A 72,089-nucleotide genomic window follows, 5' to 3' on the forward strand; every position below is an offset into this window, starting at 1 on the left:
TTTCTCCAAATTCTTGCGTGGATCGATGTTTTAACTCCAACTGTTAAGATAAGTAACGAATTTCTTTCTTCATCACAGCTGACTGAGTCCCTCAAGGAGTATTACTGCGCAGATAACGCTTCTGAGTTTCCATTATTGTCTAATATCTCAGTCCAATCCAACCCTTGCAGCAGCATGGTTCTCTGTTTCTCTGTCTGAATCCTATCGCGTTTGTTATTTGAGTTGTTTATTTCAAGCGAACTCAGAATGTCAAAGAGAAAATGTTTATTCCTAGAAAGATATTCATAAGAATGATTCTTCGTGAAACGAGGAAGAAGTGACTATGAAGTTGAATGCTTGATTTGTAACTTCAGTGTTTTCATTGCACATCGGGGAAAAGCAGATATTAAGCATCATTAACCCAGCGGAAATTATAAATGAAACGTGTTCTCTGCAAGCACTTCAAAAAAGATGGACAGTTATTTTCTTTCAAGCATATTTAAATGGGGCAAATTAGAAACAGCAGCGGAATTATAATGTGCAGTCATACCATTAAAGATCATATGTCATGGAAACCAGTAGATTGTACTTCTAGGCTGATCACAAGTTGCAATGTTGACCGTCTTCGGTGTGAGCGGGCCCACGGATATAAACGCGCTAGTACAAGGGTTATTCGCAAAGTAAATGCCTTGTGGCTATGGTCTCCCGTCGGGTAGACCGTTCGCCTCCTCTAAGTCTTTCGAGTTAACGCCACTTCGGCGACTTGCGTGTCGATGGGGATGAAATAATGATGATAAGGAAAACACAACACCCAGTCCCTGAGCGGAGAAATTCCCCGACCCAGCCGGGAATCGAACCCGGGCCGTCAGGTATGCCATTCCGTCGCGGTGGACCACTCAGCTACCAGGGGCGGATATTCGGAAAGTAAGGAACGATCGGTCGCGAAATGGAAACCACAATGAAACTCCGATAAAGTTTTGCACAGGCGTGTCGGGCAGTGTCTCTAGTATGCCTGTCAATCGCACTACATCGTCCTTTTTAGTTCTGAGCAGACAGGGACCACATAAAGGTACCTAGAACAATAGTGTCACCCACAAAGTAAGAGGGCGTGGTGAGAAATTTCGCCTGAAGCTATGCAGCCAACGTTACATAAATTTCGTGCGTTTTCTTCTTCAAGACAATTCTCAGCCGCATGCTGCAGAGGCAATGAAGACGCTCCTGCATCTTTCTCAATTGGAAATGTTTGCCTACCCACAATAAAGCCTATAATACTCTCCCTCTGAGTTTCATATCTCCTCACATGAATCGCTTGCTATGAAGACAACATTTTGGCACAGACAACGAGCTGTAGACCAGCGTACAGAATTGGCGGGAAGCAGTGGCGGCTGCCTTCTATAACGACGGGTATTGGAAAGTCGGATCGACGACTATAGACATACGTAGCTGGAAGTTGTAGCTAACTGTTGCAAATTTAAAAGTTTTGATTTTCGCTGTGGTTTCTATTTCGCGATCTATCGTTCCTTACTTTCCGAATAGCCCTCGTATATAAGAGGGGTTATCCTAACAGTAAAGAAATAGTACCTATTCTAATTTCTGTACTATTAGGATAACAGGTAAATATCTACAATGTTGCTAGTAAGCCAAATTGGGATATATAAAGTTTTGTCTGTCTGATTAGTAAAGCATCTTTTTCTTTGAAAAAAAATTTTGGAATCGTACACTAGTTCACAAAAAATTTTAAATTGGTGCATCGTGATTCTGAGTAGTTCCGAGTGCAGTTGACCGGCAAAACACTAAATCTGCAAACATACCTTTGTATTATATCTTATAATCAGCTAAATCCTGTTCTGTCTTGTGACAGTAAGATGGTGACTTCCCAGCTTTCTTCTCCTCCTCTTCCTTTTTTTAAAATATTACCGTAGCCGCAACAGCGACTACTTCTTTCCCTTCGAACATAGTGTAACTCACAGACTGAAGGGCAGCTGTTAACTGAGGTGTCTGGGCAAGGGATCTGCTTGTATAACCCATTTCTCTCCTACCGTGGGAGGCCCGCTGCCTTGGTTCACTATCTCCACATATTTTTTGAGCTTCGTGTGAAGAGTCCCCGTTCGTCCCGGTTTCTTCTTCCAAAATAAAGCCAGTCTTCGTCAGTTTAAGAGAACTGTCCCGGTCTGTCAGATAGAAATTATCGCTACCCTACTCCTATTTACAGTATATATACTGTCTTTTATTTCTAGAAATGGGTCTACAGGCAACACAGAAAACGGTGTATCAGGTTTCTTGGGACGCCTATCTCTGCGTAAATAATGTGATAGTGTAGTTGCTCGTAAGTCTTCGGTTTCTTGAGGGCAGTTTGTCCTAATCGAATGACCACTAAAATGTCCTCACGGAGGGTAATTTGATAGCTGTAGCCAGCAATTAAATATCACCGTCAGCCTCAGCAGCAACATCAAATTAGCAGAGCACAGTCGATCAGCTGAACACTAGAAAAATCGCACTGCGTTAAATTAATTAATTGGCAATTTATTAATTAGTGATTATTTTATCAGCACGTGACGCTCGCTCATTATGCAAGTATTTATTGATGGCTGGCTATTAGGTAATTATAAAAACGCGTTTTACAAAACGCTCTGCTCGATACATGGTACACGTGTTGATGAGTGACACACGGGTGGTTTAGCTGATGTGACGTTAGAGCGCTTAATTTTGCGCGCCAGCAGACATAATGTCACGTTTTAATGAATCATGATGCGGTAGCGCGTGTTGATTGACACAACGAGATATTCAGTTACTCCTCTCATTTGCAGCCTTACGCAATGCAACATTCAGGCCGAACGACAGCAGGAGGTTGCTGAAAGTTCAAATTACATTTCAGGTCCATTTTACTCAATCTTTCTTCCGTTACGCGAAAGATTTGCAGACAGTAATTGTTGCTGTACAAGTAGTTGATTAATTTCTAATTTGAACATAATAGTTGACCATTTATGAAATTCGATTTCTCCAAATCGCACCAGTATGACTATGGTAGGCTTGGAACGGTGGTAGTGAACCGGTCAGTTAGGAAGCGGAGCATGTTGATGAATTTTCCCACCAAAAATATTTGTTTCAAAACAAATTTTTGCTTTCCAGGAAGTTGTAACTGGTTATTTATATCTTCCACAATTACAAGTAAGGTTACTCACAATTCAATTGATAAAATACAAAATTTTCGAAAGGTGCTTTTGTTTCATATGTAATTAGTAATAACAATTACTGAATAGTTACGCATTTAAACAATACAGCCGGCCGGAGTGGTCAAGTGCTTCTAGGCACTACAGTCTGGAACCACGCGACTTCTACGGTCGCAGGTTCGTATCCTGCCTCGGGCATGGATGTGTGTGATGTCCTTAGGTTAGTTAGGTTTAAGTAGTTCTAAGTTGTAGGGGACTGATGACCTCAGCAGTTAAGTCCCATAGTGCTCAGAGCCATTTGAACCATTTTAAACAAAACATAAACAGTGTATACTTAAAACTCAATAAAATAGCATTAAAGTTTAAAATTACAGACAACTAGGTCTGTTTCAAGTTTAACTAAAAGATAATTGGTATGAAGACAGATTAACAATATTCAACTAATTAATGGAACAGTTCAGCACAATATCGTCGTTCCATTTCACATCGTGACTTTCATATTATAGTTTTTACAACTTCCGTCCTTTGGGAGAAATTTAGAAGCTGCAGCATAAAAAAAATGTGTGTTTAACTAGCAGTAAAGTTCTCATAAAAACAGAACTACCCTTGAATCTGACCCACTTTCGAAGGCGATATTGTGAATCTAAAAGTGACCAGATTATAAATTGATTAGAACGACATCTCTTAAAGTGATCTAGTAATGATTACAAAATATTTCACGGGCCTGAGTGGCCGTGCGGTTCTAGGCGCTACAGTCTGGAGCCGAGCGACCGCTACGGTAGCAGGTTCGAATCCTGCCTCGGGCATGGATGTGTGTGATGTCCTTAGGTTAGTTAAGTTTAATTAGTTCTAAGTTCTAGGCGACTGATGACCTCAGAAGTTAAGTCGCAGAGTGCCCAGAGCCATTTGAACAAAATATCTCGAACAACAGATCTAAAAATGACTAAATAATGTTTCAAATGGCTCCAACCACTATGGGACTTAACTTCTGAGGTCATAAGTCCCCTAGAAATTAGAACTACTTAAAACCTAACTAACCTAAGGACATCACACACATCCATGCCCGAAGCAGGCTTCGAACCAGCGACGTAGCAGTCGCGCAGCTCCAGAATGAAGCGCCTAGAACCGCTCGGCCACCGCGGGCGGCGGAAAGATTACAAAATAATTCAAAGAACAGCTCTTACCTGCAAAAAACAGATGAATTACTCAGGTGAGGTCTATCCTTATAAGTACAGTTCCAAAACGCTACCCTGAGCAGCCGTGCTGTTCACAGCTGGGATAGAAGTGGCGAATGCATTTGCCCACATCAAAATGCTCGCACCTCGGTACCACAGAGCGTCGCAATAACGATGGACGTAGAGTGCGACGTACCGAATACTAGGCCGCCTTCAGACAGCCTGGGTACGTTAAAAAACTGCAGGCTCATCCTGACGGACGGCGCTTACGCGGTGGCTATCTGGAGTCACGAACGATGGCGGTTGAGTTTAGGCTCGTTCCGTGCACCTATGTCTCGCATTCTCCGACAGCGTTCAGTAGTAGTCCGAGCATTCTCCTGTGAACTTGCAGCCGATGTGAACATTCTCCAGATAGCAGAGTTATTTAGTGAACATTTATTCCATTTGTTGGAAGCTATCATCCCTGATGGTGCTGGAAAGCGGGAATCTCTACACACTTGTAACAACAACTGTACATATAATAATTTTTCCTTCCGAATTTCGATAAATTAGTGTAAGCAATGTTTTGATTTCATTTCTTTTTCTTTTCGTGTCATTATGTTAAAGAAACTGTAAGCAACTTTCGATGTGAATATTAATATTTATGTCAGATTTCAAGCAATGCTATAACAGAATTGAAGTGTAACCCATGTTGAATCTATTGTAACGTGTTTAAAATTGTAATTGTGCGCCTGGTCCATACGTAGGCAATGTATTAGGATATGTGGAATGCAAAACCTTTGGTGAATACCCTGTCTGTAGGGGAGCGGTAAAAGGTGGATGGCAGGCGAGCGCGGGAAAATGCACACGGGCGCGGCACGGCATAACGGGCTCAGCAATATAGTCGGAGTTGGGCATCGGTCTGAGAAACACGCTCTGGATCGAGGAGGCTTTCCTGGAAAACGTGATTTCATTGAGCCTCGGATGTGCCGTTTCCGACGACTATACAGCATGGCTATATTCTATAGGCACTAAATTGAAAAGGATTGCGACGCTAAGAAGAAGCAAAGTGCCGATACATCAAGAGCCATAGCTGTAATTGTATGTGTGCTGTGCGCCTCGCCATCTCGCTGCCCGCCAACCGCCGCTTCGACACGAACAGGTTGAATCTTTAGAATTGTATTGGTGTGGACCAGTGTTAATTTTGTTCCTGACTGTTCAATAACAACTTAACTTTTACCAGAATTGTCCTATCAATTAATTATCCTCATCACTAACCTAGACAGGGTCCTTTCCACACGTTGTGCAATCCGAGTGTCCCGAAATGAAGATTTAAAGTTTATGTTAATAAGAATTACCTGCAGACCTATCTACGCTAGAATGAATTTTAAGGAGCTTTATTGTTAATGAAAATATAAGCAAAGAACAAAGGTCTGACAAAGTTGGAAGATAATTTTGGAATTGGTTTAGTAATGAAGCTTAATTAATTTGAGGCAAAAATAATGGTAGTTAAATGAGGAAGTAATAAGACAAAAAGAGTAGTAACTCATATATTGTAAATCTTGAGTGCTTAATGCTTCCAATAGCTAATAGTTTCAACACAGTGATCATAACAGTTTCAGGGTCCCCCCTCCACTCTTTTCTTTTCTATTCAATTAAATTCTGAAGTGTACTGAACTGATTTGACCATCAAAGTTAAAGTCAATATAAAACCTAAATTTATCAGTGTTTTACCCTTAATAAAATTGACATTGTATGTGTGTTTCAAAAGTGCTATTTCTAGGGTAACCTATGCCCGATTTCAGTCAGATCAATAGACAAAACGCAGTTTGTAGTAATCATTATAGTGTAATGTTGTGTATTTATAACTTGTCCAAATTAGTACAGAAAGGGAAAATATTAGTTCAGTAGATTTTTCTGGTTCTAAAATTTTCCATATAATGCAGTATTGCTACGTGTTGTTATGCTTGTACGTACATCCACTTGTACAAGGGAAAAACTCACTTAATGCCTAATTAGGCTGGCGACCGTATTGTTAACAATTGGTAGCATCTGCTGTGTATGTTTCTTGCCCGTCCTAACGTGTAGTTGCACTTCAGACTTGCTTGACGTATCATTGTTGTTACTGAGTGGGTGTAAGTCTGATTGTGCCTCCATTCAGGTACACGCGGTCAACATATTTACTAAAATCCTTTCTTATAAGGTGAAGCCCGTCAACTTACCATAGTACAGGCTTTAAAGAGTTAACGTACGCCCGAGCGAAGACGTTACACACTCAGGCGAGAGATACGATTTGCGGGATACATGCTTTCTTCAAATGGAAAGCACGTGTATGTGCCTACCGCAACTGTCACTTGGAAAAGGCAACAATGCAATCCTTACCGGTCGCGCGAACCGCCATTGTTCGTCACTTGGACTTCAGCACAATTTAAGACTAGCTTTCTCGTATTAAAGTCGTCTCCATGATTACTGTTTACATCACAGACTGGAAATGTTTACTTTCTTGTCACACTCGCCAACCTTCTGGCGTTTTTCATTTCCTTTATTGCAGTTTCATACGCGTCGCTCGATATGGATGGGCTGTCAGCACTACAACATTCTCCTCTTCATCTAAGAGCTTTTAAAAGTTATAGAAAAGAGGAAAAATAAATGTTATTACAAGGCGAAAGATTTCCAACGGTTTTTAAAAACTGTAAAAAAAATTGATTTTGTTGTTGTTAGGATAAGAACAGTAATACTTTTGTCATTTTTGTTCAAGTAAAAGGGCTGTGCTAGCATAGTCCACACAATTGTGCAACGCAACTTTGCAAGGGTGGCACAGCGATTATCGCATCTGCCTAGCGAGCAGGAGAACCGGGTTCGAATCCCAGCTTTGGAACAAATTTTCATTCGTCGCTTCAGCCTGCATAAACACTACATTTTCAAAACAGCGCGTATTTCATTCTGGGATGAACGATTCGTACTGGGACCCTCCAGCAGTGCTAACAACCACACACATCAGCAATTATTTGTTTTCGGTCTTAGGCTTTAGGTCGTTGTTTATCGTCTGATAGGTACCGTTTCCTGTAGAAATGTGGCACGCTGTTTTAAAACCAAAGTGACAAGTTTGGTGCTAGCCGTAACAGTAGCTAGAGTGTGAGGAAGGCGGTGTGGTGTACTGTCCCGGCCGTGGGCTGGAGGCAGGGCCCGCATGGAGCAAGCAAGCACAGCACAGTAGCAGGGGCGTTGCGCCAGGCGCGCTACAAACAGGCGGGATGTCGCGGCACGCAGCGTCCTGTTTACAAGCGGCGTGCGGCGTGCAGCGTGCCTGCGCTACTCGTGCTGCGCTCGCCGGCCCTTTTGTTTTATTGGTTCTCGGCGGCCGTGCCGTACGCTCTGCCTCTCGTGTCGTTCCCCACGTTTCTGGAGGCAGCCTTGCACACTCTCCAGGGCCTTGGCGCTCCATTACACAGTGGCGCAATCCCTCCTGGAGGACAACTGGCCTCTTTCCTTCACGCCGCCACTATTCTGTACTTGCATGTAGGTCGCCAGACAAGAAACAGTGAGGGAACCCAATGAAAATATACGACAGATCAAGAAGTGGCTGGTGAATATATGACAAAGAGAGTGTCTAGGGGCTACGGACGCTACTTATACCAGGTTGATGCATAAGTACAGGGTTATTACAAATGATTGAAGCGATTTCACAGCTCTACAATAACTTTATTATTTGAGATATTTTCACAATGCTTTGCACACACATACAAAAACTCAAAAAGGTTTTTAGGCATTCACAAATGTTCGATATGTGCCCCTTTAGTCATTCGGCAGACATCAAGCCGATAATCAAGTTCCTCCCACACTCGGCGCAGCATGTCCCCATCAATGAGTTCGAAAGCATCGTTGATGCGAGCTCGCAGTTCTGGCACGTTTCTTGGTAGAGGAGGTTTAAAAACTGAATCTTTCACATAACCCCACAGAAAGAAATCGCATGGGGTTAAGTCGGGGGAGCGTGGAGGCCATGACATGAATTGCTGATCATGATCTCCACCACGACCGATCCATCGGTTTTCCAATCTCCTGTTTAAGAAATGCCGAACATCATGATGGAAGTGCGGTGGAGCACCATCCTGTTGAAAGATGAAATCGGCGCTGTCGGTCTCCAGTTGTGGCATGAGCCAATTTTCCAGCATGTCCAGATACACGTGTCCTGTAACGTTTCTTTCGCAGAAGAAAAAAGGGCCATAAACTTTAAACCGTGAGATTGCACAAAACACGTTAACTTTTGGTGAATTGCGAATTTGCTGCACGAATGCGTGAGGATTCTCTACCGCCCAGATTCGCACATTGTGTCTGTTCACTTCACCATTAAGAAAAAATGTTGCTTCATCACTGAAAACAAGTTTCGCACTGAACGCATCCTCTTCCATGAGCTGTTGAAACCGCGCCGAAAATTCAAAGCGTTTGACTTTGTCATCGGGTGTCAGGGCTTGTAGCAATTGTAAACGGTAAGGCTTCTGCTTTAGCTTTTTCCGTAAGATTTTCCAAACCGTCGGCTGTGGTACGTTTAGCTCCCTGCTTGCTTTATTCGTCGACTTCCGCGGGCTACGCGTGAAACTTGCCCGCACGCGTTCAACCGTTTCTTCGCTCATTGCAGGCCGACCCGTTGATTTCCCCTTACAGAGGCATCCAGAAGCTTTAAACTGCGCATACCATCGCCGAATGGAGTTAGCAGTTGGTGGATCTTTGTTGAACTTCGTCCTGAAGTGTCGTTGCACTATTATGACTGACTGATGTGAGTGCATTTCAAGCACGACATACGCTTTCTCGGCTCCTGTCGCCATTTTGTCTCATTACGCTCTCGAGCGCTCTGGCGGCAGAAACCTGAAGTGCGGCTTCAGCCGAACAAAACTTTATGAGTTTTTCTACATATCTGTAGTGTGTCGTGACCATATGTCAATGAATGGAGCTTCAGTGAATTTATGAAATCGCTTCAATCATTTGTAATAGCCCTGTACGTAGGATTTTTGTTTTGCATGTTGGTATTCCGGTTGCTATGGGTTTATTGGCTCTGAGCACTATGGGACTTAACTGCTGAGGTCATCAGTCCCCTACAACTTAGAACCACTTAAACCTAACTAACCTAAGGACATCACACACATCCATGCCCGAGGCAGGCTGGCTCTGAGCACTATGGGACTTAACTTCTGAGGTCATCAGTCCCCTAGAACTTAGAACTACTTAAACCTAACTAACCTAAGGACATCACACACATCCATGCCCGAGGCAGGATTCGAACCTGCGACCGTAGGGGTCGCGCGGTTCCAGACTGTAGCGCCTAGAACCGCTCGGCCACCTCGGCCGGCTCCCGAGGCAGGATTCGAACCTGCGACCGTAGCGGTCGCGCGGTTCCACACTGTAGCGTCTAGAACCGCTCGGCCACTCTGGCCGGCAATGGGTTTATTTATCGATTTTCATTTTTATTTGAAGTTCACTGTTGCTATTTGAGTATACATACACTCATTTCATCATTTGAAGATACTGAGTCGAGCTGTGAACGCTAGACAATGGAGTGCCAATTGAAGAAATCAGAACTTTTCCGATATATTCTCCTGTTTGAGTTCAGTAGAGGTTTTAACTGCAGCGGAGGCAACCAGAAACATTTGCCCCATGTGCCGGGATAATGCCACTGAACAGAGTAGGAAGATTGTTTTGAGAGTAGTGAACTATCAAGTTCACGAAGGCCATCGGGGTTTGACGAACACCGTTTAAACGCATTAATCCACAATTATCCACGTCAGTGTAATCGAGAACTGGAAAATGTGATGGCTGTGGTGATTCCGGCACTGTGCAGGATTTGCATGTAATGGAGACTGTTCAAAAATTGGATGCATGTGCACCGCATCTTCTAAGCCGAAACCACAAAAATCAGCGGTTGGCCACAAGTGCATCTCCGATTGCTCGTCACAAAGTGGCTCGTGAACAACATCGTCCATTTCTATCCTGCACCGTTGCTAGTGACGAGAAACGGTGTCTTTATGCCAAAACAAGGCAAAGGAAGAAATGGTTGGACCCACACAAAGTAGAAACTTCCCGTGCAAAGACCTGCGCCCATTCACAAAAGAAAATGTTATGCATATGGTGGAACAGCGACGTGTGGTGTTCTACGAATTGCTTCCCCGAGGTGTAATCATCTCTGCTCACATTTACTGTCAACAACAGAGAGGTCTTGCAGACACAATCAAAGAACAACGACTAGGAAAACCGCGTAAAGTGATGCCACTCCACTTTATCTCCCCTCCTCCCTCCACCTCGCCGCATTCTGCTAGACTGACAAAAAATACTACACAAGAGTTGGTTGGGAAGTCATTCTGCTCCTAGATTACTCACCTGATCTTGCGCCCTATGTCGAACAACCCACAAGAAACTTTTTCCTTTCTGGATGAAAGTGGGCAACGAATATGGCTCGATGAATTCTTTGCCTCAAAAGCACGTGATGTATGCAGTCGTGGAATTGAAAATGTACCCCAGCACTGACTAGCTGTTGTAAATAGTGAACGGGAATATGCCATTTATGTCTAAAGTAACTGTTGTGTTTACTAAACTACGGAAAAAAGCTGCGCACTTTATGCACCAACGCCGCGCGGGATAGCCGCGCGGTCTATGGGCGCATTGCACGGTATATGGGCGCATTGCACGGTCCACGCGGCTTTCCCAGTTGGAGGTTCGAGTCGAGGGCATGGGTGTGTGCGTTGTCCTTAGCGTTAGTTACTTTATGTGATATTAAGGCGTTAAGGCGTCCGTAAGCCTAGGGACCGATGACCTCAGCAGTTTGCTCCCACAGTCCTTACCACAACTTTCCAAACTTTTTTATGCACCAAACTAAAATATAACCACCGGAAAAGTAATTGTGACCTTCAGGAGGCATCACATCACCGTAACACCACGTACCACCGCCTCTAGATTTGATAATGGCCTCAGTTCGGCGACTAGGAGTCCACAATCTTTTAAAGTGTCATACCCAGTTGAAGCCACTCATTGGTCATTAGATCGTGCAAAGCTTTCAAATTACAGTATTTACTGCTACGCTTCAACCCCTGTTCCAGATAGATACAGACATATTCTAAGGTAGTAAAATCAGGTGATTTGGGGGACCAGTCAAGGTGTGATAGGGTACCTGAGGATTCGTCAAACCAGTATCATACGCATGCAGTCCTGTTATCATTTCGGAAGAATGTAGACAACAAACTTACCATGAATATTTAGAAGAAAAGGTCCGCGGGAATGTTGAAATTAACATCCTGGTCCATTTTCATGGCAAAATGAATGAGTGGACCCACGTCTTGGTACGAAAGACACTTCCAAACCATCACAGGACCCTCCACACACTGCTGGTTTATACATTCACTGTGCGGTGGCTGCACTCTATGCAGTGCTATATTTGAAAGGAGGTAAAATACGCTCTTATCATACCATATTGCAAGCCTGCAGAAAAAAACTGTCAAGTTTTTGTAGTATCTTGGCCCAGTGAAGACGTGCAGCATTATTTGCCGTGTGACCAACGGCCTTTTGCAGAGTGCCCGATTACAAATGTACGTCGCCTGAGGTTGTATCTGTTATGTATGAGGCGGAACTATGGGCCTAATGGAAAAAGGGTGACCGGCTGAGTCACGCAATTTGACTCTTAGTTTGATCACAAGGGGTGGCCATTATTGCACGCGTTGATCACGTAGGCTGACGTGAGGATCAATGAACTATAGTTGACTGGATGTATCTGGAACATCTTAGGAGATTAGAATTTAGTAGACAGGAATACAATTAGATACTTAACTTTAATTCAGCATCAGCGATGAACGTTGATCTTGACTTTGTACAATATTACTGAACTGCGAATACTACTTTACAATTCTGATTGATTCACACATATAGATCAATTGTCAGTGCATAAACTGTATGTGGCGCCTGGCTAGGTCGTAGCTACTGACTTAGCTGAAGGCTATGCTAACTAGCGCCTCTGCAAATGAGATCTCTGAAGCTATAACGAGTGAACCATTCGTATTAAAGTCGGCTGTAGAAGTGGACAGTGCGCTAGCTTGTCTCGTAAGACCAGCCGAGGGGCGGCGCTCGGTCTGCTAGCGTCGACAGTGGCGACTCGCGGGTCCGATGTGTACTGACGGACCGCGGCCGGTTTGAAGCCTACAACCTAGCCAGTGTGGTGCCTTGCAGTGACACCACAGTATTCACAATGTTCTCTCGGAAACTGACTGATATGGACCGACACTGTACATCTACATCTACATACACACTTGACAAGCCACTGCACGGTGTGTAGCGGAGGGTACTCTGTACCTCCATACGCTCCCTAATTTCTCTTATCTTCGTGGTCCTTACGCGAAATGTACGTTGGCTCTAGTAGGATCGTTATGCAGTCAGCTTCAAACGCTGGTTCTCTAAATTTCCTCAATAGTGTTCCTCGAAAATAACGTCGACTTTTCGTCCAGCGATTCCAATTTGATTTCCCGAAGTATTTCCGTAATATTTTCGCGTTGTACGAACCTACTGGTAACAAATCTAGCAGCACGCCCCTAAACTGTTTCTGTGTCTTCCTTCAAACCGACCTGGCGAGGATTCCAAACTCTCGACATTATGGTTTCTAAATCTGAGTACACTTGAATCACTTTTTGATCTTTTACGTTACTGGAAATCCATGGTGTTCTCTGGCCCGTCATTACTTAAGAAATTCAAAGGAAGAAACAGCTGCAGCGGAGCGACGAAAGGAAATTAAGTTCACGTCAACTATTTTTTTTTTTTTTTACATCAGCGGCCACTTGACTGCATAGGACTAGCTGTAAAACATCGACATACATCTATAGTGCTCCAAAGTAACCAGTATCCTCTTTTAATTCTTAAGTAGGTGACTAATATTTCCTCCAGTCAGCTTACGTTTTCCCACAATATCCAAAAACGACTGAGAATGAGGCATTTCGGCTGTAGCCAAGGCGTGGCACTTAAATACGAGAGGACTTCAAAAAGTAATTTATGTATTATTATGGCATGCAAGTAACTTTTATTGAATGCTGCACTACTCTTCAAAATGACACAGATACACGACACTATTTTTCAACATAGTCACCAAGTCGCTGCAAAGAACGGTTCTACCAATCGTACAGTTCCTCGGTGGTAGAAATCTGCACTTTGGTCACGGAGCCATTCGAGAACCACTATGCGAACGTCCTTCAGAGGTTCTTTCAGATTTCCCAAAAGCTGGATCTCGCTTGGTGCAAGATCTACAGCTCCCGATCAGCAACACTCACGTCTATGCAGCCCTGGTCAAATAGTTGGTACCCTTGCATTGCGGCTGAAGGCGACCGCCTGAATTTCGCATGGGATCTAGTTATTTCGCCCACAAGAATCTTATTGTCCCACGCACTTCAGCTTTGGAACATGTATCCAGTCTCCGTACCATTTCAACAACACGCTGTGATGTACCAGTCATCTTCACGCAGCGGAACTGTTCCGCAGGAAACGCAGAACATGCTCTCTCCTTTGACAATTTTCCCACAATGGTCTTGAAGTGGAAGGACATTTGTAACCTACCTTCTGAAGTCGCTATGGTTTTAATAGGTAAAATCACTTGTTGCTGTGAAGTTAAAAGTGTTTGTACTAAATAAGAATTAATGTTGATCGAAGACACTAATTAGAAATGGTTCAAATGGCTCTGAGCACTATGGGACTTAACATCTGAGGTCATCAGTCCCCTAGAACTTAGAACTGCTTAAACCTCACTAACCTAAGGACACCACAAACATCCATGCCCGAGGCAGGATTCGAACCTGCGACCGTAGCGGTCCCCTACTTAATCTGTCCTAACTTCCTTTTTTCAGTCTTTTCATAAAATTTATTTTGATACTAATTTGTCAGACTTCTGTTCTTTATTACTTACAACTTACAAAAATGCTGAAGAGGAAACCTCTCATAACAAGCCACGAAACCCAATCGTCGGTCTCCTTATTTGCGAGGCATTGGCAACGACGTTTCGTTTGATCAGAACTACTTATGTTGAATGATCACCCGCAACGGCTATTTGACCATACAGCAAGCAAGAACCGCCAAAAGGATTAATGTGGTGCGACGTAAGACATGAGCATAAGTGGATGAAAGGAAAAAAAATGGATTTCTCTTCTGGCACTCGCAGATCATCAAGCATATTTCCAGCGGACGGCATCCAGCGATCGATCTGAAGACCGACGTTTCGGGACATTGGAACCATTACTTACACTCATGGACGGGGAAGACTTCAATAACATCGCAGTTGCCTAGGCGTACGACCTTTTCGTAGTGGTTTCTGCTGATTCCAGAGGTGTTTCGAGTAACTACAGTGTGGTTCCCTTGATAGATTGTAGCGGTGACGCAGAGATAGTGAAGCACCTATAGCGGCCAACAAGACGTCATATATACAATTGAAGGAATAACTTCCGTTGAACAGAAATGGGGTGATTCGTTTGGTAGACAAAGCTCGAACCGAATTGTACCAATTAATCAGAACCGGAGCACAACATTCTGACTGCAGCTATGCACAATCAGACCACAACGCTATATTTACTACACAATGAAGTATGTGGTCTGTGCATGGATGATTTGACTCTGTTAAGCTCGGTGTGAGGGTGATGAATAGAGTTCGCTTTGACATTAGGAAAAGACCGATGATCTTCATAAATAAACTGTAGCATTCGTAGTCCTGTTAAGAATTTAATTTATTTTAGTTGGAACGGTGTCTACAGCCACAGCAAATTTTCCGAGTGACATAAAGTTTTTATTTTGTCTAATAAATAACCAATGGTTATTATTTATTTGTATTTAACAATATTAAAGATGGTTCAAATGGACCTGAGCACTATGAGACTCAACATCTGAGTCATCAATCCCATAGAACTTAGAAGTACTTAAACCTAACTAACCTAAGGACATCCCACACATCCATGGCCGAGGCAGGATTCGAACCTGCGACCGTAGCGGTCACGCGGTTCCAGACTGTAGCGCCTACAACCGCTCGGCCACCGCTGAAGGCTTAACAATATTACATCCGGTATGTATTTCTGATGAAAGCTGGTTCTGCCTCGGTGCAAGTGATGGTCGTGTGCTGGTTGGAAGGAGGCCAGGTGAGCGCCTGCAACCAATCTGTCTGCAGCCTAGACACACTGGACCTGCATCTGGAGGTATGGTCTTGGATGCAGAAGCACTCTCATGGTTAGCCCATGCACACTGACTACAAGTTTGTACCACAATCTGGCGATTCCATCTGTTACGCTGCCATTCATGAACACCATTCCAGAGGGTGTTTTCCAACTGGATAACCCTCGCCCACACACTACCGTTGTGACCCAACGTGCTCTACAGGGTGCCGACACGTTGCCTTGGCCTGCTCGATCACCAGATCTGTCTCCAATCGAACACATATGTGACATTATCGAACGACAACTGCAGCGTCATCCACAAATGGTATTAACCATCTCTGTATTGATCGGCCAAGTAAGCAGGCATGGAACTCCATCCCACAAGTGAAATTCCATTCCTGTACAACACAATGCATGCACGTTTGCATGCTTGTATTCAACATTTTTGCGATTACACCGGTTTTTAATGTACCAGCATTCCACATCGGCAGCGGTTGTGCTCGCGCATGCATTAACCGGTTGTCTTGTGACGTTAACCACATAAATACGTCGCCTAGACAAATGTATTCCCGAAGTTTCATTACTCTATTCTTAGTGTTGCGATTGGTTTTCGTCAGCGAGTATAAGGTGAGCAGGGCGAATGGTGAATTACTCTAGCATCCACAGGAGCCGCAAATGGGGAAATCCACTGACATAAGTGACTATGACGGAGGACAGATTGTTATGACCCGGCGTTTGGGAAAGAGCATCTCAGATACGAAGAAGCTGACCGGCTGTTCGTGTGCTGCTCTTGTGAGCATCTATGAAAACTGACTGAATACGGTGAATCCACGTTTAAGTGACAAGGTGTTGGACATCCACGCCTCTTTACAGAATATGGAGGTAGAGCGATCTGCGGTAAATTCGACGGCGGGGTACAGGCAGAAATGTTTCGGAGCACACTGTTCAGTGCGTGCTGTTGAACGTAGAGCTTTGCAGCAGAGCACCGCTACGAATTTCCGTGTTTACCCAACACATCGTCCGTAACGATTGCAATTCTCACATGATAACGTCACAGAACAATGGATCACGGAAGGGTGTCGTCTGGTCAGATGAATCACATTTCCTGTTACATCGGGTCAGTGGTAGTGTCCGAGTCCAGGACAAATACTGTTCCAATCATGCACTGCGCCACGTGCGCAGACTGGTGAGGGAAGTATTATTGTGTGGAGCATTCACCTAGGCTTCCATGCGACCTGTGGTAGTAATCTAAGGCACCACGACAACTGTGGACGACGTGAACACTTTCCTGGTCCACCTGCATTCCTTCATCGTTGATATTTTCGTAACGGCTAAGTCATCTTCCAGAACTGAATAACTGCCTGTATCAGAAGACTAAAATCATGCCACGGTGGTTGAGGAACATGAAAGTGTTCTCACTCTGATGTCTTGGACGTGAAATACCCCTGATCTGAACCTAATGCAACACATCTGAGACGCTACTGGGTTCCAGTTCCACGCTCACGAAACATAGGTCAGCAGTACGTGAATTGTATGTAAACATTTGGTGCCAGGTACCGCCGGAAAACTACCAAGCTCTTGCCTGATTCATATCACGCAGAATTGCTACTGTATTGGATTCAAAGTTGTATCAAAACGTTATTAAGCAGACGGTCGGAATATTTTGGATTATTAGTGTATATAAAACTGAGATAACGTCTGTGTATCTGTCCATATCCCACAAAACCATGCATAAACTACTGAATCAACTGTGTTGAAATGTTACAAGAATCGAAGGAATACAAAAGATCGATAAACCACCCTGAATAGCAGTCGCAGGAGAGGGGGATCGCCGGCCCCTTATCGAACCGCCGGGCAGTTAAGCGAAAAGGATCTATGTGCTGGTCGGCCTGGAAATGGTTTTTATGCGCTTTCCATAGTTGAATGTCGAGCAGTTCCCCAAGTCCTGCCTCATCTGCGCGATTCGCAAAAATTTAGAAAACTTTCGCTCACTTTCACATGACTAACATTATACTGCGGGATGGTGACAGGAAGGGCATCCGGCCACAGCTTAAACTAACCAGCGTAAATTCGTTAATAACCATGCTCACCCTGCACCAACGCGGGACAAAGGCACAAAAAAAGAAAAAAAAAGAAGATTGTGCCTAGGTCCTATAGAGGCCTATTACCGTTGTGAAATATTTAATCATTTCATGATACTCCCCCTTTATATCAATTTACAACTTTTTTGACGATTATCGGCCGAATCTTTCGTCCATTCTCACGTTTCCTGGCATACTGAAGATTTCGAAGCTAATCGGGCGCAGAAAAGTTCAGTTTTCCATTGTTTCTTTAAATTAACTCCTTAAGTAAGAAAGTGAACAAGATTTTCGAAGCGATATTCACTAGACGTTTGAAAATAAATCGAATTAACGATAAACATGAGCTTTTAGATATTACTTCATATTAACAACGATGTTCATTTCCACGTCCTTGGTACGAACAATTTATAGTATTATAAAAAATAAACTTTCCGAAAGCACAAAATTTTCCGCACGAATGATACTTGTTGAAATAGTCGATGTTTTCAGGACTGCTCTTATTAAGACCTTTACTAACTGTAGATTTCAGATCAGGGTATGCTGCCGGAACTCCTCTTGCCGTTTGTATATACAGGGTGTTACAAAAAGGTACGGCCAAACTTTCAGGAAACATTCCTCACACGCAAAGAAAGAAAATATGTTCTGTGGACATGGGTCCGGAAACGCTTACTTTCCATGTTAGAGCTCATTTTATTACTTCTCTTCAAATCACATTAATCATGGAATGGAAACACACAGCAACAGAACGTACCAGCGTGACTTCAAACACTTTGTTACAGGAAATGTTCAAAATGTCCTCCGTTAGCGAGGATACATGCATCCACCCTCCGTCGCATGGAATCCCTGATGCGCTGATGCAGCCCTGGAGAATGGCGTATTGTATCACTGCCGTCCACAATACGAGCACGAAGAGTCTTTACATTTGGTACCGGGGTTGCGTAGACAAGAGCTTTCAAATGCCCCCATAAATGAAAGTCAAGAGGGTTGAGGTCAGGAGAGCGTGGAGGCCATGGAATTGGTCCGCCTCTACCAGTCCATCGGTCACCGAATCTGTTGTTGAGAAGCGTACGAACACTTCGACTGAAATGTGCAGGAGCTCCATCGTGCATGAACCACATGTTGTGTCGTACTTGTAAAGGCACATGTTTTAGCAGCACAGGTAGAGTATCTCGTATGAATTCATGGCAGTGAATCGAGGAAGTACAGTACATACTGAAGAAACTAAAATGAGCTCTAACATGGAAATTAAGCGTTTTCGGACACATGTCCACATAACATCTTTTCTTTATTTGTGCGTGAGGAATGTTTCCTGAAAGTTTGGCCGTACCTTTTTGTAACACCCTGTATGTGTTGTTTTCAACAGTAACGATTAAAAATGAACGCTCTAAGACGCCAATACCCTAAAATTTACTTTCCAGTTCGTAAAAAGGACGGGTAACCACTTACTATATAATAATCCAGTCTGACGATGTAAACTTCAGATGACGCTGCCACTGAGTGAAATACAGTTGCTTCGGGCTTAGCGTTTCCATGTTGAGTATTTAGTACTTACTCTGATACAGCTTGGCGCTTTTAAATAATTCCCTTACTACCTTTCGCCAATCTATTATGTAATGAGAATTTTCTTTGGAGGATCAGAGTACCGGTAATGTTGCTTCCTTATAGTAGGAATATGTCTCTACGACAGACAGGTGACTATTGTTCAGCTAAGTGTCTTGTAGATCGGCTCAAATGTATCATACATTTTGTACACGCTTCTCATAGGAAATCTGCATTATATATCTGTAATGAAAATGGCTTACAGCTTTTAGGGCATTTTACTTCTTTGCGACAAGTGTCACAGTTGAGATCCCATTACGGTTATGGTTAGAAGAAAAGAGGGGAGAGTCGTCGCTATTTTAGGTTTTGTACTGAGCTTTATCGTGCTACTGCGTCTATATTCCTATAAATTATACAGTGGCAATATTGATTTCTAGTACGAAACAGTTCAAAATGTTCAAATGTGTGTGAATTCCTAAGGGATCAATATGCCGAGGTCATCGGTCCCTAGTCATACACACCACCACTTAACCTAACTTATGCTAAGAACAACACACACAACCATGCCCGAGGGAGGACTCGAACCTAGGACGGGAGGAGCCGAGCAATCCGTGAACATGGCGCCTCAAACCGCGTGGCATAGCCAAACTGAAGGTGTCTCGAAGAATATAGAATTTGCCGTTATGTCGTGCAGTAAATTACCAATTGTTGCCTTTTGAGATATCTTAGCGACGAAAGACTTCCGCTTTTTATTTGTTTAGTATTTTTTATAGGCTTCGCACGCTGGAAAACTAAAACACATATTCATTTTCCGTGTAATTGGTACCAGTACTAAAGCTTCCTATCGTGACTACTTTAAAATATTCACAGGGATTTAGAGATCTGTATAATACGAAAGTAAATACTCAGATTGTCGAAAAAAAATTATCTGTCGGTAAAAATTGTTCGAAATGTATAATATACTCAACAAACTGACTTGTAGCTATAGAATTTATCAAGCCCTTGTCTCGTAAATATATTGGCATACAATCACAGAAATTCAGCCCACGTTTTGATTCCTTAATTGCACTGTCTCAATATTAATCAACACGCAAAGCGCCTCGTATTGGTGTAACAACTATAGTTAAGACCTTTGTGGTACTCACCTATAAACCATACCTTTTCTGCTTTTGACGAAATTCGAATTTGATCCGCGGCGGAAAAAATTCAGCACGATTGCTGTAAGTGGTAAATACATGTGTACAAACAAATCAAATACGTGGAATACTAAAGTTTATGTCTTACGCAGTACAGTACGAAAAGAGTGTCATAGCAGCGTTACTTGACTATTTCCGCTTGCTGTGTTTTCACATGACAGTGAGTTCTGCTCACTCCATAGATATTCTTGCTGTAAGGTTGCATCTTTGGTTATGCGAAGTTCCTTGAGAAACAGAACAATAGAAGTAATTTCTTGTTATATAGGGCTATACGCACGAGACATATAAAAAAACTGGTGCTGAAACTCTGGAAGAAGCAGAAACCTAGTTTAATTAGGCATACCATGTAGCACGTGACTACAGCAGACTGGTTGAACACTGCAGCGCACTTAGTCATGTGTTTTGGAAAATGTAACGGACTGTCGCAGCAAGCTTTCCAGAACGACTCAGCAGTTCACTGAGGTGAGTACTTCCACTGTTCAAAACATACTAGGATATGTATACTACCTCTATTCTCAGATATACATATTCCACGATGGTAAAAACTTCAAGAAACCTTATTCCAAGCGTTTTCCGGCGCTGAGGGGCGAGCATATGTGTATATTTGCATGACCGCAGAAGACATTTTCTTGTTCGTTTAACATGTAGCAAAACAAAACAGCCGTGAGGAAGTTAACATTGCCATATCAGAAACGGTTTACGCATATCGCACATTCAGCTTAAGCGTAGACCCTCTCAGCGGCCCTGTCATTTTTTTTCGGGGACAAATTAACTATTAAAAGTTTTAAACTGAAAATAATGACTGTTTATGATCATGCTCGTATAATTCTGAAGTAAGTTTAAAGCACCGGATATAATAGAGCATTGACATGAAATTGTGTCTGTTTTCGAACGTCTGAAGTGTATCTACATTAGAGGTTTTTTTACTTTCTTAAACCACGTTTTTATGTTTTACAAATGGGCGCTAGAGCTTTTTAACATGTTTCATTCCACTGTGATCTGTTGTGTACTGTTATGAAGTTGCACGGTAGTGTAGTCGTTAGGTATTATTTGCTTCAGATTGTTAGAAATGTTAACCTGAAATCTCTCGCACCAAAGGTCGTGGGATGGTCAGCGAAACAATCAAAGTCTGTCAGGTATTCTTTTGCATTGAGATGAATAGCAATCTTGCTCACTAACAATTAATGGTGTTTTTGCGGCATTGTTTCACGTTTCTTCCACAAAGTTATAGTTCAGGCAGAGAATATCTTTGTATTGCATTTGTCTGCCATATTTCAGATCATTTTTATGAAATTTTTACGCAAGCTTTAAAGTCTTAAGTAATTCAGATATGCCACTGTTGCTTCTCTCGCAGCTAATGTCACAGAATTGGGTTTGCATCTTCCACCTCTAAGGACAACGTAGTTTAGGTTATCCTATAAGGCGTGCCGCGATGTTTTTTGTATGGGGGCAGACCTATGCTGTGTATTCCAAAGTTTCGTTGTATCCACAGTTTTACACTCTTAAAGCTTTTTGTACTACGTATTTTACTGCTCATGGAGTTATAATAATTTGTAATCAGTGTCTAGACCGTTTGCGTTAGTTCGCTCATAGTATGACACGCAAATGTCAATCATGCTTGCTGATAATTAAGGCGATTTAAAAATCTAGAACTGCTTACCTTATTTTTCACACGTAGTGAAAACAAAAGTGAGTGCGTACTGGTCATTCGGTCCGTTTTAGTGTATACACGTGAACAAAGCTATTTCATACACATCCTTATTTTCTACCACTAAGGCCCCTATTCTATAAAGAATGGACCTCTCATGTATATAAGAGCTTCATTCTTTTGCTTACTTTAAAAATGAGTTAATTTGCTGAAAATTTTACGTTAATATACGCAAGGAAAAGTTTAGAAAAGGTTTGAAATTACATTTAAAATTTGTTGTAAGTTGCCCAATCTGAGATTGTTCAAATGTGTGTGAATTCCTAAGGGACCTATCTGCTGAGGTCATCGGTCCCTAGACTTACACACTACTTAAACTTACTTATGCTAAGAACTACACACACACACCCATGCCCGAGGGAGGACTCGAACCTCCGGCGGGAGGGGCCGCGCAATCCAAGACATAGCGCCTCAAACCGCACGGCCACTCCACACGGCTCAGTCTGGAAGAGTACAGTCTGGGTGATAATGCGCTGTATTTTAAGCAAAAACTAGTTTTTCAAACATCTCATTGTTTAGCATGTCATATATCCTGAACTATGTGTCGTGCAATGATGTAATTTTGCAGCTACATTCAGTGGTATGTGTGGATATTGCCTGGAAAATTTGTTGCGAATAGAGTTATTAGAAAAGAAGTAATAAATTAAACCCTCATGCCTGATGCTGAAGTTAGACTGCATGAACAACGAAAATGTATTAAACGATAAACTTTTCCCTTTCATCATGATGTGGGATGGGGTGACGGGGCGGGGTGCCAGCGAGAAAATAAGTTTCGTAAGGGTTTCACGTTATCTGTTATATACGTTGGAACTCTCTTGCTGTTCTCATTTTCAAATACTGGATGAATATAGTCCTGGTATTTCTGTGTCGTGAGTTAGACTGGCTCTAGACACTTACTTTCCGTAACTATGCTAAACTTGTTGCGTAACATAACACCTTTTAGTACGTAGATTATGATATTTTAAATTCGGACAGTAAATTTATCAAATATTGAAAATCAATTTTTGTTGCCCCCGGAAGCCGGTAGATTGGCAGCTTGCAACTGGATCGGGCCGTCGTGCCCCGGGAAACAAACTTAGTAATGCAGATTACGCACATCCGCATACCAAACGCGAGTCACTTGTTTTCTCAATGAAAAACTGCCGCTGTGGGATTCGTCTGTCAGCGAGGTGTGTTTTACACAGCACCGCGTGGGCTCTCTTTGTCGCTCGCTAAGCTTTGACCTGTGACAGGCAATCAGGAGATTAAACTCCGCCCGAACAGGTCATGAAGGCCCAACGCAACCGACCGTCCGCCGTGTCATCTTCACCCACAGGCGTCACTGGATGCGGATATGGAGGGGCATGTGGTCAGCACACCGCTCTCCCGACCGTTTTGCCAGTTTCCGAGACTGGAGTCGCTACTTCTCAATCAAGTAGCTCTTCAGTTTGCCTCACAAAGGCTGAGGTACCGCGCTTGCCAACAGCGCTCGGCAGACCGGATGGTCACCCATCCAAGTGCTAACCCAGCGCGACTGCGCTTAACTTCGGTGATCTGGTGGGAACCGGTGCTATCACAGCGGCAAGACCGTTGGCAATCAGATTAGCCGTTAGAATTTAGTTAGACAGTACGCTGTGGAACAGAGCCTTGCTTCAGCTTATGCTCCGGATACTGGCTGCAGCTCTTTCGTTGAATCGGTTGAAGATGGGCGCTTGCCTTGTGTGTTTCGAGATGGGCGCATTCAACACGCTGTTGCAAAAGATTTTTTTTTAGATCATTCCTTACTTCGTGTATTCGCGTTTCATTTACGTAGCTGAAATTTTACGTAACGTTAAAGTTACGTTAAATGAAATAACTGATTTTGTGCGAGAACTTAGTGTTCGTTGTGTCCAAATCGATTTCAGCTATGCACTGGGAAGCAATATCTGACTTTTGTACATCCCTCCGTGGATCATATATATGATTTATTCTCCCCCACCCCCCCGCTCTCTCTCTCTCTCTCTCTCTCTCTCTCTCTCTCTCTCTCTAGGAAATCACGTAACCGGCTTTGTAATACTGTTCTGTAGATCTATTCCGTGACGACACAAATTTGGAATGTAGAATCCATAGATAGGAAGTATTATATTCGCCCATTATGTATAACCATAACAATGCATCGCTTCTGCTACTCTCTTTCTTATATTAGAATTTCAGCAGCTCTACAAAAAACACTGCGAGATGCTGTTCTGTGAGACATGTGGTTGCAGAATCAGTGGCACCGGAATTCAGTCCCACCGCCACATAAGGTCATAGATATCATATTTTTCGTGCACTGAAGACTGCAGATTCCAAGCATACTAGCCATACACAAGCTGAATTTGTAAGGAAATGTTTAATATACGGCGATACTTGTTTATGCAGTTTTCAAACCTGAATCTTTCAGAGTAGACTCATGATAGCCCCTTCCTGCTCTTGCATAAGTTGTCCCACCTCCAAACTACTACTGTTTAAGTCAGTTTGCGGATTCAGGGCACATGTTCAATAATTTTGGGGACAAGTTCGAGTTGAGCAATGTTGAGAATTTGCGTTAAGGTTTCAAGACGTGACAGGATTTCGCACGGTCTAAATACACACATCAAAAAAGTTTTGCATCACCTTGGTTGTGGAACCTTGTACAGAAAACTGCAATAGAGATCAACATAAACATCATTTCCGCCCTTTTTATTGCTCATGAAAACCACTCATTGCATGTTGTACCATCATACAGCGAGACCTTTACAGGTGGTGGTCCAGATTGCTGTACACACCGGTACCTCTGACACTCAGTAGCACGTCCTCTTCCATTGATTCATGCCTGTGTTCGTCGTGGCAAACTATCCACAAGTTCATCAAGGCACTGTTGGTCCAGATTGTCCCACTCCCCAACGGCGATTCGGCCTAGATCCCACAGAGTGGTGGGTGGGTCACGTCGTCCATTTCAATCTATCCTAGGCATGTTCGATAGGCTTCATATCTGGAGAACATGCTGGCCACCCGTCCACTCTAGTCGAGCGATGTCGTTATCCTGAAGGAAGTCATTCACAATATGTGAATGATGGGGGGCGCAAATTGTCGTCCATGAAGAAGAATGCCTCGCCAATATGCTGCCGATATGGTTTGCACTATCGGTAGGAGAATGGCATTCACGTATCGTGCAGCCGTTACGGCGCCTTCCATGACCACCAGCGGCGTACGTCGGCCCCACATAATGCCACACCACAACAGCAGGGAACTTCACCTTGCTGCACTCGCTGGACAGTGTGTCTAATGCGTTCAGCCTGACCGGGTGGCCTCCAAACACGTCTCCGACGATTGTCTGGTTGAAGGCATATGCGGCACTTATCGGTGAAGAGAAAGTATTGCCAATCCTGAGCGGTCCATTCGGCATGTTGTTGGCACATCTGTACCGCGCTGTATGGTGTCGTGGTTCCAAAGATGGACCTCGCCATCATGCAGCCTATTGAGCCCAGTTTAAGTCGTCACACGCCGTCCTGTGGCAGCAGGAAATGCATTATTCAACATAACGGCGTTGCAGTCAGGGATACTTCGAGCCATAATCCGTAGGTGGCGGTCATCCATTGCAGTAGTAGCCCGACGGCGGCCTGAGCGAGGCATGTCATCGACAGTTCCTGTCTCTCTGTATCTCCGCCATCTCCGAACAACATCGATTTGGTTCACCCCGAGACTCCTGGACACTTCCGTTGGTGAGAGCCCTTCCTGGCACAAAGTAACAATGCGGACGCAATCGAATCGCGGTATTTACCCTTTAGGCATGGTTAAACTGCAAACAACAAGAGCCATGTACACCCTTCCTAGTGGACTGAGTGGAACTGATCGGCTGCCGGACCCCGTCCGTCTAATAGGCGCTGCTCATGCATGGCTGTTTACATCTTTGGGCGGGTTTACTGACATCTCTGAACATTCAAAGGAACTGTGTCTGTGAAACAATACCCATAGTCAACGTCTGAACTGGGGTGATGCAAAACTTCTTTTGATGTGTGTAGGTAATGGCGCATTTATTTATTTTTCTTTCAATTTAAAGTGGAGAGAATACTGACATCTTTGCTAGTGGCTGGAGCCGGCAAGAGTAAATTGTGACGGGTTTAATGTCTTGACTAATGTTGTTTAATTTGTTCATAAAAATGATTCTAAAATGTAAGTGCGTAGCGTTTGTTAGTGACTAACATACTGTAAAAAAGTTTTATTTAGACACCTTTATATTTAATATGGAAGTAAAATAATACATCTAAAAGAAATGAGTTCATATTGCTGAATAGGGACCCCAAGTTCATGAATCTTTCTATCCATGCGCGACGTAAATCTAGCCCTCTTACATTCCACGTCTCCAATTACTAGCTGCATAACCAAGAGCGCGAATACGGCACTAATTGTGCAGAGATTCGGGGTAAGACTCTACAGAGGGAATTCGGTGGTGAGACGCCACGTTTAGTTTGGATTGTATACGTAACTATCCAAGCCTATGAAAGACAGATGCAACCAAAGATGTAATGTTCATAGTCTTTTACTCAAAAACATCGAAGTTCTCAATCTATTATCGATTCCCGATGCTGTCCACGATCAGTAACCGAAATAAATATGTTTATTTTATTTACTTAGCGTATGGCAACATCACTGGAAGTACTGTTTGCAATTATTTCTCATTACAGACTAATATCCCCGAATATAGCCTATTAATCCTTCTGTCATCGCTCAAATGGTTCAGATGGCTCTAAGCAGTATAGGACTAAACATCTGAGGTCATCAGTCCCCTAGACTTAAAACTACTGAAACGTAACTAACCTAAGGACATCACACAAATCTATGCCTGAGGCAGGATTCGAACCTGTGACCGTAGCAGCAGCACGGTTCCGGACTGAAGCGTCTAGAACCGTTCGGCCACAGCGACCGGCTTCTGTCATCGCCAGGAACACAGTTGGACCACCAGGGAAAGCCATGACAGGACATTTTTGAACTGCTTGGTGAACAGTCTGCTTTTCACTTCCACAGTCACAAATTGGAGAAGTTAGTTTCTTCTACTTGTGCAGCAGTCGTTAAACCCGGAAGTGTTTATTCTCATTCGGTTAAGAGCCGACCAGATCTTGGATGGCAATTAAAAGCCCCGTGGCTTGGTCGATATTCACACCCTATGAAGGTGTTCCGTCGTAGCATTAATCTGTCGTCTATTTGTCTCCAGTTGTCATTAGTATTAATGCTGTTGCCAGTTAACATCCCTGTAGTTTGCAGAGTGGGCGAAGAGATCGAAGATTTGCTTTGCTGATGTTTGGAATGTCTGCATGAGTTTCCTGCAGTTTTTGCTACTCTTGTAAATGGGGTTTGCCACAGCTGAGGTAAGACGCTGCGTGGCTAAGTATTACTAGTAGAAAGTAGGCGTAGATCTAATAGTACCAGCTGTAGGACACATGGCGTAGTTTGTGTCAACGAGTCTGATCTTAGTACTGCTCGTCTAAACTGGGAAACAATATTCCGCAAAAGAGTAAATCAATCCCAGAGCTGGCGTGTGGAGAGTCAATACAGAGGATCCCCATGTGCCACAGAGATTCTGGAGGGTGATATTTCGGGCTTTGATTTAGACTTTATTCTTTACGGAAGTTGTTGGTAACTGAGCGTTCTATCAAGTGTGACCGATAGATATTTCGTGTTCGTCTGAATAGCCTTTCTTCAAAGTAGACCGTGAGCTCTTTGGTTTCTAACTGGTTGTTTAGATGAAACATTGAGACTTAAGTCTCAGTGATACTTAGCTGCAGCCTCCATTTGCAGAAATATGCACCAGCAATTAACAAATCATTGGTGAACAAAGACCGGCAACTTCAAGATCTCTATGCCTCATAGCGAGTGCCCAGTCTCCAATATATTTAAACTTTCTTGATGTGACTCCAGCAACATCTGATATGTACAAACTGAGCAGAAGAGGACCCAGAACAGATTATTTTGGCAGCTCATTGCTTAGCTTTTTCTGTGAACTCATCTTGTTGCTTGTTAGTACTTTGAACCATCGGTTACTGAGCATTTCATTGATGAGATTGCTACGTTTTAGGCTTGGGATGACTGCAAAGTTTCAATACATCTTGGCTCCAGACTGTACAATATGGAGCTGTCAGATCAGTGAGTACGACTGATGACTTCTCTTTATTTTGAAAGGCATCTTCTACGAAGACCGTTACGGGAAGGACTTGATCAGTTCAGGTGCAGTTATGTCTGAACCCTGCATTTTCAGCCGGTGTATTTTCAAAGATCTCGTGCCGTATTCTGTTGTACACTACTATTTCCAGGAGCTTACATAGCTTACTAAGTAAAGCTATGCGTCAATGATTTTCCGGCTTGTAGCTTGATTTTACTGGTTTCAGCAAGCCTATTACTCTTGCTAGTTTCATTTAATATGGCACGTTGCTAGTATGCTGAGTGCTTCTGAATAACTCAGCTAAATACCTTTTCACATACCTGCCACAGCGTAAAAAGAATTCTGTGTGAACGCCATCAAAGCACGGAGCTTTCCCTGCTTTTATTTCTTATATGGCAGTCGGTATTTCTTCAGTGCTGAATGTTAAAGACTACCCAACTTCAGTTTTGTAAACTGTTTTAGTGCCTTTAATGTCTTACTGCCCGCAGTAGTATGTGCTCAGATATGAGGAGCTGCGGAAGTGGACACGATGTTGGCTGCAACTTGATTGAGGGTAACAGCATCACATATTCAATTTCGTGGGACTCCACCATTTCAGCTGCCGAGAATTCTTCCGAGTTGTATGGCCGTGGTCCATGGAACTCTTCCATCCCTGACGTTTCGTCCAAAGCTACGTCGGACATCTTCGGAGGTGCTGCTGGTTGTGCTGAGTCTTGCGAAGATGTCCAACGTAGCTTTGGACGAAACGTCAGAGATGGAAGAGTTCCATGGATCACGACCATACAACCCGGAAGAATTCTCGGCAGCTGAAACATCTGGTCGTGAAAGCCTTCATTGTACGCCATCATTTATTTTTCCGAGCAAAAACCAAGCCCCCACACAAACAGCGTTCAATATGTAATGCAACATTTTCTTTCTTGAAGCAGGTGGGTTTAATTCAGGATTCCAATACACCATATTGTTCCTGACTCTTTTGGCTACAAAACGTTGTATCTCAACATAATCTCAATTCAATGTGTCTACCTTACGCCTCTTTAGTGGGAGGTCCTGTTGCCCGCATGGTACCACTCTACTGGTCGACGTCGGAGCCAACGTTTCGCTTCATCAACGACCTCCCCATCCTCCAGATACTGCTTCCCGCAGAGTGCATTCCTCATTGAGCCAAACAGATGGAAATCGGAAGGTGCGATATCCGGGCTGTAGATTGGATGATAATGAAGAGTACAAAGAAGTTTTGGGAGGTCCTCTCGGATGCGCAAATTTGTGTCAGACCTTGCGTTGTTTTGGAGAAGTTCGTTAGCATTATTGTGGCGACAAACACGATGAAGTTATTTCTTTATTTACCTGAGGGTATCGCAATACCCTTTGGAGTTGATCGTTGCGCCATGAGGGAGGACATCAAACAGAATAACCCCTTAGGAGTCCCAGAAAGCGGTCATCATGACTGTACTGGCTGAGGATGCGGTTTTGTTGTTCGGAGGAGAGGAAGTTTGGTGCCACTCCATGGATTGCCGTTTTGTTTCCGGTTCGAAGCCATGATCCCATGTTTCATCAGCTGTGATGGTGTTCGACAAAAGAGTGTGACAATCAGCCTCGTAAAGCGCGAATACAACTCCGCTCAGACAGTCCTTCGTTGTTCCTTATGGTCTTCTGTTATACTCTTCCACCAGTTTGGGTACTGAAAGGTGTGTGTCCGCTGGGTTCGTCGCCGTATATCAGCACTACCAACAGAGTCGTCCAGTTGCACAGTTTGTGATTCGTCGATCACCTTGAGTGGAGTATCCACTCGTTCCACCATTGCAGCAGTCACAGCTGTGGCGGACGGCACGCAGGAGATCGCACAGGTTTGCACGACGTTTTTGCGATGGTTACAGACACATCGCCCAATGACTCACCATGCTTTTGTTCACTGCGAGGTCTCCGTAGACATTCTACAAGCGCCAGTGTATGTCTGCGATTCTCTGATTTTTCGCCTAAAGAAACTCGATGACAGCTCTCTGCTTAGAGTCTGCAGCTCGTGGTCGTGCGGTAGCGATCTCGCTTCCCGCGCCCCGGTTTCCGGGTTCGATTCCCGGCGGGGTCAGGGATTTTCTCTGCCTCTTGATGACTGCGTGTTGTGTGATGTCCTTAGGTTAGTTAGGTTTAAGTAGTTCTAAGTTCTAGGGGACTGATGACCTCAGATGTAAATTCCCATAGTGCTCAGAGCCGTTTGAACCATTTTTTTCTCTGCAGAGAACGCACCTCCGTTACACACGCAATTTTGAAGGCAACGTACAGCGCCGCCATCTATCGGAACTTCATGAAACTGCAGCGGCTGTAGCGAGAATATTTTACAATGTCCCACAACAAATTCTGAATTTTTTAAAACCGTATTTGGCCGAGAAAATAATTGTTGCATTACTTATTGAACGCACCACGTACTTAAATATAGTGATCCTATATCACGTATTTAGACGTGGTTGTTATTCAGTTTCCATCCTGAATATTATACTGCTCTTAAACGTTTGTTCGCTGTCGGTAACAGTCGCTTAAAATTCACAAAAGATGGCCAGTTGCAGTTGCTAGCAACCTCCATCTTCATACCTACTACGGACTTGTTACAGTATAAGCGTACCGCGTACGCTCACGCTCAATCGGCCCGGTGTACCCTTTCCTTTTTCCCCGCCGCCAGTCGTCTCTAGGCTGCCGCACCGCTGACAAGGGACTGGGGTATTGTTGCGTGCGACGGTCGGTCTAGCTAGCGAAGTACGTTCGAAGAGTCTTTGTCTTGTTTCTTTCTTTTATTTGGCCTACTGTGTGAGTACGTTACTTAGCCATAAAAACTTACACAATTTTGCCCTCAACATTTAAAGTAGTTACACTCTGTACGGCGAGAGAAGCGTTCTGACGGCTGATAACACGGTATTCGACATGTAAGTGAGGTTGTCTAGTGACTGTTAGGAGGACGGGTGTGCGCCGGCCGGTGTGACCGAGCGGTTCTAGGCGCTTCAGTCTGGAACCGCGCGACCGCTACGGTCGCAGGTTCGAAACCTGCCTCGGGCATGGATGTGTGTGATGTCTTTAGGTTAGTTAGGTTTAAGTAGTTCTAAGTTCTAGGGGACTGATGACGTCAGATGTTAAGTCCCATAGTGCTCAGAGCCATTTGAACCATTTGAGAACGGGTGTGCACACAATCACCTCCCAACCTTTGCACCCATCGCCCCGCGGCAGCCAGGACTGCAGAGTCAAACAACGCCGCACGATTCATTGATGCATTCTTGTAGGCAGTAGTCCACTGAACGATGTGTTCCTTGATCAGATGTTTTATCTAATGTGCTCGCACTGTTTGCCTTCTTACAGAAACACACACAAAATATATTTTCGAGATTAACAAGGTACAACAAAATGCACAAATGTTACGTGTAAAATATCGAATGAAGATTTTAACTTTATTTTTCGTGTGGGAGAACAGAAACCCCAAGGACGTCGTCATCTCACTGATCATCTGTCGTCACGAACACACAGGCTTCGGTATCTCCGCTGCTGCTGTCCCCATCGTCTCATAGATAACCTAAAAAATATTGTATGGATTCATCTCTTAAACCTTCCCCTACATTCGATCTTTTAGTCTCTTTCCACACATGATCACCACTTTCTTCCAGTTTTCTGGCATTATTCGTGAGACAGCCTCATTTTAGCCTTTGTGTTTCGCAACGTGAAGTTTTTATTTGAGCCCAGACAAGTTCAATGACACTGTAATGCCAGTGATACGGTGGAAGACGTATAAATTTGTGGCCCTGGTTCTCTGCTACCGTATCAATTACATACTGCGTCTTCTATGGCTTGTATCGTTTCACTAATTCCAGAAGTTCCACTTTTCACATATTCTGTTCGACGCCTGCTTTATCATCTTCAAATCAGTTGACTGCGCCGTCCCTCCTTCCAGAAGCCGTTGGTGCGTATTTCATTGTACAGAATGGTATGACACGTTGTCCATTACAAAAACACTACCAGAACTGATGTTCAGTAGCAACTGAGTAGGCCCAAAGAACCAATCTTTACATGTATCTGCATTCATTTCCTCGTTATAATCGACAATTTTTATGAGTCCGACATCATCATAGTACCGGGCTCAAAGCACTTCATAGAACCAGCATGAACAATAATTAGCCACACTCCCTTACCAGTTGGCACACTCATAGTTCCAAGGCACTTTTCGTCTGTCGACGTGACGGATCGTGCATGGCGCACTTTGAAACATCTTTCATCAATCCTTATTACATTCTCAGGATTTACTCCTATACCGTGTTCATTATAAGAAAAAAGCTGTCGTAAACAAACACAAACGCGATGATTCGTCAGCAGCCGTTGAGCCATTACGCTCTTGGTAGTAGGTCTCCTTCTTAGGTGTTAGATATCCTTGTTATTGTGTTACGGTAAATTAAAGTTCAATATATTCTAATGCGCTGGTAGGTGTCAACGTTTTCCTTAATCATACGTCAAACATGTACGTTTTATTAGAAAAATCGTATACAGTCGCATCTCTGTACTGTTGTGTTCTATCACGCTGTTATTACGTTCCGTAATAAAAATCACGCTGGAACAAAGTTAAAAAGTGGCGAGAGACAGACTGTTCTCACTGTTTTTCACAATGTTATCGAAACTATTGCCTTTGAAGTTTTCCGAGAACTTAAATAAATAGAGACAATTCAGTAACTGGGATGCAAAACTGAATCGGTAACGTTGTAGAATTATCTGACGTCCATAAACCGCTGGCTCAATCCTCACTTTCGCCTTCTTTTGTTTCGTTCGATTTAGAATATCTAAGTCTTTTGAATATCAAATATGTGCTAATTATCTGATCACCATTCATTTTTGAAAAATGCACGTCTTCTTGTTTCTAATTACGTATTGCACACAATATTCCAGTTTTCATTGCAAATATAAATTCTTAATCATCGTTCCATTGTTACACGAACCAGAGTAATAAGCGTCATAAAAACATGAAAAACAATAATATTCACGGCATCGAGGACACCATACAAATCCTGCATCTTTACCTTTGCCACCGTATCACTACAATTTGAACTTATCTGGAGCGGAGTTACGGGATTTGTGGCGAGAAATAACAAGACATGTAAGCTGCCTTACGTATTGGAACTAATGTACGAAGCTTTGTTACACATCACTGCCGCACACTGGCGGGACACAGAACGGCACGTCATAAAAGAAGAGGAGAAAATGTGGCGCTTGGATGGATTCATGGATTCTGTTGTTGATCGACTCGTAATCAACGTAACAGACGACACTTTACTGAAATGTATTTCTCGGGTTCTGATATGGAATGAGTTCAGACATTACTAAACGATCGACTGTAAGTTGTAGCTTCAGCGCCTACAATATTTAACTGTATAATGAAATCCCTGTGATGCGCTTTTGAGTCACATAGCTCAGGCAGAAAGGAATTTTCGTTACTTTTCTTTTTAATTACGATACTATATTATCTAAGATGAGAGCATGTTATGCTTTCTGTCTGGTCCCTTAAAAAGTGTGTGGTACTGATGGAGTTTTGGCGAATTCTGTTAAATATTAAATGACATTCGAAGCTATATTGTTCCTCTGTTCGTCTCTTTTTACGTCGTAACTGCAACTATAGTTCAATTCTTTTATCTTGGCGGCTCGCGCATGCCCGCCTAGAGGCGGGAGATTGCTGCGTTGCCAGTTGCACACGACGCACGCGCCAAGAGAAGCAGCGCCATAGTATAGCATAGTTCGCAAGCTTACGTTTAGGGGGGAGCGTGCAGTTCGTCAAGTAAAGCCACCACGGCCGCATTAACCCTTTCGCTGCTACAAAGACGTGCTCCCTGCATTCCACACTGTGAGCGATTTTGTCACTGCACTGCTCGCCTGTGCAGACACATTGTGTTCTGACTGCTTTGACACTCTTTATCATTCGATTCTACAAAAACTATTTGGCTCCAAAATTAGATTTTTACCTATCTTCTTGACTGATACCTTCCCCCCATAAATGACTTAATTTTGTTTCGATGTTCAACGCAGTTATTATGCAGCATTAAATATAGTAAACCATTGCACGAAATTTTGAAGAGTTTGCAGAGGTAAAGTCCATAGAGTATACTTTCCGGATGGTCGATTTTAGTTGCCACAATGTTGAGAATGAAATGTGGACAAGATACCTATATATTACATTTAATTTAAGTACCACATAAGTGTCGTATGTAATATTGAGAAATATTCCACCTTTTGCAACTGTAACAAAAGTTTTACTTACACTGGGCACGTTTGGCTTTATTTTAAAGCACTTCAATCAATCAAAAGGAAGTAGACAAAATACATTAAACAAAACTGTGGACTTACAAAAACATTAGGACTTGAATATACCGTCTGTCAGTGAAGTGCTCAGAGCTATGTCAAATATAATTTTGTGTGTGGCACACACAAACAGCACTTATTTGCTAAAACACTGATGAGCCAACACAAACGTTGAATATTGTGCTACCGCAGCACAAAACTACGAAAGGTGACTTGGCAATGGAGGACACAAAATACAGTCCTCTTATGATGCTTCAAAAGAGAGAAACGCGTCTGGTCTAAATAAGTCGCTTATTACAGTTGCAGAAGAGGGATATATTTCAATACCATTGGTAAAACTGCGACTGTGGAACAAAAACGAGAAATAGAACATGAATACCATTGTGTATGTGCCATACCTTTCACCGATGGAAGTGCTTTATTTTAAAGCCAAACGCGCCCTGTGTAAATAAAACTTTTATTACAGTCGCGAAAGATGGAATATTTCTCAATATTACATACGACACCTATGTGGTACTTAAATTAAATGAGATATTGTTATACAGTAAATATTATATGAAATTTAGGTATCTTGTCCACATTTCATTCTCAACATTGTGGCAACTAAAATCGACCATACGGAAAGTATACGCTATGGACTTTTACCTCTGCAAACACTTCAAAATTTCGTGCAATGGTTTACTACATTTAATGCTGCACATCAAAACAAAATTAAGTCATTTATGGGGGGAAGGTATCAGTCAAGAAGACGTGTAAAAATCAAATTTTTTGGCCAAATAGTTTTTGTGAAATCGAATGATAAGTTTGTCAAAGCAGTGGGAACACCATGTGTCTGCACAGGCGAGAAGTGCAGTGACAAAATCGTGCACAGCGCGGAATGCGGGGAGCACGTGTCTGCAGCAGCCAAAAAGTTAATGAAGAGGCAAAGCACTAGAAATTTCATTCAAACGAATAAAATTCGTGAAGTACGGCACTCCAATATTGTTTTTAAATAAAGAAAATATGAAGCACCTCACAAGGTTTGAACTCATGACCTTTCACTTGGCAGCCCAACCTTTTTTTTTTTTTTTTTTTAAATCTCATTTTGTTCGGTTTTGTTCGTTGCATCTGCTCAGGGCGGACGTCATAAGACATCCGTTTAAGTTCGTTGTTGATTGATTAACTCAGTTTTTTTTATTACAGGGGGCAGCTAACCCTCTTTTTTTTTTCATTTTGTTCCATATAGTTCGTTACGTTTGGTCTAGGCGGACGTCACCAGACATCCGTTCAAGTTGATCGTTGATTCCTTTACTCAGTTTTTTTATTACAGAGGCCAAGCAGCCCTCTGACCGAACACGCTGAGCTACCGTGCCGGCAACCCTCTGACCGAACACGCTGAGCCACCGTGCCGGCGACACCTTAATCGTTCCGCTATCTCGGCTCATTGTATAGTCTCCATAAGGACTCTAACACGTCACGTAACTAGTTATAAACACTGTTGGTATGACTATGAATTACTCACGCTTCGTCGAAGTACAATAGGAAATAAACAATTACCGCTGTTCTTTATTGCGAAAAAGCAGTTCGTGAGATTGAAACAAACACCTTTCCTTGCTATCGCCTGAATTAGGAGTCTTATTGCTTGTTTGGTTTAATTAATTAATAGAATATGAAGCAATTGGTATAAATAATGCTTTTTCCAAACTTTCTATAAAAGAAAGTCTGCTATCAATACATTGCTTTTGTTCTATTACTTTCTTTATGACTGAACGTTTCTAAAACTGAAGACACTCGCTCGTCCGTGCTCTGCACTGCAGTCGAGATCTGGCAACGTCGTTCTCTGTTCATTGGCTGACTGTGTTTTGTGACGTCAGATGCGCAGAATGAACCTAAACTCGGCCGCCAAGATATATGACGCGCACTTTAGTCACGTCCCTGCAGGTTGGTTAGACCAGCTGGCTGGCCTGTGCTGTCCAAGATAATGTGCCAGTAAAACTGTTGTGCGCGTAACTGACAGCATAAAACGAGTCCCTACCGTTGTACTTTACTGTACTTGTGACAGCTTGGCTTCGGCTCTACGTGAAATGAAATCCAGTGAGGTTCCAGCAAACGTGAAGGAATACATGGTGTAATGTTTGCACCAAATTTATTATTATGATGAACACAGTATAGCAACTCACGTAGGAAACGGCATCTCCATACCACAATGTCTCTGCTTTCAATTTGTACCTGTCTTCCTGAGAACTTGTTCCACCGGAAGCCAATTTTTTTAAAACAATGGAGAGACTTATCATTCTGCCTGTGAATGAAGCACTGTCCGACTCAACTTTTTAAGTGTCGGGCACTCCTTCCTGCTGTAATAAGCGCACGTGTCGCCTGATAGTACTTTCGTCGAAGTTGTCTATTTCAGTTATACGACACAGTCTCTTCCTTGTCTTTCCAGATAACACAGTAACAGGGCTCTTGGCTTAATTGGCAGCCTCTTTATCACGTGTGACATTCTGCACCGTCACTGTACAGATGCTCAATGCTTCTACCACCCTGTCATTCATTTCATTCACAGGTATCAAAAGCCACCATTGTCCGTTTCCCCTTCAAAGTAAACACATTGGCGTGCTAGAGATTTTAGCATATCTCGTTGGTCTTCTTTCTGCACTACAGGAAGCCATTTTCCACACACGCGGCAAGAAATTCATAGTACAGGCACACGCCTCAGCGAAGCACGCGGCACCACTGACTGAAAGGAGAATTCGCCCAGAACTACAGCAACACTGGGGCGTGTCACCACGGTAACGTAAACAAAATTTCAAGATCTGATTGGCTGTTGTGGTCGCGCGAAGAGCGTGCGCAAGGCCACTTTAGCTGTCAGAGCTCTTTTCTCGCTGTACGAGTTATAGCTGCTGCTGCTATAATAATAATAATAATAATAATAATAATAATAATAGTATAATAATAATAATGATGAGAATAATAATTTAAAAGCATATAAATGAGCATCTTACTGTAAAACAACTAAAAAATGCAAAACTGCACTGTCATAACATGACATTCACCATGATCTAGGTAAAAGGGCACCATGATATAAAGGGTACTGAAATGATCAACGCTTTTGCTAGAAGTGCCGACTACCGTGGGGCAAAGACATATGAACACGTCGCATACATGTACCATCTGCAAGACATGCGGTGGCAGATCAGAACCTTGCGCAACAATATGTTGTCATCTATCGTACCAACAAAGGGGAAAACATAATGCAGCTGTACCACCAAGCACGATCATAGCACTCCGTTGGTCTGTACCACAGAAACTTTCTGGTTCCGTTTTCCGCCTCACCACGGACGGTTCCGACTGCACGGTTGACAGCTATAACTGATTGACTCACCCTAAGTCATTGTGGTCTGGAGGACCACTTCGACCACATCATTTCGGTTGCTGATTGCGATACCACAAGACAAGCAGATTCCTGAAGTGTTTAGTACCTAGAGTTTAGAAACTTCTCTTCAGAATGTAGACGGTACTCAAAATGCATGTGCCTCTGTATAGCTGGCCTTTGTGACCGAACGGTTCTAGGCGTTTCAGTCCGGAACCGCGCTGCTGCTACGTTCGCAGGTTCGAATCCTGCCTCGGGCATGGATGTGTGTGATGCCCTTAGGTTAGTTAGGTTTAAGTAATTCTAAGTTTTATGACCTCAGATGTTAAGTCCTATTGTGCTTAGAGTCATTTGAACCATTTTTTGAGCCTCTGTATGAACATAGCTACAGTACAACTTTTTAACGGCTGAAACAATGTCAATGTCGTGTGTGTGTGTGTGTGTGTGTGTGTGTGTGTGTGTGTGTGTGTGTGTGTGTGTGTGTAATTGGATGTCACTGAATTTTTAGCTTATCACGAATAAAAGACTGGTCGAGGGATTATGTCCGAAGGTCACAAATAAAACTAAAAAAGCTATTTTGAGGAAGTTTTGTATTCCCGATGTTTCCAAGCGTATTTTCAGTAGTTTGAAATATCGCGAATTACGACTGGTATTTCAGCTGTTATCAGATTTAATGAAGATTTGTGCCGTGGTGCGCCTCCAAACCGGCATTACACTGACTTTTGAGCAAGCCTAGGTCATTTACTAGAAAATTGTGTGACTGATACTGATTTATTCTGAATAAAGAACTCGCACTAGTGAATATCTGAGATGAGTAAAAAATTGATATCTCTGGTAATGGACTTGTTCACATAAAAAAGTATAGTTGTGATGCCAGATATGAATATGTGTCACTATGCCTTGAGAGGAACAGTTACTTCATATTTTCAAAATATATTCAAAAAGATAGTGGAACTTTTTTCATTTCAAATTTTCTAACTCTGGAACTTTTTTCATTTCAATTTTTTTCTCCGCTATCATATATTAATTTGAATGAAATTTACTCTTGATCGTATTCGTTTTTGGTACGTTGTTGTTACCAACAGATGCGATCAAAGTACGCGACCCTCGCCACTTGCCACTCAATCCAATGCCTATATTTTGATGAATTATATTTGTAAATACTTTCAGGGACCTTACACTTTATAAGCAATATATACGGCATAAACAAATGAACTGCGCCGTGCGACGTGGCAACTCAAATGCCATTGTGTACGTTATCATAAAAACATCACAGCAGCCCTTTACAAAACAGAGCTCTTAGCTTTCCTGCTCCAGTAGCGATGATATTTTACGAAGACCCCCTCTTAACAGCAGTGAATGAACCGCAGACATTACAGTGTTTTCGGACAGCGCGTTAGCGACGGATTAGCCCTCTTTTATACCTTCGGAGTGCATTAGAAGCGTTTATGCGCTCGGCGGCGCGATGGAAGCTGTCAGACCGACAGGATCGCTTGTTTCCTCTTCGGCGAGAGCCGCAGTAATTATAGCACGGTCCAATGGAGAGCTGCTGGACAATGAAAGCAATCAATCAAAGCGCCCAAATTTACGATGTGGAATGGACGGCTACGCAGAGGATGTGTATAAAGCCCCGCGGAACGCAATTTCAGTGCTGCTTTCTGCACCGGAGAGTGTGTTAAAAAATGAGTGACAGCCATAACATCACTGTCCAATAATGTAGTCTGCTCGAGGAAGCGTAACATTGAAAGACGTGTGTTTCTTTATGGTTGTGGTGTTACTGTGTAAGTACTCCAAGCCATACTTCAGTAAGAATACAGCTGCAGTTATTTAAAATAAGCGATTTCCTTCTGTTTCTATATTATTAGGTTCCTGGGAGCTGTTTCATTTTATAAACGCTTTGCTAATATAAATGTTATTACCTGAAAAGTAGAACTATTTGTGAAAGTAAGACTTAGGCACGGTTGGCATACTTTTTCTTCATATCGTTTTGAGCAAAAGTTAACTACGTTTATTCGAACCAGCATCCATTATTTCGATCTTTATATTCTTGCTGAGTATTATTTCATTCTCACTGTTTCCAGGTCCTCGCTTCTCTTAACATGATGTTTTTGCCAGGGGATAATTTTTCTTTCCTGAGAACCTCTGGCCGACTCTATTTACGACATACATGTAGCCTCGTTGTAAAGATGTGTTTCACGTATCTCCATTGTTTCCTAATTCCTTTGTGCTTCTGGGTCCCACGATGTTTGGTTTCATTCCCCGTGACACACTACAATACATGGTGACCCAACGGCCCTTAATGGAGTCTACGTATGTGCGTCACTAACATTTACCCTTCTTTCCCTGATGTCGTCCGAGATACCCCCCAGACCTCCAGATTCTCGATTCTCTTGCCATCTATACCAACCGTTTTCTGTTCTTTTGGGTCTCCACTCATTTCTGATATTCTTACACTCGAAAAGTTGTAGCCTCCTAAGTGAACCTGTTCTTCAAGCTACCTGCTACATGCAAGACTTTAGGTCGGATCGCTGTTTTGTGATCTCTTCATTTATTTCTTTTTTTTCAATTTTATATACATATTTTTTATTTTCATCTTGATCAACTAGGATCACGTAACAACTTCAGTTTCTCTTCTGTCCTTGTTGTTTCATATTTTTCCAGCACTCCTTCAATTGCCCTCATGTTGTCGTTTCCTTTCATTTTTCCATGGGTCCTTTTATTTTATTATTTTGATTGAAGTATTATTTTTGTGGTAGATGTTCATAGTAAGATGACACGCTAAATTCATTTGGTTTGTCCGTGCTCCCATAGGCTATTCTGCCGTCAAACCAATTTCTACTCATTCTCCTACACATTTAAATCTCTCATTCTCTTAGGATCAGTCGATAGACATCTTTCACCCTACTTTACCCTCCTCTTTCCGGAAGTGACTAACTGATTAGTCGCCACTTCTAATGATCGCGATGCAGAGTCATTTGCAAATTCCAAAGAATCTATTAATTTTTCTTTTCTCTTACATCCCAATTCCATCTGCTCTGTTCACTTCTAGTTGTCATTTTCTGATGGTTTACTTATGTTTTTTTTATATTTTATACTCGATTAGCAGAGCAGAATTACATTCTTTACTAACTCAAACTGTCATAAAAATTCTTTCATACCAACAAAAAAACTCCTTACTACCCGAAGATTATCATTATGGTGTATGAGACACACGTATCACGAAATGTGATGCAACCATCTAAAAAAGAAAAAAAGTAAGCCCAAATATGACACAAGAAGAGACCATACAAACGCTTCCAGAAGGACTCCACTACCAGAATGTCATAGCATTGTCCTACTGGCTCTGACCAATAGTGGATGACAATGTCTGAAATTCTGGATGGTGTCACCACAAGCCGTGAGGAACAGATTACTTCAAGCTGGGTTGAGATTTTGAGTAACCACGCGTTGTTCACCGCCGTACTATAGACGACCAAGACATGCCTGATGTAGAACCATAGCCAACTGGTGCACTGAATGGCATTCTGTGATGTTACAGGATGAGTGTCGTTTCTGTTTGAGAGTAATCACATCGAACCGACGTATCTGCAGACGACCTGGTGAAAGTTCACAAAATGAGGCGATTCTCAAGATCCATTCTTCTACGGCTGCTGGAATCACGGCGCGAGGAGCTATGGTACTGATTTGGTAGATGTAAAATGGAGGCCGAAAACGTGCCAACATCTGGAATGAGATGCAGAGGCATAGACATTCATATCAGCCTCCAGCCAGCAATTTTATATTGTAGGGGAAGGAGTGCCACTGAGATGATACGCGGACAGGGATGTAAATCATTAAAACAAAGGCGTTTTTCGTTGCAGCAGGAACTTCTCAAAAAATTTCAATCACCAACTTTCTCCTCATAGCGGGAAAATATTTTGTTGACGCTCAGCTACATAAGGAAGGATGATCACGTAATAAAATAAGAGAAACCAGAACTCCCACGGAAGGAATTAAGTGTTCGTTTTTACCCCGCGCGCTTTTCGATAGTGAACCTTCTGCATGGCTCATAGTTGTGAATTGCAAAGTAATCCTGAAGAAGTGGATGCAGATCTTCATGAACTGACACAGCTTGTTTTTCAGGCACTACATGAAATTTCTTAAGGCGAATTTTGGTGACTAATTCAACAACGAAATGCATACACGCATGTATTTTTGTCTCTGGAAATAACACCACATATTTATGCTATCTGATCAAAAGTATCAAATACCCCTATGTAATGCGAAACTGACCACTATGTCACGAGAGGCGCACCCGCCAGTATAAAAAGAGATGGGGAGTATTGTGTTGTCAGTACAGAAGCGGTAACAGCAGAATGGGTTGGCCAGGAGAGCTCAGTGACTTCGAACATTGGTCATTGAAAGTCACCTGAGTAACAAATACATCAGGGTGTAAGAATTTGGGTTCGATTAATGGTTCAAAATGGCTCTGAGCACTGTGGGACTTAACATCGGAGGTCATCAGTCCACTACAACTTAGAACTACTTAAACCTAACTAACCTAAGGACATCACACACATCCATGTCCGAGGCAGGATTCGGACCTTCGACCGTAGGGGTCGCGCGGTTCCAGACTAAAGCGCCTAGAACCGCTCGGCCACTCCGGCCGGCGGGTTTGACCAATGGCTGAAGAAGTTACGTGTCATCATGTGTAGTGTCAACAATGAAGCATGGAGGAGGAGATGTTACAGTAAGGGGGATTGATTTTTATTGCGCTTAAGAAAGTATTAAATACGGAAGGATATGAACATATCTGACAGCAATGTGTACTGCGTACGGAAGAGCAACAGTTTGGAAACGCCGGCCGCGGTGGTCTCGCGGTTCTAGGCGCGCAGTCCGGAACCGTGCGACTGCTACGGTCGCAGGTTCGAATCCTGCCTCGGGCATGGATGTGTGTGATGTCCTTAGGTTAGTTAGGTTTAAGCAGTTCTAAGTTCTAGGGGACTGATAACCACAGCAGTTGAGTCCCATAGTGCTCAGAGCCATTTGAACCATTTTTTTCCTTAGGTTAGTTAGGTTTAAGTAGTCCTAAGTTCTAGGGGACTGATTAAATTTGGAAACTATTATTGTTTGTTTCAATATGACAATGCACCCTATCGTAAAGCAACATGTGTGGGGCAGTGGTTTAGAGACTGTAACTTTTCTGAAATGGACTGATCTGGCGAGTTAGAAAGTCGAATTTGCTCCAGACCCCAGCGTTCAACATCACTACCTTCTCTGGTCTCAGCTGTTGAGGAAAAATGGGCTGTCATTCCTCCACAGACATTGAGACTCCTCTCTGAAAGTGTTTGCAACAGAGTTCATAATGGAGAAGAAGGGTTGACACACTCCATGTTGATGTCCACTAACAGCTGTCCAGATACTGTTGATCAGATTGTGTATGTTGACAATGGACATCAGTTCCGAATGGAATGAAAGTTCAGTCATTTAAAACTCGTTATGTGACGAACATTGGCTGAGCGTTTGATAAATATCGGGCGAGTGCTTCGTGTTGTAACACTTTCCGCTTTCCTAAGAACTTTTTCCTTCTTCTTCAGATCTAACGAAAGCACGAGGGGCGTCCGCAAGTAATAAAACACCTATTTTTCTGAAAGCAAGTTGGTTTTATTCAGGATTACAATACACCATATTATTCCTCACTCTTTTTGGCTACAAAACGCTATATCTCAAAATAATCTGCGTTCATTGCGATTGCCTTACACCACCTTACTGTGAGGTCCTGTATGCCCTCATGCTATCACTCTACTGGTCGATGTTGGAGCCAAAGTCTCGCTGGATCAATGGCTTCTCCATCATCCACGTACTACTTCCCGCAGAGTGCCTCCTTCATTGAGCCAAAGAGATGGAAGTCGGAATATGCGGTATCCGGGCTGTAGATTGGATGATGAGGAAGAGTACAGTGAAGTTTTGTCAGTTCCTCTGTGATGCGCAGACTTGTTTGATACCTTGCGTTGTCTTGGAGAAGGAGAAATTCGTTTGCATTTTTGTGGCGACGAACACGCTGAAGTTTCCTGAGGGTAGCACAATACCCTACGGAGTTGATCGTTGGGCCATGAGGGAGGACTTCATACAGAATAATCCATTCGGAGTCCCAGAAGGGCGTCCCCGTGACTATATTGGCTGAGGGAGCGGCTTTGTTCCTCGGAAGAGAGGAATGTGGCGCCATTCCATGGATTGCCGTTTTGTTTCCGGTTCGAAGTGGTGAACTCACGTTTCATTGCCGGTGACAAAAAAGTGTCACGATCAGCCTCGTAACGTGTAAGTGATTCCAGACAGATGGTCCTTCGTTGCTCTTTATTGTCTTCCGTTCAGCGGCGAGAAACGCAGCACACACACACCTTTCAATATCCCAACTGGAGGACGGCTATAACGGTATTACCACCGGGTTCGATTCCCAGTGGGGTCAGGGATTTTCTCTGCCACGTGATGACTGGGTGTTGTGTGTTCTTCATCATCATTGACTCGCAAGTCGCCGAAGTGGCGTCAACTAAAAAGGGCAATACGGCGGCCGAACTTCCCCTCATGGGGCCTCCCGGCCAACAGTGCCATGCGATCGTTTTTCATTTCACCAACAGATATATCCAGTTCTGTAGCGAGGTATTTGACTGTGATCCGTTGATCACCTCTAATGAGAGTGTCTTCACGTTCCAACATTGCAGGAGTCACAGCTATGCGTGGCCAGGAGGCACTCGAGAGATCGGACAGGTTTGCGCGACCTTGTTGCGATGATGACAGACACCTCGCCCAACGATTCACCGTGCTTTTCTTCACTGTCAAGCCACGCAGATATTCTGCGAACGCCTGTGAATATCTGCGATGCTCTGGTTTTCCGCCAAAAGGAACTCGATGACAGCTCTCTGTCTGGAACACATCTCCGTTACAGACACCATTGTGAAGGCTGTGTGTAGCGCTGCCACCTATCGGAACTTCATCAAAGTGTAGGGCTGAAGCGTGAGTTCCCACTATGTCCCAAAACAAATCCCTCATTTTTTCAACCGAAAATGGCCGAGAAAAAGTGTGTACCATTATTTATGGACACCCCTCATAGCATACACTCGGTAAATTATTTGTTTAAACCGAAGTGTTCGGTTTATAGTGTTCCACCCCTGCACGTCAGTTAGTGTACACGGTGCGATGGCGCGCTCTGTTGCTGGGAACGGCGGGGTGTCGGCGCCGCGGGAGTGGCAGCAAGTGCCTCGGGCCAGATGACAGCAGTGGCGGCTGCAGCGGCGACGTCACCGCCTGCGCAGACAGACGAAGCCAGGCAGCCCGGGGTAGGGCGCGTCGCGCGCCTGTCGCCAGCTCGTCATGTCGGCTGACGCCGCGTCTGGCGCCATAAATCCGTCGCCGCGCCAACGCAGCTCGCCAGCACACACGCACGCCGGTGGCGCGACGACGCAGTTGCTTCCCTCCTCTCTCCCTCCTCCTCTTCTTCACACGCGCTCCGCATCCCTTCTCCACCACGAGATCCCCCGATGGTTATGATACCCCATATCAGACTGGCCTTTGTCCTTTGTTCCTCAGTATCAAACCGTTGTGTGGACATTGTGGAAGAAAGAATGCGGACACGTTGGAAATTATTGACCAAGGTAGCTCATCCGTCCAGTTTGTTTCTGACACTTAATACGTGTAGTGGACTGACAAGGCAGCCAGTCCACAGTGACGGGTAACCGAAAGGCACGCGTACACACACGCCGACTGGCGTTAAGTCTGAAACAGGATACGTGATGAAAGCTATAAAGAAAAGAACGGAGCTTCTCGTATACTTAACTTTAATTCATTGTGGTACATTTCTCTTGATAATACAAGTGAGACTCTCTCCAGATATGGTTAATGCGCCTTGCTAGGTCGTAGCCATGGACTTAGCTGAAGGCTATTCTAACTGTCTCTCGGCAATTGAGAGAAAATCTTCGTACGTGTAGTCGCTAGCAATGTCGTCCGTACAACTGGGGCGAGTGCTAGTCCGTCTCTCGAGACCTGCCGTGTGGTGGCGCTCGGTCTGCGATCACTGCCAGTGGCGACACGCGGGTCCGACATGTACTAATGGACCGCGGCCGATTTAAGCTACCACCTAGCAAGTGTGGTGTCTGGCGGTGACACCACAATACGTTTTCTATTTCAGTCACTTTCGTTGCCTAAACATGTTTAGGACAACACGTTTCGGCAGTACGTAGTCATCTTCAGAAACTGATCTGTTGGTAGTACGTTATTATGTCCAGAGCACACTTCTTTCTGGCGTCAAGTTTTCACTGTGTGTCCCGTGTTTGCAAAATGGTGGAATATTGTAGTTTCTGATCTGGAAATGCTATATAAATGCGTTGATGCCATAATGTACGTTGTATCAACACTGAGGTGACAAAAGTTATGGACTGCCTCCTACATCGTGTCCCGGCATATTTCAGCAGACCGATGTGGCATGAACTCAACAACTCGATGGAATCCCCTGCAAAAATATTGAGCCATGCTGCCCTTATAGCCGTCAATGATTCCGAAAGTGTTGCCGGTGCAGGATTTAGTGCACGAACTGACCTATCAATTATGTCCCATAAATGTTCGATGGGGTTCTTGTCGGGTGATCTGGATGGCCAAATCATTTACTAGAATTGTCCAGTATGTTCTTCAAACCAATCACGAACAATTGTTGCCCAGTGACATGGTGCATTGTCATTCATAAAAATTCCATCTTTTTTGGAAACATGAAGGCCATGAAAGGCTGCGAATGATTTCCAAGCAACCGAACATAACCATTTCCAGTCAATGATCTGTTCGGTTGGACCAGAGGACTCCGTCCATTCCATATAAACACAGCCCACACCTTTATGGAGCCGCCACCAGCTTGCGTGGTGCCTTGTTGATAACTTGAGTCCATGGCTACGTGGAGTCCACACCATACTCTACCCCCAACATCAACTGGCCGGCCGGTGTGGCCGGTTCTAGGTGCTACAGTCTGGAACCGCGGGACCGCTACGGTCGCAGGTTCGAATCCTGCCTCGAGCATAGATGTGTATGATGTCCTTAGGTTAGTTATGTTTAAGTAGTTCTAAGTTCTAGGGGACTGATGACCTCAGATGTTAAGTCCCATAGTGCTCAGAGCCATTTGAACCATTTGAACCCACCATCAACTCTTACCAACTGCCATCGGGATTCACATGACCAGGCGACATTTTCGCAGTTGTCCAGGGACCAAATGATATTGTCACGAGCCCAATAATGCTAAATTTCGTCGCACTGTCCAAACGGATACGTTCACCGCACGTCCAACATTGATTTCTGCAGTTGTTTCACACAATGTTGCTAGTCTGTTACCATTGAAAACTCTCTGCTAACGCCGCTGCGCTCGGTTGTTAGGGAAGGCCGTCTGCCACTGCGTTGCCCATGGTGAGAGCTACGGCCTGAAATATGGAACTCTGTGCTCTTTCTTGACACTGTGGATCTCCGAATATTTAATTCTCTAACAATATCCGAAATGTAATGTCCCATGCGACTAGCTGCAACTACCATTCCACGTTCAAAGTCTGTTAATTCCCGTGCAGCTGAAATAATCACTTCGGAAATCTTTTCCCACAGATCACTTGAGTACAAAAGACAGCTCCGCCAACGCAATGGCCTTTTATAGCTCGTGTACGCAGTAATACCGCCTTCGGTATATATTTTTATAGCTATCGCATGACTTATGTCACTTCGGTGCACATCGAGGTAAGTACTTTATATGATTGAGGGTACTTCATATCAGTATTAGCCGTTTTCTGTCCTTTGCAGCCGCATCTTGAGTGAGAAAAGAATGACACACTGTACGTTTCGGTACACACACTAATCTGTCTTACTTTCTTCTCCTGATATCTATGCAAGATACACGGTGCATACAAAAAAAGGTTCAGGCTCTCTACCTCGTATGTCGCTCCTTTGATCTTATCCAAATTTTCCTCAAGTCTAAGTATTTCCCATTAAGTATTCACTAGTTTTTCTCTTGTGTCTAGCCAAATTATTATGAAATTATAATTAAATGGACACCCTAGCTAAAAACAGGCGATTATATACTTCATTCGGGACATGTTGAAAATGTGTGGCCCGACCGGGACTCGAACGGGGGATCCCCTGCTTACGTGGCAGACGCTCTATCCATCTGAGCCACCGAGGGCGCACAGGATAGTGCGCCTGCAGGGACTTATCCCTTGCACGCTCCCCGTGAGACCCACATTCCCAACATGTGCGCCTAATAGTTTGCCCATCATACTCATTACTCGTGGCAGATTAATCTACCAAGTCCCATAAGAGTCTGGGCATAGCGTGTGCGTTCGCACAAGAAGGTCAATGGCCGGGAAGCCATATTTTAACTTTATATGAAGGTAATATCTGTTCCTGGGAGAACAGTTACCGTTGATGACCATGCAGCTTTCGTTAGAATGAAACGATAATTAAATGGACACCCTAGTCCCGGTCGGGGCACACATTTTCAACATGTCCCCAATGAAGTATATCAACGCCTGTTTGCAGCTAGGGTGTCCATTTAATTATAATTTCATTCTAACGAAAGCTACATGGTCATCAACGGTAACTGTCCTCTCAGGAACAGATACTACGTTCATATATAACCAAATTATTATATTTAGCTATTGTTCTTTTTACTATTGACCACCACATTCGTCTTAGCTTGGCTTATCGTTAACCGTAATATTAATTAATTTAGGTTGTCTGTCCCATTTAACAATTCTTCCATCTTATTTGAAAAAGCACTGTCTTCTGCAAACTTTTGTTAACAAAAGACGATGAAATGTGATGATGTTTTATGTAAATTGAAGAGGGAGAGGGGAAGAAAGGATGGGTAAAGGGAGGGATCATTGCTGTCAACTGAAATGGAACATTGCGAAATCGACGGCGACGAGTGAAATGTGTGCCGCACGGGGATTCGAACTCACGATCTCAAGCTTACTAGGCAGGTGCTGTAACTTGATGGTTCAAATGGCTTTGAGCACTATGGGACTTAACTCCTGAGGTCATCAGTCCTCTAGAACTTAGAACTACTTAAACCTAACTAACCTAAGGACATCACACACATCCGTGCCCGAGGCAGGATTCCAATCTGCGACCGTAGGGACGCGCGGTTCCAGACTAGCGCCTAGAACCGCTCGGCCACCCCGGCCGGCGGTGCGGTAACTACTGCGCCACCCCAGACTATCTCGGGTCGCCTCACGGTCCATCCATACTCCCATCGAGCAGCAACTACCCACAGTCCCTGTCCATTTCCTCCATATTCGCTCTTCCGACATTCAACAGGAGGTCGGACGTATTTGTGCATCCGCACTGAAGAAGATGGATTCATTGCCCAGCTAGGCATATCAATTTATATGAATGTGTGGTGTCTGTTCTTTCGAACATGTCCGAAAGGTCAGACACCACACATTCATATAATGTGATGATGTTTCTTGCGGTCTTCTGATGACGGATCAGAAATGTTCTGCGATAGCAAGCTTTCAAATTATGTAGTAATTGTAAGAAGCTGCTACTGCTGCTTCATCTCAGTCAGTTGGCGTCGAACAGAAGAATTTTCCACTCCAGGTCGGCTGCTTCAGAATACTCGTAGGGATGCGTCTACGGTCACCCGAAAATCCTGGTCGACAATAACCCCAAGCATCTGACATTTTTGGATCTAAGTTAGGGTGAAAGAGTACCGTCGGCTTCCTAGTCCGCGCCAGTAACTTTCTTTCACCATGTAATTGTTTACGGTACTCGATATGAAATACGTGTATTCTGAAGGACGTCTGTATTTCCGCTCTTGATATACATCGCTCAAGAGCGTGGCATTGTCCTGCGTTCGTGCAAGTAGATCCCGAGTAAGGCGCTCACGACTTGTCGTATCGTTCCGGCTATCTGCACAAATAATAAACCCGATGTCACTTGATTAGCATCTGGGCGAATTTAAAGCTTTCGCCGATTTAATTTGCTCGCTAATTTTATGTACAGCGGCTGAAGTACGTCCAACGGGAGCAGGTAACCTCGGTGCAGTTTTCCTTCCCGCTAACAATACAACACGGCCGCTTCCAGAGATTGACGATAAAAGTTAAAACACGAGTGAGGCAAAACAATGTCGGCCGAACAATCTCGTCGTCCGGAAATAAAAGCAAAGGGGAGGCTGCGGCGAAGTAGGTGGACAGGCAGGAGGACAGAGAAAGAGAGAGAGAGAGAGAGAGAGAGAGAGAGAGAGAGAGAGAGAGAGAGAGAGAGAGAGAGGGGGGGGGGGGAGAGAGAGAGCTAGGAGGATCGCGGACGCAGGGAGGCAGAGCGGGACATAGTATACGCAGTGCAGCAAATATTATATAAAAAAAGTCGGAATTGAATGGACACTTGTATTTGCTCACCATATATTTGTTAGAGCAATTTCTGCGCTACAGCGATCGTAAATAAGGGGAGTTATGCATAGCTGCGGCGGCCAGAATGCGGCGCTCGGGCGCCCGTTCGTTGTAATTCAGGTTCGTGTGCCGTATATCGCGGCCCAAGATGGCTATAGAGCCGTTTCATTTGCATCGTCGTGACGGGCGTCCGCCCCGGGCGGGCCTGGTCTGCGGCTGCGACTGCGGCCTCAGCCTCGCTTGCCTCCGGGCGACAATCCGACCGGCGCGACGCACCAGCCCGGCGTCACCGGGCGCTCAGCCACCGCCGCATTCTCCAGTACGGACCGCGCGAGAGGCAGTAATGGCCGCTCTAACAATCGGTTTGTTCTTCGTAACTGCTGCTAAACGACAGGGACGATCGGCTAGGTGATCGATGGCGCTTGTTCTTCTGTTTCCCACTGTCGTGTAATCTTCGCTATATTGGTCTTGTGATTTCTTGCTGAGCGTACCGCTGTTACCAGGCGCATCCTAACGCTAGCTCCCATGTCTGTACCTCGAAAGTTTACCGTCTTACCTCCTTGCCTAGGGACGCCAGATTAAAGTTGATGTCAAACCCTGAATCAAAACTGCGCAACGGATAACTGGGGAGAGGAGCTTGAGAGCGCTACCTAGAGAGCTTGTCCTTTCTGTACGATACTAGGCAAGGGGCTGAAGGGCTCACACGCTGATGTGTGGGTTCCTGCATCCTATAGCTTTTATTTTAAATAAATTCCTTTAACTTGACTTCTTTGTGATTTTTAAGTTAGGTTAAAGATTGATGACAGTTGATTACCTATTTATTTTAAACATTATCACTCGACTTTACAGCGGTAGCAGCAATTGTTTCAGTTTACAGATATTACAATTTTACAACTTATAGCTCGGGTGTATTATATACTAATCTGCACGCACATTTCTACAGGTAAGACGGAATTGCGTTGGCCAAATGTATACCACCAAAGTCTCCCAATATTTTACATAGGACATTCACTATGTGAGGAGGATAGCGGGCAAACTGGTGACCAGATACTTTAAAACGGGGGGTCAAATTTCCGGAATTAAACGAGCACATTCATTACCTTACACAATCCGAAACTGGAAATAAAAGAATTAGTACAAATATTCGAATACCTCTCTTCCATGCGTGAACATTGAGACAGACGCACTGAGGGCACGTCTTCTCACTTACCCGTCTTCTGTAACCTTCTAGAATATGGCGGGCATCCGGAGGTCTTCCTGGGCTCCGGTGGAGGGGGTGGTCGAACCACTTGGCCGTGACCAACCTCTCCACCCCAAATCTTGTGACACTGGAAAGTCTTTGACTTTTACCCGCCTGTGCTGTCTCTCTGATCCCCTAGCCAGGAGTAAGGTTGGCACTACTATACTACACAACTACTTCCCAACAAAGATTTGGCAACGCTTTACGGAAAGGTGTGAGGAGAATTAGGAAAGTTCATGTGCAGATTCACATTCACGTACAAGAAATGCATGATACACGACACATATAAATACGTATTATGAAGCCTGACACATTTCTTTCCACTCGTCCACATGGGTTCTGTTGCAGACGCGGCCGGCCGCGTCATGTAATAAAATTGGCTGCGGAGCCGCCTCTGTTTCTATTTCCCGGTGCGAGCGAGCAGCGAAACCTGCTGCTTATAGAGCGGAAACTACTGTACCGTTTCAACCTTTCCAATACAGTTTTACCGTTGTCAATCTCTACAGGGTGAAAAGTATTTAAACCCACAAACTCTGGGAGGTTGTATGGGACATAAAAACAAATATTTTTCCCTAATGTCATTTTCTCCTATAAGGATTATTTAAACCGCTGGATGCCATATTACGCTCTTCAGTTGTTAGAGGGCGTATTACGCTCTTCAGTTGTAGGCAACTGCTGTCCACCACTGTAGTAGTGCATTGTCTCCGTTTACTAATGGAGCGATACACCTGGAGTGAGTACACTGATATGGTTGGTGCGTACTACGTAGCGCACCACAACGGACGAGCTGCACAGCAGCTTTATCAACAACAATATCCTAATCGCCGTACCCCGCATCATACGACCTTTGCTACTGTGTACCAAAGTCTGCGTGAGTCCGGGCCAATTAGCACATTACCATGACAGGGACGCCGTCACACGGTAAGAACGCTGCAATTTGAGGAAGCTGTCATGTAGCATGTGGAGCGGGATCCTTCAATCAGCACTCGCGCAATTGCACGTAACATGGGGACTAATCAGACGAATGTAAGAACAGTCCTTCGAGAGCAGTTGTTACATCCATTTCACTTACAGCGTGTCAACAACCTGAAACCAGTTGATTACCCACCCTGAGCACAGATTTCGCATTAGTACCTGGAACAGTGTGAAATGCATCCTAAATTTCCATCCTCTGTGTTGTCTACCGATGAAGCAACGTTCGGGCGTGATGGAGTCTTCAACATGCACAATTCGCATGTTTGGAGTGAGGATAACCCACATGCCACGGTTACTAGCGCTCATTATTGCGGTTCTTCGTTAATGTGTGGGTCGGTGTTGTTGGGGACTGTTTAATTGGTCAGTATCTGCTACGTAGGCAAACACTATTACAATTTTCCCGCCAGAGCATTGCCAGAATTGCTGGAAGACGTCCCGCTCCCTTCAAGGCAACGCATGTGCTTCCAACATGACGGGGCGCCGGCACATTTCAGTCGTCGTGTGCATCGATTCTTCGACCGACGGTTCCCAGAAACGTGGATTGGCAGAGGTGGTCCTGTACCATGGCCTGCTCGATCCCCAGATATCTCCCCTCTGGATTTTTTTTTTTTTGTGTGGGGAGAGATGCACAACCTTGTTTACGCAACTCCTGTTGCATCAGAAGAGGATCTGGTTGCTCGGATAGTAGCAGCAACCGGAACAATTCAGGATACTCCTGGGGTTTTTGCCCGTGTCAGACAGAACATGATCCCACCGTGTAACCTTTGTTTACGTGTCAATGGAGGCATTTTTGAAACTCTACTGTAATTGAAATATGGGTTGCGTTAATGTGTTGTCTCTTGGTCATTAAAAAATGGAAAAGTGTTTGTTGGTTTAATTAATTTGCCGCCAGCTAAATCTTCCTCTACAGGTTTAAATACTCCTCATAGGAAAAAATGACATTAGGGAAAAATATTTGTTTTTGTTGGTTTAATTAATTTGCCGCCAGATAAATCTTCCTCTACAGGTTTAAATACTCCTCATAGGAAAAAATGACATTAGGGAAAAATATTTGTTTTGATGTCCCCTACAACCTGCCAGAGTTTGTCGGTTTAAATACTTTTCACCCTGTATATATAATATTCACTAAAAGCTTTCACACACACCTCCCGTTCGCAAATGTGCCACAGAATCAACGTTGTGCATCCTGCCATATCCAGTACATCTACACTGTGTCCGAGAAGTCGTTGTACCAGTCCTAACTTTGTTCATCTGGGGAAATAAATAGCTGCTTTACTGTTATCCATTCACAAAAGATCAGATGAACTTGAAGTGCCAGGGTCAACGATACATAACCATAGCAAAAAAAAAGAACAAAAAATTAAAATAAAAGTATTTAGACTGCTGTTGTGAATGAATGATCGGACAACGACATGGTGCAGCGCGTAGTAGCCTGCCTTACTGTATCTGTCTGTTCTGTTGGACTTGTGCAACAGAACAGGCACTACTTGTGGGGCAGTGGCCCTAAGAAACTACATAACTAGAAACCAGGGCTTCATCCACCTGCAGGCATTGAAATAAATCAGTGGTGAAGGTCGAAAATTATCAGTCAACATGTCTTACACACTAGACACCGCACACCCATATCTGCCCACAAACACACGCATATATATGGTGTGTCTGTGTGTGTGTGCATGGTGGCCACTTAAACGTTTCAGCACAAATATGTCTGGAACAAATATACAAAAACTGATATTAGAAAACGACGTTCACTGGTGTGAATGTAAGACAGGGGCTCATGAAAATAAGTGCTATGCGAGGTTGTAAAATTGTAACACAAACTTTCGTTTTTTTAAATGTACATCCCACCTCCTCCCCCCATTATTTTGTACACGATCATTAACAAGAAAAAATCAGAAAAAGAATGTTCGGTTGCATCGTAATGTCGATTACAGTCCGAGAAATTCCAAAGCAAAGTTGACCCTTGAAATAAGCTTAACGCGCCGTTTTTGCGTATATAGAGATGCAAGTATAAACCATACGTTTCTCATAATCGCGATGTGATAATCTTATTTTCACTGTTATCACGAGGGCCAAAAGTAATAATGCGGTTTCCTGCACGAACACTGATATGTGGGAATCATGCTTGCATCTCGCAATATGCAATAGAGGCGCATTTCCTTTACTTCAAGCGTCAGCTTCGCTGTTCAATTTCTCAGGACTTAACTGCCGTATTGCGATACAACTAACGGCATTATTTTTGTGATTGTTCATGTTATTGGTTACCTAAAAATAGTATAGTATGTCCATTAAAAACCAAGACGTAAGTTTGTGTTGAAACTTTTACTTTCTTAGGTTTTAGAATGTCTCACAGCACTAATTTTCATGAGCCCTTCTTTTACATTCATACCAACGAATGTCTATCCTCAATATCTATTTTTGATACAGAGGTATTAGCTCAGAAACGTGTATGTTACCCACCCTGTATGTGACCAACGATAGCTCTAGGTACTTTCAGTGCGGATGCACCGTACCTTCCGAACTCCTGCGGGACTTAGCTGATACTATGAGCAGTGGATATAAAGGATTGGAACACTACTTGCTTGTGAGAAGTTGAGAATTTGGGTTGAACAGGAAGCGTCTCTGGATGGTCGAGGCGGTTAAGGCAACTGTTCTAGAGAAGCAAAGCATCCAGGTTAGAGTTCTGGTCTGACACAAACTTTCAGCTTAGATCATTGATTTATTTCAATTTCTCTAGACGGTTGTAGTCCTGATATCCCATACTCTCTTACAGTGTTGTCACAATTTCCAAATTCCCTCTTTCATGCCAGAGTGCTATTTTATGATGATGATGCGATGTATACCCGCTCACACAGGAAGAGTGTGGTTTCCTAGTCTGAGAAGATTCCTCATTAATTTCAGAAGTTTGGAAAGAACCTACCAAATGCTACGGCAATGGTCGGGATATCTGTTCGGACCATATTATTTTAGAGGTTGTGTGAAGGCAAGCTGTTGCAAACAGGGTTAATATGACAACTTGAGAACAAGGGAACCGTAGATCGTGAGTAGTTTCAGCAGGGCGTAGCTCCAGCACACTTTGTTGTTTAGGTGCATGATTTCCTTGACTCGAGACCGCTGGATTAAGTGAGTTTCATCAACATCTCCAGACTAACTGAAATGGCCAGCACGAGGCCCAGTCTTTACCACGGCGGTAAACTTGCTATGGGGAACAATAAAGTCCAAACGGCTCAGTGATGGTACGGAACTACAGAAGTATTGGTGATAATTATGCCGAAACCTTTCGGAACATAGCAAACGAGATGCTTCTCAAGATGTCAAGGAGGACATGGAAACACAAGGATAGCTATGTAAATCACGACGGTGCACGTACAAATACAGTTGATAAACTGCTTTTATGTGTAGGTACTCCAATAAACAATACGAACATACAATATGCGGAAAATTCCTTGCAGATTAAAATTGTGTGCCGTACTGGAACTCGAACAACGGACCTTTAATTTGGATAGGCAAGTGCTCTACTGACTCAGTTATCCAAGATCACTCAGGATCCCCCCTCACATCTATTCTTCCGCCAGTATACCATCTTCTACCTTTCAGATTTATTAGAAGTTCTGCATAATTTGCAGGACTAGCACTCCTGGAAGAAAAGATACAGCGGAGACATGGCTTAGATACAGCCTGGAATATTGTGTCCAGAATTAATTTTCAATCTTCAGCGGAGTGTACAGTGATATGTAAGCATCTAGTAGGTTAAAACTGTGTTCCGTACAGGGACTCGAACTTGGGATCTTAGACTTTCGTGGGCAAGTGTTCGGCCGACTCAGCTGTCGAATCAAAACTCTCGATTCGCGCTCATGGCTTTACTTCCGCCAGTACCCCATCTCCTGTCTTCCAGATTAGACAACCAGTTTTAATCTACCTGGAAGTTTTATTTCAGCGCATTTTCCGCAAAAGAGTGAAAATTCATTCTGTATACAATGTACTGTTTTTACCTATGTTTACGGGGGTTTCTGGAACAAATTCTACACCTGCATTCCACTATCTGACTTGCAGTGCATGAGGGAGCGTTCTTCTAGGACTACTACGATTTATTCTCTATCTTATTACATTCGTTAATGATGCGTCGGGACAATGACCATCGGGAAACCTACGTATGTGATAAATTACCTGTAATTTCCTGGTTGTGATAATTTCGCTAGAGGTATGTGAGAGGATGTACTGCGTACACTGACTCTTCTTGGAATATACGCTCTCGAAATTTCAATAGTAAACCTTCCTCGATACATAACGCCTCACCTTTAGCGTCTCCCAACGGAGTTTGTTAAACGATCCCATAGCCAAACGTGCAGCTCTTCTTTGGATCTCCTCAGTCTTTTCTATTAATTAACGTATCAAGGTTCCAAGACTTTTGAGCAGTACTCAAGACTCGGTCTGACAAGTATTTCACCAGTCATTTATTTCGTGGACGAAGTTCTGAAGGTTATTCCTATGAATGTCAGCCTAGCATCTGTTTTACCTACATGTGGCTTTGTATAGGCAGTCCAGTTTCGGTTGTTTGCGACGATTATGCAAAGATAATTTACTATTGTTACTATTTACATCGATTTATTGGAACTATGTAATGGAACAATAAAGGGCCTTTCGTCCTATTCGTCCGTAACAGCAATAAATTACATTTAATTTTGTTGGCTGTCGGCTGCTAGTTCTTGCAATAATCATCGACTTCCTCAGCACTTCCTATTTTTCGCTACGGTTTGCTGGCGTTGCAACCTTCCTACGCACAACAGAATAGTCCGCGTATAGTCTCACGGAGATTGAGACGTTATCCACAAGATACTTAACATATACCTTGAACAGTAGCTGTTCGGTAACACTCTCTTGGGCTCTCCCAGAGTTTCCTCTACATCTGAAGATTTCGTCGTGTTAAGAACAACGTGTTGAGTTTTATATGTTATGAAATCCTGAATTCAATCACAAAGCTGGTTCAGTACTCGATAAGCTCGTACTTTGTTCACTAAGCTGAATCGGATGCCTGACGGAAATCAGAGAACATGGCATCAATGGCGGCGCTCTGTATCTGAGAGGGCTGAAGTTTACGAAATCTCTGTTTGCTGATTGCACGTTGATTCTTCTAGAAGTGTTATAACACGCGAGCATAAAATGTGATCCATAAAAGTGCAACAGAATGACATAAGCGATTTACATCTTCCATTATCGACTTCTTTCTTACGACACTTCTTGAAAACTGAAATGTCCTGTAAGTTTTAACAGGCCCTTCGTAGCCTCTGTAGAAATTCTATATGCCTTAACTGCACTTCCATGCTCACCATACTACTTAGCCAGGCTTACTCACTGTGCACACAAGCTTCCAAAATATGTAGACATGTCGATAGCACCTGTTGAAAACGTAATATCCTCCCCGAGCAACTATAATTTTGAATAATCTCCACCAGAACTCAGGAACAAATTAATCTAAAACATTCTTATGATTTCCCTATGCCATAAATTATGTATTTACATTACGCTATAAAGTATGTACACCATTTACTGGCAAAAGTTGTCTAATTGGAGGTGCTGCGCCTTCATCCTGCTAACACGCATTAGTGCTCTTTGCTAAGGTACAATCGCCGATCAAAATGTTTTCGTGCGGAGGCCGCACGGTCCAGAATAGATATGCCAATGTGGCAAAATCGCATTGGGGCAATCGTCCCACCGAGACACCAGGTTGAAAACATCGGTTTCGTAAAACATCGTGTCCTGTTGCCTGAAGAAGTCTCTGACTGTCTGCTACTCGTACTCGTCCGACAGGAATCGTCGGCGGCCGCAGTGGCCGAGCGGTTCTAGGCGCTTCAGTCCAGAACCGTGCGACTGCTACGGTCGCAGGTTCCAATCCTGCCTCGGGCATGGATGTGTGTGATGTCCTTAGGTCAGTTAGGTTTAAGTAGTTCTTAGTTAGGGGACTGGTGACCTCAGATGTTAAGTCCCATAATGCTCAGAGCCATTTGACCCAGGAATCGTCAACTCTTAAAGACCTCTATTAAGGGACCGAAAGCGTGATAATCGCATGGGGACAGATCACACCTATAATATCCCCCACTTGAATTGGCGTAACTGCTGCAATACGACATTCTGAATATGGGAACGTGCGTTATCATGAAACAACACGGAACTCGGCGCGCCATTCCACAACGATGGTTTTCGACAGACATGTTTCCCCACACACATTCTTCATTCTCCACTGGATGTGTTTGTCCTTCGGCAGCCAGGAAAAGAGTTACAGCACATCGGCCCTGTTTTGACGTCTTTAGTAATAACGTTACCGTAGTTGAAGTTGCTGTATTTAACGCACACACTTCGGAAAGACACTAATGCCAGACTAAACCTTTTCCTACATGTCCGTGTTTATACATCCGAGTCGGAGTCGCACTACATCTGCATCTACATCTGCATCTACATTTATACTCCACAAGCCACCCAACGGTGTGTGGCGGAGGGCACTTTACGTACCACTGTCATTACCTCCCTTTCCTGTTCCAGTCGCGTATGGTTCGCGGGAAGAACGACTGCCGGAAAGCCTCCGTGCGCGCTCGAATCTCACTAATTTTACATTCGTGATCTCCTCGGGAGGTATAAGTAGGGGGGAAGCAATATATTCGATACCACATCCAGAAACGCACCCTCTCGAAACCTGGACAGCAAGCTACACCGCGATGCAGAGCGCCTCTCTTGCAGAGACTGCCACTTGAGTTTGCTGAACATCTCCGTAACGCTATCACGCTTACCAAATAACCCTGTGACGAAACGCACCGCTCTTCTTTGGATCTTATCTATCTCTTCTGTCAACCCGACCTGGTACGGATCCCACACTGATGAGTAATACTCAAGTATAGGTCGAACGAGTGTTTTGTAAGCCACCTCCTTTGTTGATGGACTACATTTTGTAAGGACTCTCCCAATGAATACTACGTTGCGTATATGCTGCAGGAACATCCTAAAACAGAAACTTTTTGACAGACCCGTATGTGAACTCACGTCGACTGAAAACACACTTCAGAAACGAAAACTGGTACGGCTGCGGTCTTGTTACAATGACGTGTATTACGAGTAGCAACTGTACGCTAAGTAGGCAACGACTTGCCCGGACAAATCCTCGTTGGAAGTTTGTTTTTGTTAGTGACTTCTTTGGGAGGCGGTTAGCAGTTTTTCGCTGTTATGTTGGCAGCCCCTCAGGCACTGTGCCAGTTACGCCGCGGGCAGTGCATCGTGGTTTTTGTGCTCGCGGGCCTACGGGGGACGGGCGACGCGATCCCTAACAAGTTCCGGGCCGCATCTGCCGGCGACAGCCCGCCGCTCAGTCTTAAGTAGTTTACTCTGTCGGGGAAAACACGGGCGTCACATTCCGCACCCGTAATGAGCGAGCGAGGCCGGGCGCATTCCTGGGCAGGCAGCGGCGGCGGGCGGCGAGTGTGCAAAGCGGCGCCGCTGACGAGCTGCGTCAATATTTAGACGGCCCGCCGACGGCTCCGCGCGACGATCTCTAGCCACCAGCCGCCAGCATCCCGCTGCAGCCAGATGTGCGGAGAGCCCGCCGCGGGGCAGGCAGCCCTCCGCTGCCTGCTGCGGAACCGTTCGCTGTATTCACCCCTTCTTGAAATAAGTTAAGGAAACTCCTACAATCGTCGAAATACACTGACGCTGAACTACTGCTATACCGTCATTACTCGTTACTGTATCTTACGAAAAAGGCTTACATTTTAAATCAAAATGCATTTTCACATCATGTCAGGGAGATGAAGTTTGAATATTCGACGTTCGTATCTGTATACACGTTGATGCAGCTGCCCCTACCTCTGTCGTTATATGCAACCCACAATGCTACCTGAACTTCATAAACTACACGCTTGAGTTTCATATTCTCTTGCTCGCTACGTGCAAATTATTAGTCTTTTCAGAATGAAATTTTCACTCTGCAGTGGAGTGTGCGCTGATATGAAACTTCCTGACAGATTAAAATTGTGTGTCGGACCGAGACTCGAAATCGGAACCTTTGCGTTCGCGGGCAACTGCTCTACTAACTGAGCTCCCCGTCCTCACAGCTTACTTCCGCCAGTACCTCGTCCCCTATTTTTCAAACTTCACAGAAGCTCTTCTCCGAACCTTGCAGAACTAATACTCCTGGAAGAAAGGATACTGGGGAGACATGGCTTAGCCACAGTCTAGGGTTGTTTCCAGAATGAGATATTCACTCTGCGGCAGAGTGTGCATTGATATGAAACTTCCTGACAGATTAAAACTGTGTGCCGGACCGAGACTCGAACTCGGGACCTTTGCCTTTCAAACCAAATGTTTGTGAAATCTTGTGGGATTTAACTGCTAAGGTCATCAGTCCCTAAGCTTATACACTACTTAACCTAAATTATCCTAAGGAGAAACACACACACCCATGCCCGAGGGAGGACTCGAACCTCCGCCGGGACCAGCCGCGCAGTCCATGACTGCAGCGCCTTAGACCGCTCAGCTAATCCCGCGCGGCACTTTGTCTTTCGCGGGCAAGTGCTCTACCAACCTTTCTTCCAGGAGTGCTAGTTCTGCAAGGTTCGCAGAAGAGCTTCTGTGAAGTTTGGAAGGTAGGAGGCGAGGTACTGGCAGAATTGAAGCTGTGAGGACCGGTCGTGAGTCGTGCTTGGGTAGTTCAGTTTGTAGAGCACTTGCCCACCGTAAAAATACACTGATGGAAAAAAAAACGCAACAGCACGAAGGACAGCTCCCAGCCAGATGCCCTGTAACAAAATACTGATCACAAACCACTGCCATTTGCAATCCACTGATCACAAACAAGTGCCGTTTGTGACTTCAGTGGCTTCAAGGGAGATCTCATTGGAGGGCAGGACGGACGTCTGTTGTGTCTTCTGATAAATGCGGGTTTTGCCTCAGTACCAGTGATGGCCGTGTATTGGGGAGACCAGTTGAGAGCCTGCAACAGATCTATCTGTGTGCTAGACACAGTGTACTTACACCTGGAGTTATGGTCTGGGGTGCGAATTCATCCTAGCTGCAGATGTTTACGTCAATCTACTGATTTAATCTGTTGTGGTGCCATTCATGAATATCATTGCAGGGAGTGTTTTTAAACAGGGTAACGCTCGCCACCATACCGCTGTTATAACCCAACGTGCTCTACACAGTGTAGACTATTTTGCCTTGACCTGCTCGATCACCAGGTCTGTCCCCAATCGAGCATATACGGGATGCCATCGGACGATAATTCCAGCGTCATCCACAAACAGCATTAACCGTTCCTGCATTTGACCGACCAAGTGCAACAGGAATGGAACTCCACCCCACAAAGTGACATTATTCTTCTGCACGACACGGTGCATGCACGTTTGCATGTTTGCATTAAACACTCTGGCGGCTACACTTGTTTTTAATGTACCAGCATTTTACATTTCGAATGGCCCTAATCCACCTCACGTCTAAACAACGTTGTTACAGATTTTTCGAAAGGACGACAGCAAACAGCAAGAAGGCACCGGCTAAGCTAGGTTTCTGTCTCTAAATACATATTCAAACTGTTGCATGTGGTAACGCGTAATGACAAAAGTGGAGAGGGGAGAGCAACTATTCCTGTGAAATGTATGTCAAGTGAACAATCTTAGAATGAAATATAAATAATACTGAGTAATACTTCGCGTGATCTTTACATACAACATTCGTCTGAACAATACCACCATTAACATAGTGAACAATGATTTAAAAAGCGTACAAAGTTGACAGAGAATTTCTATAAAAATCAAACAGCTTAATCAATTACTATGAAAATGTCTCACTCGGGGATTTGGGGTGGTCTTTCTCTCAGCTCTGAACAAGTTAACTAGCTGACAATAATCATTCCTATGTGCAATGCTGCAGTCTTATCTCAAACTTCTTCTCTTCAAAAATAATGACTTTTCCAAAATATATATTCCTTTCACCTTTCAATGTGTACATGACATTGATCTTGCTGTCCTAGCAGTTGATTGTATCTAACAGATATAATCACAAAACCATACAGCACTACTAAATACGTCCATCGTCTACCACACGTCAAATAAGTATGTATCAGACTGCGCAGAGACAAACACTGTACCACGATAAGACCGAAGATTGTTTAACAGTATCATAAGTTGCTCTCTTTCTGATATGCACATCGGCGACATGCAAAAATCAAAATGACATGACCACCTTACAGAGCCAATGATGATCGGTTCAGTACCCTAAGGGATTACATGGGTACCATCACTCCAGTTGCTAGGCCCGTGTGACGATGACGAATGCAATCTGGCAACAGTTGTTGTCCTTTGGGGTTCCACATACAGATGTATCTATCGGGATGCACAGTATCAGAACTCATCTCGAAAGACGACAGCGTGCTACGCTTGTGTCCTGTACTGTTGGTCTAGACGCTGTTGTTGGTGCGCCTATGCTGCCGAGTCAAAGGAAGCTACAACTGTCGTCAACGGGCTGATAGTCCGTGGTGTTTTACACGTCGTCGCACAGTCCGTGTGGGTATTTGTGTTCTAGAAACGGGCCCTCTTCCTGGTTCAGGGTATGTGACGGGGCTGTGCGGTCGCATGGAGCCACTGACATCCTCCTCGACGTTGATTATGGCACACCTGGTCACATCGATTCCATATTTTCACGACGGGCGGATCACCCAGATCAACTGCGTCTCGTGAATCGTGGCAGCTAAGCCAGTAAAAGCCCTGTCTGCGAAAGATAAAATCCTGGTTCGATCCCCAATCAGGCACATAGTTTTAGTCTACCACAGTTTTCAGAACGGTGTATATTCTGTTACAAAGAGAAAAGATTCATTCTTAAAGTGGGCTTTGTTCAAACGAGTGCTTTTTTTTATGAACTATATGTTTATTTTCTGCGACTGCATCGAACCCCCCCCCCCCCATTAACATATACTCACATCCACAATTCCGAATGATGTCTTTATCTTAGGTGATGTCGCTCCGTCCAGGATTGCAACTCCACAGCTTGATTTGATGTTATAGGTGAGACTGAGATTTCAGAAACAAAGAAACACTTTACGGAATGTTTGTCCATTGTCAACGCCAAGCACTAACAAAAATATGTATCTGATGAACTAGAATCTGGATACCATCATTTTGGCCACCATTCCACTACTCATAAAGGAAAATAGAGTGCCAATACCTGTCACTACCATCGTTCTGCTGATAAACTGTTTTCGATGGTGCTGTGTCACAGCCATACATTATTTATTGAAAGAATACATCGCCATTGACTGTATGCTACTTCAGTCGCAGGTTCGAATCCTGCCTCGGGCATGGATCTGTGTGGTGTCCTTAGGTTAGTTAGGTTTAAGTAATTCTAAGTTCTAGGGGACCTAGGGGACTGATGACCTCAGATGTTAAGTCTCATAGTGCTCAGAGACATTTGAACCATTTTTTGAACTCTATGTTGTTGTATTCATCTTCTGTACAATCTAGAGTTCGACTTTTACACCATTATCGAGTATAGTACTTGTAGTTCTTAGACCATTGGCACGTCATATCCGGTAGTCAGCCCAAAGCAGGTAAACAAGACTAACGTATTCCTTTAAGATGTAACTATGCACTATGTCAGGTCTTCCACTCAGTCCTGACATTCTACATTCTTTGACGTCACTTTGTTACATTTTAAAGGCATTTCCTAGTCTTGTTTAGCCGCTTTGGGATAACTTTACCAGATATGATATGATAATGGTCTAACAAGGAGAAGTCCCTAACGGTGGCATAGACTTTTTGAAACCATGTACACTGTGCTGCAGGTTAAGATCCAAGGTATCACGCCCTGCAGCCATTCTCACTGGTGGGTCCTCGTTTGCGAGTAATCGACGAAAAATGTATTTCTGAATTTCGCGCGATGATGTATAGCTTTTAAAATTATAGAAATAATCAGACTCTGGCAGTGGTGTAACGGTTATCGTGCGATCCTCATGTGCACAAAGATGTGGCTTCGAATCTCGTCAGGTGATTTGAGTATCTGATGCATTCTGGCCTCCTGTTACAAGTAATTCCCGCTCGCTTGGGGCTGCAGTAGAGTTGCTTTACGGTTGTCACATATGTATGGGTAGTTCCAAGGATGGCTGCGTGCCAACTTCACTACCGCAGCACCCGTCCAGTGCGAGCTAAACTTTCTCTGTGGCCTTTTCGTGTATTTCCTTTTACATCCAGTAAACATGAACTCTATATAAAAAAATCTGTTGTTAACAGCTTAATACTGCAAGAAGCCACTGGGCTAAACATAATTGATGCTTTTGATCTGAATCGAGTGAATCGATATGCAGATCGCCCCATTGCGGCTCAGATTTATTTAATGAACTGTGCACTAGGGAAACGGAGGGAGACGGGATGCCCCTAACAGCTGAATCGAGGGTGTGGCTCTTGCTGAAATTCACAGTGCTAGGTGGGAGCGAGGATTCATATGGATTGAAGTAGCGGCAACCCGATAGGGGGCCAGATGTTTCATCAGGTTCAGATCAAATTCGGTGTCGAAGACGTCAACGTGAATTCACTATCACATGCCTCAAACCACTGCAACGATTGTGACATGTGACAAGAACATTTATCCTGCTGGATAATCTCATCTGTTGGGGAAGAGATCGATCATGTAGGGGCGCAGGTGATCCGATATCAGGTTCACGTAGTCTTCTGCTGTCATGCCACAAGCCCCTTGGAAGCCCAGGTGAACGTCCCCCATTGCATACTGCGGAATCCACCGGCCTGCATCCATTGCACTGTGCATATTTAGAGCAGATAATCGCCTAGATGACGCGACACAACCACCAACTTGATGTAAGAAGAATGTGATTTATCCTGACCAGGCGACATGTTTCCATTTGGCCATGGGCAATTCTCAATGATACTGTGCCAACAGAAATCCTAACTGATGTTGCCGTTGGGTCAATTTGAAACACATGGGAGCTGTCTTCTTCCAAGTCTCGTTTAGCAGTGTGCGTAGAACGGTGTGCTCGTAATCACTTCCGCCTGTACCAACATACTACTCTGTCGTTGGACGTGTAACAGATCACCAGCTATCCTGTTTTACAGAGCAAACAAGTCTCCGACCTCCGCGTTCTGTGATGAGGCGTGGACGTCCATATCTTGTCATCTAGTCATTATTTCACCGTCTAGTAGCCTTTCATCACAGGTGCTCAAGACAGCATCACCCGAGCAGCCGACTAGCTTCGCCGTTTTCGCCATGTTCGTTCCCAGGCGCCGGGCCATAGTAATCTGCCTTTGTCAAAGCTGCTTATGTCACTACACACTATCTTATCAGAAATATCAGGACGCTTATCAGTGAGCATTATAACTCCTTGAGTTTTGGTGTGGACACTTACTATGAAGTGGCTCAATGTCTGTGGAGGAATGGCGGCCCATTTTCCTCAAGAGCCGAAAGCAGTGTAGGTAGCAGTGATGTTAGCTGGGGTCTGGACCGAAGCTAACGTTGTAGCTCATCCAAAAGGTGTTGCACTGGGTTCATTTCGGGACTCTGGGTAGGCCACACTATACAGGGTGTTTTGGGAAGAAAGGTCAATATTTTAAACAGTGGTAGTATAAGTAATTGTGAACAGAAAATATTATATGAACTTAGGTCCGCAAACGCTTCGTTAGGGAGATATGGGTATTGAAAGGAACTTTAATTCTGCAGAACTGGTGTGCACATCGTGAACGTATAAGCAATACAACTGGACCGTAACGTGATTTTCTTGCAAACAATGCACGGGTACATGCTATGTTTACGCTATGCAACCTAACTGGTATTATGGTCACGTGACATACGTAGTACAATCACCCGCCATTTGCGCAGTTGTGTCGCGTAAGTCGCATTGTCTAGTGTACTGGCGACGGATCGGTTAGATGTGTAGTGTAAGGTGTTAACTGTGTTCGTACAGACGCTGCTAACAATGTCACACGTCTACAGTAATGAGAAATACCCAGATATGGTGTAGGTTTATGGCTTCTGTGACGGTACTGCTACCGCTGCAACAGAAGAACACCACAGGCGCTTTCCGACTTCATCATTACCTGATCGCAGGGTGTTTACCGAGGGGTTTAATACTTTGCGTGCAACAGGCTCTCTTGCAAGTAGACATTTTTCGTCCGAGCGCGCACATCAACAAACTTTGCAAGAACAGGAAGAAAGTATTGCAAGTGTTGACCGAAGTCCCGGGCCGGCCGCGGTGGTCTCGCGGTTCTAGACGCGCAGTCCGGAACCGTGCGACTGCTACGGTCGCAGGTTCGAATCCTGCCTCGGGCATGGATGTGTGTGATGTCCTTAGGTAAGTTCGGTTTAAGTAGTTGTAAGTTCTAGGGGACTGATGACCACAGCTGTTAAGTCCCATAGTGCTCAGAGCCATTTTGAAGTCCCGGTACGAGCATACGAAGAATGTCCCTGCGTACGAATGTCCCACAGACACGTGTATGGGAAACATTACATGAGGAAAATCTGTATCCATTTCACATACAGCGTGTGCGAAATTTCCACGTTGGCGACAATGCCCAACGACTACAGTTATGTCACTGGGTAATTGAGAATAGTCATTTACTTACATACATACTATTCACTGACGAAGCCCAGTTTTCACGACATGGAATAAACAACACAGGCAATAATCATCGATTTTGACGGGAAAATACACACGCTTCAGTAGATAGCATTTTGCAAGTTCGTTTTTTCATAAATATTTGGTGCGGCATGATCGGTAATCTTTTGATAGGTCCATTTGTTATCAATCAGCGATTGACGGGAGAGAGGTACCTGCATTTCGTACAAAATTTATTTGTGGAACTATTGGAAGACGTTCCTTTAGCCAAGCGAACTGGAATGTACTTTCAACATGACGGTACCCCTCCACATGTTACCTTATATGTGAGGGACCATCTCAACCTCACCTACCCTAATCGCTGGATTGGCCGTGGCGGTGCTGTTAACTGGCCTCCAAGATCACCCGATCTTACACCTCTAGATTTCTGTTTATGGGGGTTGAATGACATCAGGGGTGCACGAAGTGTAAGTAAGTACACGAGATGAACTGCTCGTCGCATCATGGACGCTGCTGAATTGATTAGGAACCAGCCACAGGCAATTGAACAAGCAACATAACACGTAACATGTTATCGCTAGAGCGCAAAAGTGCATTGACGTTCATGGTGGGATATTCGAACCTGTTCTGTGAATTGTACAACAAGTGTTAAAGGCGTTTGTAGAAGACATGGTACGTCTTTTTCAACTGAATACATGGAACATGCATGTTGTAATGCATTATGTGCTAAATTCAAAGTAATTGAACAATATGTAAAAATGTGTAACATAACTGTACTTCTCTGTAATATTGTTTCGAAGAAAAGCACGTTACGGTCCAGTTGTTTTGCGTATACGTTCACGTTTTGCACATCAGTTTTGCAGAATTACAGTTCCTTTCAATATCCATACCTCCCTAACGAAGCATTTGCCAACCTATGTTCATATAACGTTTTTTGTGCAAAATTACTTATACTGTCACTGTGTAAAATATTGACCTTTCCTGCCCAGACACCCTATATATATAGTCCACTGTCCACAGTCACAGTCTCCGAACTGTTCCTCTACTGAACGCAGTACATAATACTGTAAAATGTGTTCATATCCTTTCGGATTTAGCGTTTTCTTAAGCACAATAAGGGGATCACACCATAACCACGAAAAACACAGCCACACTGTAACACCACCCGCTCTGATCTCCATTACTGGCACCGCACATTATGACAGGTAACGTTCTCTAGGCATTCGCCAAACCCAAACCCTTCCATCGTTCCAAGTCATCCACTGTCCAGTGGCATTGCTTTGTACACTACCTCAGTCTTCGCATTGCGTTGATTACAGAAAAGTGCTCGACAACAGAACCACTTTTTATTAACTTACTAAGCACAGTCACTGCACTAGCTGGACCACTGGTAACACTCTGGAACTTAACAAATGATTATGGAACTGACGAGTGATTTCTTCCGCTGATTTCATTGCAACTTTTTAATACGACATTCCGCAATGCTCGATGGTTCCTGTCCGTCACTACATAAGGTCTGGCTGGTTTTGGTTTAGCAATGATTCTTCCTTCACGTTTCTACTTAAACAGTCGGTTTGGGCAATTTTGAAAGATTGAAATATCCCTGATGTATTTGTTACTTAGGTGACGTAAAATGACTAGTCCACGCTCGAAGTCATTGAGCGCTCATGATTGAACCATTCTGATGTTTCTGCTTCTCTACTGACAACACAATTCAAAGTACCCCCCGCCCCCTTTTATACTGGCAAGCCCAAAAATGTTCAAATGTGTGTGAAATTTTATGGGTCTCAACTGCTAAGGTCATCAGTCCCTAAGCTTACACACTACTTAATCTAAACTATCCTAAGGACAAACATACACACCCATGCCCGAGGGAGGACTCGAACCTCCGCCGGGACCAGCCGCGCAGTCCATGACTGCAGCGCCTTAGACCGCTCGGCTAATCCCGCGCGGTCTGGCAGGCCCGCCTTTCGAGATATGCAGTCGACAAATCCGCATCACATAAGAGAGTACGGATACTTTTAAACAGTTAGTGTCTTTCCCTACTTGCAACCGGTATCGCCGCTGCCAGAATTATTCCTCATTCATCTCTGCTCCTCTTATATAGTTTCCTTATCGCGTCACCTGCCCACAGCGCAACTAGGTGGCATTAAATTTCGCGTTGTGCAGTAGTCAACGCCTTTAAAGAAAGCGCAGTTCACAGAGCAGTTAACTATAAGCGAACAATTGGTAGAACTGACGGACACTGTTACGTAGATCTATAAACATGATTTAATTTGACTGGCCAACCACAAGTCAATGGTAGGCGGCGGAGAAGATTGTAAACTACATAAAAGTATGGTTGCATACGTATCTGTCGCACTATCACGTATTACCTTAACCCGACAGTTGTCATTTTGTAACTGTAGTCTTATTAAAAACACTAGTTATTTACAGACGGATGCACTTGAAGCGTCAACCTTCAACAGAAACGATATATGTACGAAGCTATCAGGGCCTTGTAAGTTTCTTCTTTACAAATTCCTTGAGCCTAAAATTATAGAAAGGTGGTCAGTCGTGTGTCAGTAATCTAAACGAAACTCAATGTAACTTACTAGTACCCAGCTGGGTAACATCTTCGATAGTTGCCAACATTTCGACAAGTGAAAACAGCGTAATTCTCAAGACACAAACGTAGCGAGAAATCACTTTCGTGGCAATTTATATAGTCGGTGGACGGGGCTGCGAAGAAGCCGGATCTACGAGACGGCGTAAGCACAAGGACAACACACATAGTAAACAACTAGTGCAAGCAAATAGCTAAAAACTTATTATGCCCCTCTGTTGTTCAGTTAGGGACAACGCAGCATTTCAGTCGGTACACATACGACAGGATGCATTACCTAATGTACTTCAGAAACGGGATTTGTCAGGTGCTCATACCTCAGGCTTTGCTGCTGAAGAAAGGTAGGGTCAATTGTTTTGGGTTGCCCTTAGGCTACGATCATTTTTATACCCAGCGGAAGGATCATCTTACTGTATCTATCCTGCAGTAAAGGGTCAAAGATTGAATATTACACACCTCCTCCAGCTTAGCCAAATGGAGCAAATCGGTTGGCTCTTTTTTCAATTTATGTAGCCTACAGTGCACCGTAAGAAAGTTATAGAGGTACCGTTTAATCTGTGGGCAGTTTTTAGGTACCGAAACCGAGCCGCGGGTTCCAAGACTGCTACGCACAGCAAAAAAAGAAAAACCAGCAGAATTTTTTACGCTATATTACTAAGAGCCCTATCTCGTAAAATCTTGAAAATTTCCTTGATATCTTTATCTGTTTTCGAGATACAGAGGTGCAAAGTTACCCTACTGGTGCACGTAAAATACCAACGTAAAGTACGCTCGTAAAATCCAGTGTGAAGTGCAAACTTAGTTTATAAACTGACATAGGACGGAAAACTATGCTGTAAATTATCCCCGTTATCATCACAAGGATTCTGGGAAACCCATGCTGTTGTACTACTGAAGCATATGCAAAATTATTTTGCACGTAAAATCTGGTAATAAGTGTAAAATTATATAGCTTTGCACTATATTAATTTCACGTAAGTAAACTATTAAAATTTTGCTGACCCATAAAGTTCTTTTCATATGAGGGACATACCCTGCTGTAGCAGGGAAAAGAAGGGAACCAGCGGAAAAATGCTTCTATTGGATCACAAAGGAAGCGAATACCCTCCTGTTTATTAAAAGACTGACTGTAAAGGCTGCTACCAGCTGCCTCATTCTGCCTTCCTCACTGACTTTAATTTTTTCCCAAAAATTTAGCTTCCGAACATATTCGTGCTTTTTTGAGTTGAAAGAGGAGACAGTGACAGTGTGAAAAAGACGAAAAAGTAATAAATACTGGAAGGTAGTAGGCTGGTTGTGGTGTAGAAAGAGCGAAGGAGACAACGGCAGTGTGAGAGAAAAAGGACACAGTGGCAATGGGACATGGTCGACAGTGACAGAATAGTGGTAGGAAAAGCGTGAAGAAGACAGTGCCATGGGAGGAGGAATAAAGAGAAGGAGAAAGTGGAAGTGGGTGACAGCCAGTGATAGTGAGAGACATTGTCTATGATAGTGACAACGGGGAAGAGAGACCATGAGTGGGAAGGTACGAATGAGATATCACCAGTAAGAGAGAGCAAGAGCAGACAGTGTCATCGAGAGGAGCCAGTATAAGTAGGACAGTACAAAGGAGACCGTGGCTGTGAGACAGGGGACAGTGGCAGCCAAAGAGACACAAGAAGGTAATGTGAAGGTGGTGATATCAATGATTGAGTGAGAATGGGCAAGTGGAAGTGGATGAGTATGAACGAGTTACAGCGATGGACTGATGTGTGTGAGTGAGCTACAGTGAGCGGAGCTTGTGGGCGTGTTAAGTGAGTTGCATATTAAAAAGAGCGGAAATATGTTCGCATGCCAGAGTGCTGAGAAGATTTGTAAAGGCGCTGAAAAATGTGGAATAAGGCATCTGTTACCCCAATTTTCAGCTAGTCTATTAATATACGGGAGCATATTCGCCTTATTTGTATTCAGATAGCAGAATTTCTCCGCTGGTGAATTTACGCAAAAATCTCGATCTCTGTTTGTTAGGCCACCTGATAGGTTAATCTCAACAGCTTCTAATATAACACCATTCCAGTAACTGAAAGTACACGCCAAAATCTGTGTGCTGTTATTCTGTATAGGACGACGGTACAAAGGCAGTGTTTTCCAATCGCAGTTTTGCCTCGTTTCTGTAAACATTTGTAAGGCTTACGTTATATGCTATGGTACTTCACAGCCCTAAACACATGACCGTTGTACGATATGCTAGAACTGCGATAGGATACAATAGGCATCCGCTCTACGCAAACCAGTATCATCATGTAAAACCTTAAAAGAGCCGTTATAAGAAACTCAAGTTTCACTGTCTAAAATAATTTTTAAAAAATCAGACTTCTGTCCAATATACAGAGTCATCGTCACAGACGTTAGGGTTGGGATTCGACACAGAGAAAAGGAGTTCGCACCACAAAGTTGATGCCCTCTGCTAACAAAATCTCCACTGATCCATCTCTGCCGGCCGCGGTGGCCGTGCGGTTCTGGCGCTGCAGTCC

The 72,089-nt window shown here is 43.9% G+C and overlaps 1 pseudogene; it reads right to left on the reverse strand.

The window, feature by feature from the left end:
- Nucleotides 1-23,433: 23,433 nt before the first annotated feature.
- LOC126212609 (5S ribosomal RNA) lies at nt 23,434-23,551 on the reverse strand (annotated as a pseudogene).
- Between the last annotated feature and the right edge of the window lie 48,538 nt (nt 23,552-72,089).

Source organism: Schistocerca nitens, chromosome 1 (genome assembly GCF_023898315.1).
Source record: "Schistocerca nitens isolate TAMUIC-IGC-003100 chromosome 1, iqSchNite1.1, whole genome shotgun sequence".
NCBI classification, from domain to species: Eukaryota; Metazoa; Arthropoda; class Insecta; order Orthoptera; family Acrididae; genus Schistocerca; species Schistocerca nitens.